General features: G+C 39.9%; 1 protein-coding gene across 1 annotated transcript; it reads left to right on the forward strand.

Moving 5' to 3' along the window:
• Nucleotides 1-402: 402 nt before the first annotated feature.
• LOC133830212 (uncharacterized) lies at nucleotides 403-2,188 on the forward strand. The gene is made up of 4 exons (XM_062260138.1): nucleotides 403-730; nucleotides 986-1,425; nucleotides 1,511-1,884; nucleotides 2,005-2,188. The coding sequence occupies exons 1-4, from the start codon at nucleotides 403-405 to the stop codon at nucleotides 2,186-2,188; spliced, it is 1,326 nt and encodes a 441-aa protein (XP_062116122.1).
• The last annotated feature ends 69,901 nt before the right edge of the window (nucleotides 2,189-72,089 follow it).

The raw sequence follows: 72,089 nt of genomic DNA on the forward strand, positions 1-72,089 counted from the left end.
TCAAGGTTTCTCCCTTCCAAATTACCCCAAACAGATATAGAGGGCTTTCTGCTCTTTATATCCTGTATAGCCATAAGAAGTGGCCCATTCTTACGCCACATGAGATCAATTATTTGTTTGATCTCAAGTCCAACCTCAATCACAACAACACGGGGTTCTTCCACTTTTACCACCAGGAATCTGCCTGCACTTTCCTGAGTGAGATCACCCACAAGTCCAACATGGGAAAGTACTTCTAGGAGTACTTTTTAACACCGAATTTGGTCGCCAAAAATCTAGCCTTCATTGAAGGAGGTAAATTATTTATTCCCTGGTCGCTTAATTTCCTTTAGCTTTTCTGCACATTCCTTAGAACTTCGGTGTCATTTAGGTCCGTGGCGTTGACCAACTCCTACTCTAGAGATGGAGTTACGAGCAGCATCCATGGCCAGCGTGACCGACATAGAAAAAAGTGTCAAAGAGCTAGTCACGGAGAACAATCTATGGCTGGTTGGCCTTTTGGCGCCTCACCAGGATGTGAGGGAATCAACTGCGAGGAGTGCTACTGGTGGAGGAGTTCCCGAGCAACACCAAGATCTGTCACAACCTCCGAGGAGGAGGACAATGAGAGTGACCATCAGGGAACCCTCCAGCACCCCACGAGCAGCTGTTGCCCCTGCTCCACCAGGAAAGGGAAAGCAGAAGGAATCTGAACACCCCGAGCCTATTCTTGAATCTTCAGATGAGAACGGTACTGACTTCTCACTCTTAGACAATTTTCCCATTCCCTGTCATTTATTTGACGGGGATGACAACTTTAAATACATGCCTAATGTAAATTCAAACTTCTTCAAGGAAGTGAGTGAGTGTAGCAGTAGTACAATAAATAATGTAGCGACCAGTAGTTGTAGCTCGAGTATTGCACTTGTAATTTTTTTTATCTTATTTCCTTGATTTAGTAAGTATCTTCATCTATATTGCCTGATCGTTCATTTCTATTTTGTAGTCATGTCAGCTGAAGATCTGTTCGACCTGTACAACGAACTTGAACCCGCCGCTCCTCCGAGCAAGAAAAAAGGGAGTAGGCAACACCACGGAGAGAGCAGCAGCAACCCTCTGACAAAAAAGGTTCGGACTGCGGATCCTCCAATGCCAGCTCCTTCCAAGGAAACAACACCTCCTCCAGCTCCCATCGACCGAACGTCTCCGCCAGCCCCTGTCAACCAGACACATCCTCCAGCGCCTGTTAACCAACCTCCTCCAGCTCTTGCTGACCAGACACCTCCTGATCAGACAGGAGAAGATTTGACAAACATTGTGCTTAGTTCGGCCAAGGATACACTGACTAAGCTATCGAGGCACCGATGCAGCCGAGAGGCCATCATCGGTACCGACTCCATGGAGGTCGACCAGATCATTAACCGCGCGCTTAACGAAGTGCTCAGCGTAAGTTTCCATTTACTGCTGAGCTTTATTTATTTATCTTGTCATTTTATTTCTACTAACAGTTTTACCTTCTTGTTGATCGCAGGGAGTTCTAACCATGAGCGCTAGCTGGCGTCGCTTGGGAGCCCTGACTGCTCAATATGAGAAGAGACTTGGTGAGCAGCTTAAGGCATCCGAGGACAGACATGCTGAGGAGCTTGAAGCGTCCAAGGCCAGACACGCTGAGGCGCTTAAGATGGCTGAGGCAAAATACACCAAGCAGCTCGAGGCAGCCAAGAAGAAAAACGCTGAGCTGCTCAAACAGAAGGGTAAGCTGGTCGAAGAGCTGAAACAGCACCAGGCTACTTTGATCAAAGCCATCAAAACTAAAGAGAAGTACAAGGAGGCTTCTTTGCTTAATTTTAAGGAAGCCTCTAAGCTTCAAGATGATCTGGTCATCAGAAGAAAGGAGACTGAGAGGTTGGAGGAATGCGTCAAAGAGCTCGAGGAGACCAATGCCAGTAACCTGGAGAGGTACAAGGGGGCCACTTTCAGATGCTTTTATATGTTCTGGAAGCATAACCACAAGGTGGACTTCAGCTATCTCTCAGAGCGTATGAGGCAGACTGAGATAAACAGGTGCCTGGCCCGCCTTGAAGAGGAAGAGCGAGTGAGAGTTCCAGGATCCCCTGAAATCTCTTTGGCTACGGGCATCAAGGGCGTAGATGAGGAAATTGGGGCCTCCGTCGACCAGCAAACTCCTCAAGATCCTCCGGCTTCATAATATTTTTTTTGTAATTTGGGACACACGGACCTCGGTTCGTAGTGTCAAGACAATATAACCTTTGCTGCACGGGCAACTTTTTCTTTTAAACAAAGAATTACATCCGAGCGGTAACTGCTCGCGGTGTAAAACAATTTACTTTTAATATTTGGATATTATAATACTTGTAATATATTACAACATCCTATCCGCATGACTGAGCTTAGCATAGTACTTTTGTTTGATTTAACAAAATTTTGAAAAATACTCTAAGTACTGTAGCATGCTTTTACTTAAATTGCTCGTGTGTTTATATATACTTGTCGATATGGTTTGCTTGCTAGATACCTTATATGTCCCCCAAGTGATTGAGGAGCTTTAGGTCCTCGGTCACTTGCCTTGACCAAGACCTGTTCGAACATTACTGCTCGTAATAGACATTTATAACAAATGATAATATAGCAAAACAACACACGTAATGAGCAAATACTTGTAATAAATACAATAGTTGGCAAGATTGACTGGCTGCGTACAATCCCTTTTATTTCTCATAATAAATGGACAATCGTGTCTATACGAGTGATCAAAAATATGATCTTACACTTATAAGCAATCAGTCACAAGATTGACTAACCCTTGTTCATAAACTTGTAAAAAGTAAAATTGATACAAGCCAATTCTTTAAGAATAATTGTTTATTGATAGTACTTGTGCATGTGTTCTCCATTCCAATAGTGAGGAATGAGATCTCCATTTAAGCGAGTAAGTTTATAAGTGCCTGGATGGAGGACTTCTTCGATTTGGTACGGTCCTTCCCAATTAGGTCCAAGTACTCATGCAGATTGATCGCGGGTGTTAAGGAAAACTCTTCTAAGTACTAGATCTCCTACATTAAACTTTCTTTCGCATACTTTAGAGTTAAAATACCGGGCGACCTTTTGCTAGGTTGCTACTCGGAGTTGGGCTTGCTCGCGCCTTTCATCGACTAAATCCAAAGATTCCATCAATAACTGGCTATTAGTGTCTTGATCGTATGCCATCCTTCGATGTGATGGTGGATCTAATTCAACAAGAAACATAGCCTCATATCCATAAGCCAAGGAAAATGGAGTATGGCCTGTTGCTGTTCGATGCGACGTTCTATATGACCAGAGGACTTCAAGCAACAGCTCTGGCCATGTCCCCTTTGCTTCTTCAAGCCTTTTCTTCAGAGTACCTTTTAGTGTCTTGTTGATAGCCTCAACTTGTCCATTTTCCTGCGGATGAGCTACTGAAGAAAAGCTTTTGATAATCCCATGCAATTCGCAAAAATCCGTGAACAGATCACTATCAAATTGCGTGTCGTTGTCTGAGAAAATTTTTCTTGGCAATTCGTAGCGACACACTATGTTCTTGATTACAAAATCCAGCACTTTCTTGGTCGTTATGGTTGCCAGTGGCTCAGCTTCAGCCCACTTTATGAAGTAGTCAACGGCTACCACGACATATTTGACGTTGCCTTTTCCTGTGGGCAAAGACCCAATCAAATCTATTCCCCACACTGTGAATGGCCATGAGCTTTGCATCTGCTTCAGCTCAATAGGGGCTGCTCATGGCATCTTGGAGAATCTCTGACACTTGTCACATTTTTGAACAAAGTTCAATGAGTCTTCATTCATTGTTGGACAGAAGTACCCTTGCCTTAGGATTTTTTTTTATAAACTCTGCCCCCCAGCGTGATCCCCGCAGAAACCTTCATGGACTTCTCGCATTAATTCTTTGGCCTTTTCTTTAGAGACAAACCTTAGGAATGGCATTGAGTACCCTCTTCTCTATAAAATTTCTTCGACTAGGATAAATCGAGTGGATTGCCTCTGGAGGGCTCTTGCTTTGTTTTTGTCTGTCGGCAGCACTCCGTGCATTAAGTACTCAATGAAGGGTGCCATCCACGTATCTGCTGCCTAAATTACCAGAGAGGTTTCTTCTGCTTTGATGCTTGGTGCGGACAGCCGTTCAACAAGCACTATATTCAGGGTGTCAGCATCCTTTGCACTTGCTAATTTGGCCAAAGCATCAGCGTTTGAGTTCTGGTCGCAAGGTACTTGCTAGAGAGTGTATTTTTCAAATTGCGCCAACAAATCCTTTGCTTTGTTCAAGTAAGCAACCATCTTCAGACTTTGGGCTTGATATTCTCCAGTAATTTGATTAACCACCAACTGGGAGTCACTATAGATTTCAAGTGACTTTATGTTCATGTCCCTGGCTAATCGTAAACCTGCGAGCAGCGCTTCATACTCGGCTTCATTATTGGACATTGTGAAGTTGAACCTGATTGCGCAGTGGAATCAATGTTCTTCATGCGTTACCAAAACCACTTCAGCTCCAGCGTGGTGCTCGTTAGAAGAGCCGTCTGTAAACAACTTCCCAGAGGGAGTTTGGCTTTGAGGCTCGGGCTCTTCTATATGTTCACTGTCTGTAAGCCTAGTGAGCTCTGCGACAAAGTCTACTAATGCTTATCCTTTTATTGCTGTTCGTGGTGAGTAAGAAATATCAAACTGGCCAAGTTCAACTGCCCATTTCAATAATCGACCAGTAGCTTCTGGCTTTTGCAGAACTTGCCATAAGGGCTAGTTGGTTAGTACTATGATGGGGTGAGCTTGAAAGTATGGCCACAACTTTCTGGAGGCTAAGATCAAGCAATAGGCTAATTTTTCAATGGGCGGATACCGCAGTTTTGCTCCTATTAGCCTTTTGCTTAAATAATATACAACTTTTTGCACATTTTCCTCCTCTCTTACCAAGACTGCACTAGCAGCGTATTCTGTGACCGCCAAATAGATGAACAAAGTTTCCTTTTTAACTGGCTTAGATAGAATTGGTGGCTGCGACATATGAGACTTTAAATCCTGGAAAGCCTGCTCGCACTCCTCTGTTCACTCGAATTTCTTATTGCCTCTAAGTAGATTAAAAAATGGGACGCACTTGTCCGTTGAGTTGGAGATAAATCTATTTAGAGCGGCTATCCTCCCGATTAAACTTTGAACATCTTTTATCTTTGTTGGTGATTTCATATCGACCAGGGCCTTGATCTTTTCGGGATTTGCTTCAATACCGCGTGAGTTCACTATAAATCCGAAAAATTTCCTTGATCTAACTCCGAAGGAACACTTGAGGGGATTCAGCTTCATCTGATATTTGTTCAAGATGTTGAAGCACTCTTGCAGGTCCCATACGTGTTCTTCTGCCTTCTTCGACTTAACCAGCATGTCATCAACATATACTTCCATGTTTGTACTGATAAGCTCTTTGAACATGTGATTGACTAATCGCTGGTAAGTCGCACCACTGTTTTTCAAACCGAAGGGCATTACTTTGTAACAATAAAGCCCTGTATCGGTCCAAAAGCTAGTGTGATCCTCATCAGGTGGGTGCATACTGATCTGATTGTACCCAGAGTATGCATCCATGAATGATAGGATCTCGTGCCCTGAAGTGGCATCGACCAGCTAATCGATCCTTGGGAGCGGGAAACAATCTTTTGGGCAGGCTTTATTAAGGTCCATAAAATCCACGCATGTTCTCCATTTGACATTCGGCTTGCGTACTAGTACGAGATTAGAAACCCACGATGGATAAAACGCTACCCTGATGAATCCGTTCCCCTTTAGCTTCTAGACTTCTTCCTTTAAAGATTTTGATCCATCTTTGTCGAGCAGCCTTAGTTTCTGTTGTACTGGTGGAAAACTTCTATCTATGTTCAGGACATGGCTGATAACTGCTGGGTCAATTCCAACCATATCTTTATGCAACCAGGCAAAGACTTCCTGGTTTTTCTTCAAAAATTCCACCAGCTTTTGTTTTGTTGTTGTCTCTAAGTTTTTTCTGACTTTCACAACCCTGGTCAGATCTTTCCCATTGAGTTGGACCTCCTCGAGGTCCTCGATTGGTTCTACTTCCTCATCAAAATCCCCAAAGCGAGGATCTAAATCCCTATCCTCACTTTGGGCAACACCCTATTTGGTGACGCACTCACCCGGTTGGGCTTGTATTTCATCGGCCAACAACAACTCTTTTTCAGCGACTTCCCTCGATCTACCTTTCTTCACCTTAGTAATTGAGGAATTATAGAATTCCCTCACTTCTCGTTGGTTCCCCAACACGCATCCTACCCCCGCGTCAGTTGGGAACTTCATGGCGAGGTGCCAGACCGAGGTTACAGCTCGTAGGTCAACTAGAATGGGTCTTCCAATCACAACATTGTACGCGGAAGGACAATCAACTACTTTAAAAGTAGTGAGTAATGTCCTGTTCGCAGGTGCAGTCCCTACTGTAACCAGAATCCTAATCGACCTTGTTGGCCGAGCCCTTCGCCAGAAAAACCATAAATGGTTTGGTTGCATGGCTCTAGGTCCTTTACTAACAATTTCATTCTCTCTAATGAAGATTTGTACAAGATATTCACTGAGCTCCCTATGTCAACTAACACCCTCTTAACCATCATGTTGGCTATCTGGACGTCCACGACCAGAGGGTTCGAATGAGGGAATCGGACATGCTGAGCGTTAAGCTCAGAGAAAGTAATTAGCTCTTCCTTTGTTCGACCTTTTTTGGGAGATCGTTCCTCCACATTCAACATTTTGATGTTCTGGTCATGGCGTAAGGTCCGAGCGTATCGTTCCCTTACCTTTTCCATTGCCATTGGGTTTATCTGACCTGTTGGCGGCTCTAGCAGGATCTTCTTTTGGTCCCTTGTCTTTTGCAGGCGACTTCCCTTCATTGGCAATCACCTCTTCGAGCTTAATGTACCGGTTTGCTCGATCAAGGAATTCCTGAGTACTTTTTACCTTATTCTTCCTTAAACTATTCCAGAGGGGAGAGTGGCACCTCATTCCAGTAGTAAGGGCCATCATTTTCCCTTCATCGCCAACTGTTTTTGCTCCAGCTGCTGCTCGCATAAAATGCTGGACGTACTCCTTTAAGGATTCTCCCTCATTCTGGCGTATTTCAACCAGCTGGTTGGCTTCAGTTGGGTGAACACGACCAGCATAGAACTGCCCGTAGAATTCTTTCACGAACATTTCCCATGACACTATGCTGGCAGGAGGGAGTTTAAAAAACCACTCCTGAGTGGTGTCAGATAGGGTGGCCGGAAAGATCCTGCAGCGAGCATCATCTGACACCTTCTGGATGTTCATTTGTATCTTGAACTTATTTACGTGAGAAACTGGGTCCCCATATATCTATCGAAGTTGGGCAATATCGGCATCTTAAACTTGCTGGGGGTTTCTGCCTCTACTATTCTTTGTATGAATGGAGTGCCTCTTCTCCGATCATACTCGATATGGGATGTTTGGCTCCCCACCAGTTGTTGGACGACCTGATTTAATGCATCGATTTGAGCCTGTACGGCGTTTGGGATCGCTGGGGCAACTGGTGTCGGAGGAGCGTACTCATTGTGCCTTTCGCGCTTGTCGTTGAGCACATCCCTCAAGTCGTCTTCTCTGCGCCTTTGCTCGCTAGCACCTAACCGATAAAAAATGTTAGGCTGCCTAGGCTGCCCCCCAGCGTGCTGGCTCGCATACTTGTTTTCTCTTGGTGGGGGGTTCCTTTCTCCACCTTTTTCTCCTTGCCCTTGACCAGCATTCCCTCTGCCGGAATCAGCTTCGTTGTAATCGTGGCCGTCTTTGAAACGTGACTGGCTGGTCACACTATTTCCTATTCTACCTAGCATCTCTCGAGCGTCAGGGGGAGGCTTGCGTTGGTCGGTGTGTCCCCGAGCATTATTATGCCGTGGGGGGCCCTTGACCGCAGATCCTAACTCGGCATGCCTTCTATTAGTAGAAGGACGTTGCCCCCTGCTCGGTGGATTTGGCTCCTCAGCCGTTGGGTGTCTACGGCTTCGAGGAGGCTGCCCGGCCCTATTCTACCTTTGACGCTGGGCGTTATCTCTACCAGCGCAAGAAGGTGGCTGCTGCTCAGGATCCTGAAATGGGATATCCTGTTGAGCAGCAGGCGATTGCTCTGGCCTTTGAGGGCTTGTCGGCTAAAGCGGAGGACTTGGGTTTGAGCCTTGTTGTGGTGGTGCACTTGGTGGCCAATCCAGTTGAGAAGTCGGTGCAGCTTGTCCTCGGGTCAATTGAATGGCTGCTTCCAGGGCGGCAGTGGCGTCTCTTTGCCGACGATCCATGTCCGTCTACCGCTCATTCAACTCTTGGCGTTGACGTTCGATTTCCCTATGCTGCAATGCCAACGTCTCAGCCGCATTCTCTTGATTGGCCCTCAGATTGGCCCTTAGATTGGCCAACTCCTCTTGCAACACACTCAATGTTGTCCTCAGGGTTTCAGAATCCATTTCCTCTTCTTCAAAATCCAACTGTGGTTCATCTTCAGCCACATTTGGTGGAGGAGGCTGGGTGGATGTCGCGCCAGAAGTCTATCCCGTCTTCCTGGTTGTTTTAGCCATTTGATTTTCTTGATAGTCTAGAATTTGTTTCTCAATGAGAGCACCAAAATGTTGACCCCCAAATTGGTCAACAACACGGAGTCAGATAAACAATATAAAAGGAAATTAAAACCAGAAGAAATTCAAATGGAAAAGTAAATGACACAAACGATTTATAGTGGTTCGACCCCAATTGAATGGTAATGACCTACATCTACTTAGTGTTCTTCTTAATGTAAAGTCCCAATACTGTGATCAGTGAACTAGGGTTCACGAGTTTCACAAGCCTTGGGAGAATTACAACTTTGGTGAATAATCACTCTCTAATTTTCTCTCAGGATTCAAAGATCGAAAAGTCAAAAGTCCCTTTCCTTGAGCCCTTTGATTCTTATTTATAGGCTCAAGAAGGTTACATGGGCCAATGGGCCTTAATTACAATTAATACTTGCGTATCTAGGCAATAAAAAAATTACATTTAATGCATAATTATAGAACTGCATAAATAAGGGAAAGTATGCGACCAGGCTGGTCGCACATAAGTATGATGCTTGTTAAACCAATAACTTTCTAGTCGATGGCCGAGCAAGATTTATTCATTTAAAGCCGCCATGTGTCTGTCACGCGTAGGTCAATCCTGCCACGTCATCATGGGCTGTTTTTGGGTAAACATAGCTCTTATTTGCTTCAATAGATGTCCTGATCTGTTATTTATGTGTTTATGACTAATGTTATGATTGCAGGATATAATTAATGACTTAGATCTATGTGTGATCTGTAGTATGACTATGATATAGAATGGATTATGACTTTGAATTCTGTTATAATTATGGTATTTCACGTGACATTGTTTGTTATGAGCTTATGGTTGATTTTTGTATGATTTGCTGTGTATTTTCCTTACTAGGCTTAGAAGCTCATTCCGTTATTTGATTTTGGTAGATTAAGGTAACCTTAGATGATCGGTGGGGAGCGGATTCCCAATAGGAAGATTGGTGTGAATATGTAGGGCCCGTATAGCCGCGTGTTATTTCTTGGGAAAATTATGAAACTTTATGATTAAATGTTGCCTAGTTTTATTTTTATTCTATTGTAAAGACTATTATTTATTTTTCTTAAACCCAGGTTATGTTTATTTTAATTTGTCAATAAAGAAGGCGAAACTTTTCAGATTTATTAAGTGTATTTTCAACTCTTTTATTTTCTAAAATCATAGTTAGAATTTAGGGTGTTACAGGTTGTCCTTGGCATATTCTCCAACGAATACTTAAGATCACCAAACAACAACGATATTGCTCGATTGCTCGCTATTGGAGAAAGTTGTGGGTTTCCTGGAATGTTAGGAAATATTGATTGCATGCATTGGAAATGGAAAAATTGTCCAAGTGCATAGAAATGAATGTATTGTGGTCACATTCATGAGCCAACAATAATTTTAGAAGTTTTAGTGTCATATGACCTCTGGATATGGCATGCATTTTTTTGATTACCGGGATCTCATAATGATATTAATGTTCTAGAACACTCTTCTGTTGTTAAGGAGCTTACTAAAGGACGTGCTTCGAAGGTCAACTACTCAATAAATGGACATGACTATTCAATGAGATATTATCTTGCTGATGATATATATCATTCGTGGTCAGCGTTTGTCAAAACAATTCCTGCTCCACACGGTCATAAAATGAAACATTTTGCGATAGCTCAAGAATTAGCAAGAAAAGATGTAGAACAAGCTTTTGGAGTGCTTCAAGCTCGATTTGCTATTATATGCGGACCTGCACAATTTTATGATCGACAAACGCTAAAGGAGATTATGATGGCATGCATAATTTTGCATTATATAATTGTAGAAGACGAGTGACATACTTATTTTCGAGTAGAAGATTTGGTTTATGAACAAAGCAATGAAATACCCCAAGGGCCTATGTCCCATGAGCATAAAAATAAATTTCTAAACTTCGTTCAACGTCATCGTCTCATTCGAGATCAAGCATTTCATTCTCAACTCCAATTGGATCTTATCGAACATTTATGGGAAACATATAGTCAATCTTAAGTATGTGTATGTTATATTTCACTATATATCTGTAGGCTAGTGTTGTATCTTTAATTTGAACAAGATATAATCTTAATATATTTTTCAGAAATTAAAAATATCTTATTATTTATTTATTTTATATTTTAGTTTATTTTATAAATTTTGGTTAATTTAAAAATATAATATATTTAAATGATATTATATATGAGTAGATATTGAAAATATTAAAAGATATGGGGGTATTATTGATAGTTGAAGAAAATATTTTAAATGAATAAAATATATTAAAAAATATAATATTTAACGATATAGAAAAAGAAATAGAGAATGTGTTGTATGGTGTAATGTAAAAATTTGATGTAAAATAAAAAAAGTAGAGTTTTGGTGATACATTTTGAATAATAGAGTAGAGAAGCTGGTGAGAGTGCTTTAAGTGTGACTAGAAGGATATTGATCTTCTCTAATACCCTACTCTACTCCTTTAGCAGATGTTTTGACAACTACTTTTTTTTTCTTATCATGATGACTATTAAGAGTACTTTTATCCAAGAAATTCAAAAAGATAAAAATTAAATATAATAAAATAAATGCATATTTATAGCAACAAAAAAGTGTCATTAGAGGCTTAGTTCCTCACATATCTGTTTTACAATAAAAAGTTGTTTTAATTGAGCTATGATTTTTTTTTTCATAAATATACATTTTTTTTAGCTTTTGTATAAAGTATGGCTTTTCCTAAATTAAGATAAACATTTTAATATTTTCTATGTTTGTTTGAATTGTTTCCATATGTTAATTATTAGCTTAGTGTTTAGGGTTTGGTATTGTTTTTTTGTTGTTTGTATTTTGGTCATTTAATCCAACTTTTAAAGGATATTTTTGTAATTTTATGTGTTTTCTATGTAATTTCTTTTGTTTTCTTCTTTTTATTGGTACTTCAACATTTTTTAGATTCCAATTTAAGTTACCATCAGGGGTAGTTGTTGCAGCCAAAAATTGGTTCAAGCCAAGCGAATGCCTATTAACGTAGCAGTGTTCCAAGCCCACTTTGACTAACTAAGGATGTCAGTAAAATGAAGATCGTAGGCCTTACTAGCTCACACGTGCTAGGCTCAAACCGTACATCTTGGGTCGTAACCCATGTCCAATTTCCCACTAGATCCACTCGTGTTAAAATCTAACCATAGACTATAATTGTAAGGGTCAAGTGTAGAAAGAATGTGGCACTGGGCCTTAAACTAGCTTACAATAGTAGTGGTCTTCCCTCTAATAATGGAGTAAGAAGACCACACCTCCAAGTGACACGTGTTAGGATTAATGCCCTAAAAGCATGTAAATACATTTTATTAATTTAAATAAAAATAAAATTTTATTATATTTGAATGTTATAATTATTGTTTGAATTAATTATATAATAATATCAAGAAAATTCTGTATTCATTCATGAGAATATAATCTTGTATTATTACGAGATAATTAAGATCATATATAATGAATAAAATAATCAGTAACATATTAAAGTATGAAATCTTTAATGAATGGTTACTAGTGCGATTTACTAAGCATACAGGATGCAAGTGGTCTAGATTCAAATTATTGATTTGGATAGACATCTTAGTAAATGTGATGTATATAATAGATATTATATATGATAGGATCGATGAGAAGTAATTATCTTTATAAACTTGTCGTTGAACATAAAGATTTAATTCTTATCATAATAGATGATCATTTGTAGATCAGTCTAAATCCTGAGCATTCATGAACTCCTATTTGTGCTTATTGGATATTTTGATTCACTCATTAAGGTTTCTTAGTATAATGAGGCTAATGACTTTTGTATTGGAGATTCAATATCATGAATGGCTAGGAACATGATTTACAATAATGTAATCCATACTTTCCTAACAGATCGAATATTGGTTCCCTTAAGGGTTAATTGTGGAACTGAATAGTTATTGCGCTAAAATTTATAATTTGATTATAGATTAATTATTTGCTAATGAATTAATGGTACTTAAGGATCAAGAGGTAATTAGAAGGGTAAAGCGGTATTCTTAACCAACTATAATTAACAAACTAATAAATGGAGGACATAACTACATTTATTGATTATATCAATAGACTACAAGAGAAAACTCTGTAAATATAACTCTATAAATAATTAGAGTGCAATTCCATATTTATAGTGGAGTAATCCTGAAATTAATAAATAAGATTATTAGATTAAAGAGTTTAATTAATAATGCTGTTCATTGGAGCTTCGTATTATACGTTCATAGTCCCTAGATCACCTCTGACCTACACTGTCAAGGGTAAGGATGTCAAAAGAAAGATTTGTAGAGAGAAGAACTTAATTGGAATGGAATTAATTTTCTAAGACAATGAAATAATTATGTGATAATTACGGACAATTGATTAATTATTTAACTATATAGTTTTGATTTTGAAAAACTATATGTTAAAATAAATATTAATCATGTTTGGATTAATATAAAGAGAGAGATTAATTGTAACGACCCAAATTCACTAAGAAGGCTTAAGGGCCTTGATTAGTGTGCCGGGAGGCCATGATGAGAATTATGTGTGATGATTATGATTTTAAGCATGTTATATGACTATGTGAATTATATTATGTGATAATTATGATGTGTGAATCGTACCACGGGGGTGCTGTGATACTAGTGTGATGCACGTGCCGGGACGGTCCTAGAAAGCTAGATAATGGTAACTGGTGATTTGGTAACCCGTGTAACTGTTAGTAACCATAGAGAGTAACATGTTTTATGGGGAAAGTGGTAGAATTGCAAAGCTGGTGAAAAGACAAGTGTACCCTTGAGGCTTAGTTAGAAAAGGATATTTGAGGAAGGTTAAAAAGGTCTTTTGGCAGTAATATAGAGTCTTTGGCTGAGGGAAAAAGATATGTACGATTTATTATGCTAAGTAAAGCTGAAGTTAAGCTTTTGGAAGGCTAGAAAGGGCAAGAAGGAAATGGGGAATCAAGAACCTAGGAAGCAAGGTGGGAGAGGAGCTGAACTGAATTCTTTGAGGCTAAAGAAGGGCTTAAGGGGTGTGGAATCAAGCTTATATCAAGGTTTATACTGAGGTAAGGGATTGATCTCTGTTTTGTTAAGTTTTGAATTTGGTTTTGAAAGGAATTGAGAAATAGTCATGGTTTTTCTTGTGTGGGATTCAGCTGTTTTTTTTTAAGGTGGAACTTAGCTCAAGCTTGGATTGGAGGAAGCTCAGGTCGAATTTCTGTTTGAGGTAAGGGTATTAAGTGTATTTGCAATTTCATGGCTGTTATGGTTTAAGGAATTAGGGGACTGGTTTATGCTTTTCTTAACTTTCAGTTTAAGTGTTAGAGTTTGAATTTAGGTGTAAATTCTGTGGATAAATGTGTAGATGAGTTGGGTTATAGTGTTTATAAGTTGTTGGTTGGTCTATGTGGGGTTTCAAACAGGTTTTGGGGCTTGGGTATGAAGTTGGGATGATTTGGAGTGAGTTAGGCTTGGGAAAAACGCGAAGGGAAACCCAGAAATCTGGGTCTGCGATGGTGTGCCGCGGCACGGCTTTTGCTTGCCGCGGCCTAGGGGTCTCTGGAGGTGGGTGCCGCGGCACAAGGAATGTGGTGCCGAGGCACAAGGCAAATTTCAGGGAGTTAAATTTTGCAATTTTTGGTCTTTGCTCTGGGGGTTCGGGGGATGCCTCCGGGGTGTTATTCTAAGGTTTTGGGGGTTCCGAGAGTGTGGATTAGGTACCGGGAAAGTAGTCTTGGATTGGTTAATGACAAAGAATATTATATTTGTGTTTTGATTAGGAATTTGGAGAGGCTCGGGGTAGAGGACCGTGCTTGTGGCTACGTGGCATCGGAAACCAATGAATTGAAAGGTAAGAAAGCTGCACCTGAGTATGTGGTTAGGTTGGGACTAAGTGTTCCCTATGTTGGTATTTATTGTTATGTGAGTGTGATTAACCATGTGGTCACGATGGGACTAAGTGTTCCCAATATTTGTATATCATGTCGTGAGATGGTGTTATTACGCCATGGGACATGCGATTACCGACCTAAGGGTGTCGGAATCATTATTTGCGCACTGGGGCGCGGCTCAGCCACTGGGAGCTGAGGCAGCTTGTTTATCACTGAGCTTGGTTAAGCTGGCCAGAGTCAGTGGGTATTACACTGGGGGCGGCTCTATTGAGCCGAAGACAGTGTGCCAAATAGAGGGTGCGACTAAGGGCGCCAACCGTGAATGTTATTTGATGGGTATGACAATCTATTAGTTATGAACGTGAATATTGCGCTATGATTATAGTTGATTGACTGTCTGGATGACAACTGTTATTTCTGATTGGATAAATGTATGAGATGTTGAATTCTTGGTTGAGTATTGTGAAATATTTGTTAAGTGTTGCTGATTTTATTATGTTATCATGCTTTCTTGCTGGGCCTTGGCTCACGGGTGCTACGTGGTGCAGGTTAAGGCAAGGGCAGGTTTGACCAAGCCCGAGGTGGAGAGCTCCAAGGTGAAATGTACATAGCTAGCTATTCGATCACCACGATCGAGGAGTGGACCAAGACAGGAACTACCTAACTGCTCGTTTTTGCCTTAGTATGGCCAGTCAGTGTATTTAAACTTTGTAACTTTTGTAAATGGCTTTTAAACTGTCATTTTTGGGATCCCATGCAAATAAACAATGCTTAGTAATGAAAATATAACTTTTGAGACCAAAACACTTTTAACCCTAGTTCCTCTACTGTTTCAGTAACACGATTTTATGTAAATAACTTGATTAGCAAGTCTGGCACCTTATAAACACACAGTGTAACGGTCTTGGCTATCCAGGGCGTTACAACTTGGTATCAGAGCGTCCTAGGTTTATGGGTCCTGAAGACTAGCTGGATATGTACATTCGCCGCGGGAGACAAGCTCAACTCAGGGTTTGGTAATTGTGTATGCATGATGATGTGCTTAAATGATTTGAGTAAGATATGATTGTTGATATCTGTTTGATGAATAGGGAGCATGAGATACTGATGGGGCCTGGCCCTTGACTGCTGTGTGGTGCTATTTGGGCATGTTGATTAGTATTGCTCTTGCATGTGGTTGAATACATGGATAATGGCGATATAGGGATTGCAAGTTATTATATGTTAAATTGAACTTATAAGATATACCCGTTTGTTGGCATGGAGGGCATAAAAGGTATGAACGCATCTAGTGATAAAGAGATTTGATAGTTTATGCATAATATGGGTGTTTAATATGTTTTATGTGTGTTTGATTGTTATAATTGTTTGGATCTGCCCTTGAGTTGGTTTTGGGTATGAACGTCAGGGCTGAGAAGTTTAGTCGGTGAAGACAGATTAATTCAGGGTGTATGTATTGAGAATGGTCAATTGGATTCAGTTTTTGTTTTGGTAGAGATAGAAGATGATAGTTGGGGGTTGGAATCCTCCACCTTCCCTAGAGATTCGCAGCAAGTGTTTGTTGATATTTGAGTCAGGCTGTGAGGTCTGATGGAATTTATTGGATGGATGAAAAAGGCAAGTTACTGAGGAGGAACAGACAAGAATTATTGTACGGAAGTCTTATCCTCTAGTTTCGAGGAAGGTTTGGGTTTGTTCAGGAATCAATTAGTGAATGGGTGTGGCTAACCCCGTTCTTAGTGATATGAGAAGGATAAATTGGGATAAGTAACCTTACTAGGCAATTGTGGTAAAAGGGTGTCAAAAGTGGCAAGATAGCGATAATACATATTGCTGAGTTTGGTGGGTTGGTCGGTCCACTTTGGATTACGATACAAATGGATGAAGCCGAGGATGATAAGTCATTTGTGAGTTAAACTCTGAGTTGGTTGTCTGTGCTTGGGTAGTAGAGAGAGAGGGCCTCATTATCTATGGTGAAGGGAATACATGTGATGATATTTTCGTTCGTCGAAATATAGTAAGTGTGGCTACTCAGTGATTGGAAGAATGAGAACCTTTGGTGGTTTTATGGTTCCTGGTTTGGACAGGAAAGGGGTTCAATGCACAGGTTGGCCATTGAGGCAGGGGAGACTGGGATACTTTACTCATTTAAAGCCCAAGGTTAGTTTCTCAGAAGTGACCAGTGGATTGGATAGCCTTTGCTTTGGTTGGGAAGAGAGCTGAAAGGAGTTGGTGTTGTGCATCTATTAGGAAGGATTCAGATGGGTATATGTTGAGGGAAGTTAATATGTTATATTAGGGACAACTTTGGATAGTCATGAGTATTTCTTGAAGTATATTGATGGGACTGAATGGGAATTAGATTAGTCAGTAGGGAAGTAGATAAGAATGCAGTTTTCGGCCACAGCTTGGAACTTGGGTATGGAAGGAGTTGGTATCAGGGACGCAATGAGGAGTGATATTAGGTTGGCTTAAGGAATTATTGAGTTGCCTGGAAAAGTATGCGACTTTTAAGTGAATTGGGTAGAGTATTGTGTCGTGGGACTCGTGGATATTGCCTGCTAGGGATGAAGAGTTTAAATGCCTCGTTACAAGACAGGACGTTGTCTTTAGGAGTTGATTATCGGTCTGGTTATTACTAGACAAGGATCAAGGAAAGAGACATCTTAGGGAATTATTACTTGTACCGAGAGGGGTGTGATGCATTACTAGTAAGGATTTCTAGTCGTTTGTACTTTAATAACATGAGTAAGTCTGACGAGCAGAGAACAAGAAATGACATGGATGGTTTGCATTCAGGATTCACTGGTGACTAGTTGAATTACTCCCCAGTTAGAAGTGGAATGTGAACGACTACTATACTGATGATATCACGACTGAAGCAGTAGGGTCAGAGGTAAAGTTTCAGAGGGTAGTAACTTCATTCTTCAAAGGTATTCCAGGTTAAGTACAGGATGGGAGGAGATCAGGTACGGAAAGAGTTGATCAGAAGCACACTAAGACCGATGAATGTATCAGCTACTACTTGAAGTATCCTCGAAGACAGTTACAACGTGAGGGTTTTGAACATGAAGAGTCGGTCAAGCAGGGGGAACGGTGATGGGTTGTAAGAAAGGAGCGGTAACTCTTGAGTTTAAAAAGGGGAAATCCTTGCAGTGGCTGGCGTTTATATTTGGAGTGTGAGGTCTACTGCAAGGGAAATGATTAGAGCCTTAGTTGATGTGATGGACACTACTTGAGTTATATCAGTGGGACAAGACAGACTGGGTTGGTTTGTGGGTTTCCAGATAAGTTTCTAAGGAATTTGTCAGGGAGTTCGTCTGCGCAAAGAGATGGATTGGGGACAAGACTGGTGTCAGGGATGGAATTAGATCTAAGATGTTGTATTGAATAGTTTTAACAAAACGATGAGAGTTAAGGTCTTAATTGTTGAGTAGGATGACATACTTCAGGAAGGATCTTTGATCTGGTTATTACCAGCTAGAGATCAGAAATAGTTAAGGATCTTTGATCTGGTTATTACCAGCTAAAGATCAGGTGCAGTTAGGGATCTTCGACCTGGTTATTACCAATTGGAGAACAGGGAAGAGGATAAGTAGGAGGTTGCTATTATGTTGGATAAGGGCACTGAGGATGCTAGGTTATGTGTTGAGGGTTTGGTCAGTGCCAAACTGTTTTTTTTGTGAAATAGGTGAAAAGAGTATTCAAAGATTATCTGAATTGGACTTGTAATTGTCTTGATCGACAGCATAGTGATGTATTCTGGTTAGAGCTTTGTTAAGGTTGAAGAATGCCTTGGAAGTAAGAGTTTCCCTAGGTAAGCATAATGGTACCGGTAGTTGGGTGAGATTCACGTCTTCTTACAGATTAGAATCAATTGTTGTGTTGCTATGATACCTCAAGACAGGAGGAAGTGATGATCTATGCATGGTGTTGGTTAAAGGATCCGACTGGAACTAGAGTGGAGTATCTAGTAGGCTTAATAGCCAGTGGATACTTGGAATTATTATCGTATACAGGAACAAGAATGACAGTTAAGGAAAACCCAAATGAAAGGAATTAAAAGCAAGCCTTAATTGAATTAGCAAAGGGTTCTACAGTGTTATGTATAAGTTTATAGTGATATAAGGACCAAATTTGGACTCTGGTGGACATCGAAATTACATGGAAATTCTGGATGAATCTCGTACCACTCTCTTGGTCCTTTCATCCAGATATTAGGAAAAAGGTACAATAATTTGAAGGTTTTTATTGGAGGCCTAGATGGAGAAGAATATAATGAATGAGGAACAAAATTCTTATCCCGATAGAAGTTTGTGATTGGCATCGCAACCTTTGAGTATGTTATAATGGGAATAAGGAAAAATGGTGATAGGTATTGCAGAGAGGTTGTCAAGATGGTGGGGTCATCATGGAGCAGCGTCTGGGGAGAACTTGCTTTTATCAGTAAGAATAATTTATACAGCTGACCAGTACTCAGAACTTTAAGCGAGATGGGTGGTAAGCCTCCATGGAATTCAGAGTTAATTTCATTGAACAAGGACTTTATCTTACTCACAGGTCTTGGGAGGATTAAAAGAAAGGCAATGAACAGATAAGCAGAATCTGACGAGTTTTATTATTTTCAGACTGATGGTAAATCAGAGAGAAAGGGAGTTATTTGGTTATTGGAAGAACACTTGATAAAATGGAATATAAGAAGGATTGTATATCATCCCTTCGTTGGAATGAGATAAGTGATAGGTTGTGTCTGGATCTGGAGGTAGTTCAGGGGATCATTGAGATTATTAAAAGATTAGAGCATGAAACTCACTTTTCAAAGTAGTTGGAAAAGCTTTATTGAATTGGGAAACAGGAGTATGGAGTTTCGAGTAGAAGATGGTAGCTCTCGTGGGATGTCACCAGAGATAGAGAGGTGAAGAGCTAGATGGACCCCAGGGTATTAAAGTTGTTTGGATTCGGTAAGGGATCAGTGAGGTCGTTTTTAAGTTGACTACATCTTTGGGCACCGTTAGCTATATGCAGTGGATTTTGTATTCCATGTTAGGGACATGGATTGGAGAAACTCATGTGTTGATTGATAAGGATCTACAGATTAAGATGAAGATATTCCATGTGGGGTGACCGGTTTAAGCATAAAATTGAAAGACTGAGGTTTTGAGGAATAAGATTATACCTTGAGTTAAGGTAACACACCAGAAAAGGTAGGGTCAAGGAGTGACCGGGATAGCTGGAATCAGTTGTGCGGAATTTGTGTCCTAAATTGCTCAGGTGAATTTCGAGGACGAAATTCTCATTAGGAGGGGATAGTTGTAACGACCCAAATTCACTAAGAAGGCTTAAGGGCCTTGATTAGTGTGCCGGGAGGCCATGATGAGAATTATGTGTGATGATTATGATTTTAAGCATGTTATATGACTATGTGAATTATATTATGTGATAATTATGATGTGTGAATCGTACCACGGGGGTGCTGTGATACTAGTGTGATGCACGTGCCGGGACGGTCCTAGAAAGCTAGATAATGGTAACTGGTGATTTGGTAACCCGTGTAACTGTTAGTAACCATAGAGAGTAACATGTTTTATGGGGAAAGTGGTAGAATTGCAAAGCTGGTGAAAAGACAAGTGTACCCTTGAGGCTTAGTTAGAAAAGGATATTTGAGGAAGGTTAAAAAGGTCTTTTGGCAGTAATATAGAGTCTTTGGCTGAGGGAAAAAGATATGTACGATTTATTATGCTAAGTAAAGCTGAAGTTAAGCTTTTGGAAGGCTAGAAAGGGCAAGAAGGAAATGGGGAATCAAGAACCTAGGAAGCAAGGTGGGAGAGGAGCTGAACTGAATTCTTTGAGGCTAAAAAAGGGCTTAAGGGGTGTGGAATCAAGCTTATATCAAGGTTTATACTGAGGTAAGGGATTGATCTCTGTTTTGTTAAGTTTTGAATTTGGTTTTGAAAGGAATTGAGAAATAGTCATGGTTTTTCTTGTGTGGGATTCAGCTGTTTTTTTTTAAGGTGGAACTTAGCTCAAGCTTGGATTGGAGGAAGCTCAGGTCGAATTTCTGTTTGAGGTAAGGGTATTAAGTGTATTTGCAATTTCATGGCTGTTATGGTTTAAGGAATTAGGGGACTGGTTTATGCTTTTCTTAACTTTCAGTTTAAGTGTTAGAGTTTGAATTTAGGTGTAAATTCTGTGGATAAATGTGTAGATGAGTTGGGTTATAGTGTTTATAAGTTGTTGGTTGGTCTATGTGGGGTTTCAAACAGGTTTTGGGGCTTGGGTATGAAGTTGGGATGATTTGGAGTGAGTTAGGCTTGGGAAAAACGCGAAGGGAAACCCAGAAATCTGGGTCTGCGATGGTGTGCCGCGGCACGGCTTTTGCTTGCCGCGGCCTAGGGGTCTCTGGAGGTGGGTGCCGCGGCACAAGGAATGTGGTGCCGAGGCACAAGGCAAATTTCAGGGAGTTAAATTTTGCAATTTTTGGTCTTTGCTCTGGGGGTTCGGGGGATGCCTCCGGGGTGTTATTCTAAGGTTTTGGGGGTTCCGAGAGTGTGGATTAGGTACCGGGAAAGTAGTCTTGGATTGGTTAATGACAAAGAATATTATATTTGTGTTTTGATTAGGAATTTGGAGAGGCTCGGGGTAGAGGACCGTGCTTGTGGCTACGTGGCATCGGAAACCAATGAATTGAAAGGTAAGAAAGCTGCACCTGAGTATGTGGTTAGGTTGGGACTAAGTGTTCCCTATGTTGGTATTTATTGTTATGTGAGTGTGATTAACCATGTGGTCACGATGGGACTAAGTGTTCCCAATATTTGTATATCATGTCGTGAGATGGTGTTATTACGCCATGGGACATGCGATTACCGACCTAAGGGTGTCGGAATCATTATTTGCGCACTGGGGCGCGGCTCAGCCACTGGGAGCTGAGGCAGCTTGTTTATCACTGAGCTTGGTTAAGCTGGCCAGAGTCAGTGGGTATTACACTGGGGGCGGCTCTATTGAGCCGAAGACAGTGTGCCAAATAGAGGGTGCGACTAAGGGCGCCAACCGTGAATGTTATTTGATGGGTATGACAATCTATTAGTTATGAACGTGAATATTGCGCTATGATTATAGTTGATTGACTGTCTGGATGACAACTGTTATTTCTGATTGGATAAATGTATGAGATGTTGAATTCTTGGTTGAGTATTGTGAAATATTTGTTAAGTGTTGCTGATTTTATTATGTTATCATGCTTTCTTGCTGGGCCTTGGCTCACGGGTGCTACGTGGTGCAGGTTAAGGCAAGGGCAGGTTTGACCAAGCCCGAGGTGGAGAGCTCCAAGGTGAAATGTACATAGCTAGCTATTCGATCACCACGATCGAGGAGTGGACCAAGACAGGAACTACCTAACTGCTCGTTTTTGCCTTAGTATGGCCAGTCAGTGTATTTAAACTTTGTAACTTTTGTAAATGGCTTTTAAACTGTCATTTTTGGGATCCCATGCAAATAAACAATGCTTAGTAATGAAAATATAACTTTTGAGACCAAAACACTTTTAACCCTAGTTCCTCTACTGTTTCAGTAACACGATTTTATGTAAATAACTTGATTAGCAAGTCTGGCACCTTATAAACACACAGTGTAACGGTCTTGGCTATCCAGGGCGTTACATTAATAATTATCTTATTTATAATAAGATATTTATTTAAAACTGGTATTTTAAGATAAAGTTAATTTTGAATTAACTAATATTTATTTTGGGATAAATATATTGTCTTAAATATTGATTAAACAAACAAATGAGAAAATTAGGGAGCGCCTTAATTGTGTGGTGCGACACACTCCCTGCACAGTGAATGTGGTGCAACACATAGGGATATTTGTATCCTTGGGATTTGAATTTTGAATTTCAAAATTATTTGTTTAATCAATTATTTAATTATTCTTTTTAAATGTGATTTAAAATTAAATAGTTAAATAGGTTATAACTAATCATTTTTATTTTATTGAAATAAAGATTAATTAATTAAGTTATTTATCTTTATAAAACTGAAAGAGCGATACTTTCAAGAATAAGTTGTTTTAAGCGATTAAAAAGTTTAGACAGTCAAACTCTCTCTCAGAAAAAGAAAGCAATATTTTTTCCTAAACCTGAAAAACCATTCAATACATCTTCTCTCAATCAAACATCTCTAGATCTCATGTGTTGAGTACATCGAAAGAGTTCTAAAATCAACCTTTTGTATCCTACGTGCCCACACACGTCCTTGTGTGTTTGAGGATTGGTCTGGAAGATCAAGGTGTAAGCTTTCAGAATTTGGATTGGAAGATCGTTGTTTTGTACAAAAATATTCGTGGATTCTTGATAGGCTACAAGAGGTAATCTCTAATATATTTGTATGTGATTTAATATATCTATATATGTATGATCTTGAAGGGTATTAATAAATATTTTAGAAGACCCATTCTTTTGCGTAACTCTGAATTACAATTTTAATACCACAATTGGTACCGAAGCAGTCTACATATATATATTTTAAATGATGTGTGGGTTGCTTGAATTTTTTATATGTATGTTGATATGTATAATGAATGGATGTATATATTTTTTGAATGTATGGTTGGATGATGGATCGTTAATTATATGGTGCTATTGGGTTAGGAATTTGAATTTCTAGATCTTGTGTAAGCCATAAAGGGCATAGGATTTTTGTAAATTTTATTTTTAAAATATGTATTTTAAAATATGTACACAAAGAAGAGAAGGGACCCGAGAATTTCAGCCCGAGCCCTAACCACACCAGCCCGAGCCACGGATCCCTGCGCACCTGCACCTTGCACGCGTGTTAAGCCTCCAGGCGCACCTGCGCCTGCCTACGCACCCGAGTGCCCAGCCCAAGCCTCCTAGCTGCCGTGTGCGCCCCAGGCCTCTCGATCCCTCGTTGCTGCCTATGTGCCCAACCCACCCCTGCGCGCGCCCCTGGTCCGTGCCATGCCTTTGTGGCTGAGGCAACTTGAGCCTTTGGCTCCTCACCTTGCCGCCGACCCCAACCCTAGGGCACCACTCTTGGTGCCCAAAGCTAAATCCTATTTTTGTGTGTATTATCTTTTATTTAATTAATTTTTAAATTGTTTGAATTTAAAAGTGTAATTATCTTATTTTATTTTTATTAGAAAAATAAAATATCTTTTAGTTGGTTAAGATCTTATCTTAAGTTTAAATAATTATTTGAATTTGATTATTTAATTATTTAAATTCAACTAAATTAAAAAGATGACAAAAATAGTTATTTAATTAAAAGTTAGTTAGTTTTAATTAAAAAGTTAGTTTCTAATTAATTATTTGGGCCTAACAAATTCCTAAAGATTAGAAAGAAAACCTAAAAGAGAGGAGAAACTTTCTTGGAGTCTTGCAAACAACCTAAAGGTTACTTTGTAATTTTAATTCTATTTTGCAAAGGTTGTAAATTTAGAAATATCCAATAGTACTCGGTTCATCATTTATTGTATTTATTTAAATTAATGTTTGGTCGATAACATGATCATGCATTAGTCAATTACATGTCATTCATGAAACCCCACACAATTTTTCATTTATCATGCATCTTTTAGAAACATGATTATTTAGGATTGTCCTAATTGCCTATGTGAATTATTTTGGAGAAATCAATTGCATGTAAACTACTAAGTATTAAATTAGTTAAAACTTAGTAACACACACCTTAATAAAGGCAATAGTTTTTTATAGGCCTTTAAGATAACCAACTTTATTTAAAAAATGTTTTAGTAAAGTTAGATGAATGTAATGGGTAATTATCTAGATCACAATAATTGTAGAAATATGCTCTTTTATAATTAAATGTATTTTGTAATTAATTACATTCATAGAGTTATTGATAAACTAGTGATTAATTTGGAATTAATTGATTAGTTTAATAAAATACATTATTTCTAAAATAGTAAGGGGGAGAAGGTGAACATCTCAATGTGACCTATGGTCCATTATTAGTACAACGACGTGAGATATGAATTGGGCCTCGAGGCGGCTTTATTTCTGTTCCCCTAAGGAAGGTTTCTACACATATTAATATAAGGGTTGGCTTCTTATGAAGATAGGAAGGAGTGATATATTTTAGGCTTGACCAACCGTAAGGCGACACTCTCTAAGTTAAGTCATGAATTCCGAAATAATGGGTTCACTTACAAATATGCAATTAAGCTTTTGGAGTGGATAATTGCATATTGACCAAACTAGCGATACTTTATTTTTAAAAGAGAAAATAAAGAGTTATTTTAAGTTATAAATAATAAAGATAAGATTGTCTTATAAGCTATTTGAATTTAACTTGACTGACCCTAATGCGACACTTTATTTGTTGGGTAGTTTTATCGTGAAATAGTACATGTTAGTTTATGTATTTTAATTGATTGCATTCATGCATCATATTTACTTTCCGAATAATTGATATTTATCCAAATAGTAATATTATTGTATTTTATTTCTTTTAGTAATGTTGAATGTTGGCAATCCAATAACTGCTTTACTTTTACTTGAAAACTTAATGGTGATAATTTTATAAGATGGAAATTGAACCTGAATCTAATGTTAATTCGTGAGAACCATAAATTTATCCTAACTGAGGAATTTCCTGAAGAGCCCACTACCAATGCCCCGGGGAATATTCGGGACAAATAAGATGCCTGGATTCAATCCAACAATAAGGCTAAGTTACATGCTTGTGAGCATGAATGATGTTTTGGGAACAAAGCATAAACCCATGTACACTGCTTTTAAGATAATGGAATCTCTACAGGCCATGTTTGGGCAGCAATCTGATCAAAGTAGACATAAGGCTACTAGAACCTACATGACTACTAAGATGAAGAAAGGAGTATCTGTGCGTGAACATGTCTTGAGCATGATTAACGTGATGCATGAAGTAGAAATACATGGGGTCATCATTGATGAGTGTATACAAGTAAGCATCATACTTGAATCATTCAATCCTACTTTCTCTCTATTCACAACCAACTATATTATGAATAAGTTGGAGTTCAACATGACCCAGCTGTTGAATGAACTGTAGACATTTGAGTCTCGTAACAAACTATAACCAAAGAAACTGAGGCAAATGTGGCAGAGGAGAAACCTTCAACCTTTGAGGATAAAACCAAGAAGAGGAAGAAGAACAATGACAAGGAAAAAGGTAAGGGCAAGAAGTCCAAGAAAGGCAAGAAGGCACCAAAAGGCAAGGAGAATAAGAATGACAACAATTCCAAGAAGAAAGAACCAAACGGAAAATGTTTCCACTGTGGAGTTGAATGTCACTGGAAGAGAAACTGTAAATTTTTTTTGTATGAGCTGAAAAAGAAAGGTAAATTTGATTTGCTTGTACTTGAAGCTTGTGTAGTGGAAGATGATATGTCATCCTAGGTTTTAGATTTAGGAGCCACTAACCATGTTTGTTCTCTATACATATACTTGAGTCGTCAAGGGAACTGGATGATGGCGAGGTGACAGTGCGAGTTGGAAGTGGAGCGCTCGTTTCAGCTAGAGCAAGGGGAACAGTCCATTTACATTTTGGGAACAATTATCTTATTTTGAACAATGTTTATTTTAATCCTGGATTTTCTAGAAACTTAGTTTCTTTATCTATGTTGCATGAACAATTTTTTTTTATATTTCTTTTAATTATAATGTGATTGTTATTTCGAAGAATGGTTTCAAAATTTGTCAAGCAAAACATACAAACGGACTGTATATGATCAAACCTAATGAATGAACACTAAATAGCTCGGAATGATTTAAAATAGCTAAATCGAAAGGAAATAAAAGACAAAAAGTTTCACACTAGGATGACACATATCTTTGGCATCTTATACTTGGTCATATAGGACTAGACATGATAAAGCGGTTAGCAAAAGATGAACCTTTGAGAGAACTAACAGTTGGAAATCTTCTGGTTTGTGAATCTTGTCTAAAAGGCAAAATGACCAAACGTCATTTCTCAGAGAAAGAAAATAGAGCTAAAAAACCTTTGGAGATTGTACACAGCGATGTCTGTGGTCCAATCAGTGTACATGTAAGAGATGGCTATGAGTACTTCGTCACCTTTATTGACGATTATTCAAGATATGGTCATACTTATCTAATGCTTAGGAAATCTGAAACCTTTTGTAAGTTTCAAGAATTCAAAGTTGAGGCTGAGAATCAATTAAGTTAGACTCTTTAAACACTTCGATCAGATCAAGGTGGTGAATATTTGGATTTAGAATTCAAAGATTTCATGCTGGAGCATGGTATTCTATCCCAACTCATAGCACCTGGAATACCACAACAAAATGGTGTTTCAAAAAGAAGAAATAGGACCTTGTTGGACATGGTCAGATCTATGTTAAGATACTCTTCACTTCCTCTCTCTTTCTGGGGATATGCACTTCAAATGACGACTTACATTTTGAATGTGGCCCCATCTAAGACCATAAGCAAACCACCACTAGAACTGTGGAATGGAAACAAATCTAGTTTGTACCATTTCCGCATTTGGAGTTGTCCTGCTCATGTTCTTAGACCTAAATCAAGGAAACTTGATTCGAGGTTTGAAGTGTGCATTTTTGTTGGCTACGCTCCAGAAACAAGAGGTGGTTACTTCTATAGTGCCAAGGACCAAAAGGTATTTGTTTCAACAAATCTGACCTTCCTTGACAACGATTATATGAATAACTATCAACCTCAAAGCAAGGTAGTTGTAACGTCCCAAAAATGCTAATAGGGTTTAGTGCCTTGATTAGTGTGCTAGGAGGGCATAATTGGATATATGTGTGATTAATTGATTAAATGCATGACTATGTGGTATGCATGATTTATATGATAATATGAATACATTTATATGCATGCTTATGGATATTAGATATGCATGTAGGCCCGCTACTGTTTATAAGGACATATTTGTAATTTGGGCCCGTTAAGGGCATAAATGTGATTATATACGTTAAATGATTGAGACCACATTATTATGTAGACATATTCACAGTATACGGCTCGAGGCATCCTAGTGAGCGGAATAGCGGAATAGTCACAGCGGGGTTTAATACCTGGCTTAGGGTGAGCTTAGGGGTATTTTGGGAAGTTTAATGTATATTCGGGATTTATCGAGTAATGGGTAAGTATTTGGTAGTTAGTTGGTCATGACATGATTAATTGGGAATTTGTAGAATGACTCGAGGAATTAGCGGGAATTGGGGTTAATGACCATTTTTCCCTTAGGGGCAATAAAAGCGGCTAAGTTACTATGAGGGGTCTTTTGGTTAAGGATATACTCAGATAATTTTAGGAACTAACCAAAACTATCAGAATTTCTCCCCAACACTCTCTCTCTCTCTTGCACGTTCACTCTCTCTCCCTCTCTTGTGCTTTGAACCTGAAGGAATTTTCGAAGGGAAAAGCTTGGTTTTAAGCTGGGAAATATGAGGAAATTAAGCTAGGAACAGCCAAGAAAATGTTGAGGATTAAAGCTTCTAACTGAGGTAAGATTTCAAGTTCTAGGCTGTTGAATTTCTGGTTGGTTTTAATCATGTTGAGGGTTACTTGAGGGGGGTTTTGAATTTGGCATTTAGGGAGGAATGAATTAGTGCTATAGGCTATTTGTGTGTTGTTTATGAGGTAATATTGGGAGTTCTAGACCTAGTTTTGGCTTGGGTACATATTTGGGGTTGAATTCTAGGGCTGTGAGTTGGGGAAAAATGCAGAAAACCCAGGGATTTCTGGGTTCACGGGGGCGCGCTGCGACCTAGTTCATGGGCGCCACTGCCCGCGTGCCCCAAAAACCCTGGGGTTCTTGCTGATTCGTGGGCGTGTCGCGGCCCTAGGGAGCAAGTCGCGACCCGCCTCCCCTTGGGACAAGAGGCTGGCACCTCTGACTTGGGGTGCGTCGTGACCCTTAGAGCCAGGTCACGATCCGCCTAGGTAGCCATAACCAAGATTAGTTTTTAGGCTCAAGGAGGCTCGGGGGCTTAAACCTAAACACTCGGGATGAATTCTACTACCCAATTTAGTAGAGTTCGAGGTTCTGGAGGTTAGTATTTGATTCCAAAGCATTTACTTGGATTAGATTTTTTTATAGTTATCCATTGTCGCTTGTTACTAGGGTTACCGTTAAGGCTCGGGACTGAGGATCATGCTCAGGACCGCTCTACATCCTTTGCTCAGGACTCGAGATAAGAAAACTGCACCTAAGTTGTGAATGGGGCTGAGATTTCCTATAAATGAACATAAGTGTTCTGTAACCTATATAATTGTTATGTGTGATGTGAAAGTACCACCTAAGGGGGCCGGGATTGATGTTGAGCGTATTGAACGTAGCTCAGCCTAAGTGAGCCGAGATCAGCTAAATAACCAGAGGGCTTAGCCTAAGGGTGTCGACCCCTAATTATCTGTATTAAGATTGATCTATATGTTTGGATTAAACCATTGTTGTTGCTTAGATTAGCATTTATATCCTGTTGTTAATTGGATTGATTGGTCTAAGGTTTGTTATATACACTTTGTTGATATCTATGCTTGTTGATTAAAGTTTTCTTGATGAGCCTTGGCTCACAGGTGGTATGTGGTGCAGGTAAAGGGAAGGGAAAGCTGGACCAACCATGAGTTGGAGAGCTTTGGGGGCGGAGTGTACAATGGCAGCTGCTCGACTGCCACGACTGATGGAATCACAGGGACTAGAGCTCAAACTTTTATTTTGCCATTTAGACTGGCTACTGTTGTATTAACTTTTGAGCGTTGTGTCCGCCATGTAAACCTTATTTTTGGGATCCCATGTATCAAACTCTTATTTTAATGAAAATCAACCATTTTATGATTAAAATATTTTAACCCCAACCTGTCACTTGACTTTAGAACACATTTTTGTTCAAAAGACTTGATTAGCAAGTCTTGCATTATTTTAAACACACAGTGTAACGGTCTTGGTTATCCAGGGTGTTACAGTAGTATTGGAGGAACTGACACCTGATAAGATTCCATCACCTTCATCATCATCATTAAATGATAAATGAAAAATCGAGGAACCACTATTCCTCAAAAGGAAACCCGAGTGCAACGTCGTAGTGGGAGGGTTGGGGGTCAAATCCGCTATACGATAGAAAATAGTAGACGGGGTTTCCTTTTTCCCAATAAGTCGACGGCGTTACACCAATCGTGTTCGGGCAATGAAGCTTACATTCATTCACATCGGTTCATCCTGCTATGCCCCAGACAACCTGTTCACTACGAACATAAGGCACATGTCCTTGTTTTTGATACAGGCAAGGATAATCCATTAACCATCAAAGAGGCTATGGATGATCCTGAAAAGGAGAAATAACAAGAAGCCATGAACTAAGAAATGGTTCAATGTATTCCAATTATGTCTGGGAACTTGTAGACCCACCTGAAGATGTCAGGCCCATTGGGTGTAAATGGATATACAAGAAGAAAAGAGGTGTAGATGGGAAAGTTAAGACTTTCAAAGCAAGGCTAGTAGCCAAATGTTACACTTACAGAGAAGATGTTGATTATGAAGAAATATTTTCTCCTATGGCCATGCTGAAATCCATTTGCAACCTCTTATCCATATTTGCCACGTATAATTATGAGATATGGAAGACGGACTTCACAACAACCTTCCTTAATGACTAACTTGATGAAAGAATCTATATGGTACAACCAAAAGGGTTCATCAAGTATGGGGAAGATCAATAGGTATGCAAGTTGCTGAAATTCATTTATTGATTAAAGCAAGCATCTAGATCTTGGAATATCCCTTTGATGAAACGATTAAAACATATGGCTTCATATAGAATGTCGACAAAGTATGTGTATATAAATATATCAAAGGAAAAGTGGTGGTTTTCCTAGTTTTTATGTGGGTGACATTCTCCTTATTGGCAAAATGTAGAGGTTGTCAAACTTAAACAAGTGGTTAGCTGAAAAGTTCCAAATGAAAGATTTGGGCGAAGTGAGCTATGTTCTGGGAATCCAAATCCTAAGGGATAGGAAGAACAATGTAGCATCCTACTAAACCAGGACCATTACACCGTGTGTTAAAAATAGTGCTAACTTGTTAACCGAGTCATTTGGACTTAAAAGTGAACTTATGGTTAAATGAAAATTTAGGTATTAAAACATTTTGGTCAATAAGTTGAACTTCTCATTAAAAAGGGGTTGAATAATTACAAGGGATCCCAAAAGTTTCTAAATAAAATACAGGTTTATCAAAATTATAGACTTAGCCGACCTAAGCAACAAATTTCAACTAATGACCCCTGCTCCTCAAAATATCTCGACCATGGTGGCCGAGTATGTACACACCGCTCATACAACTTTCCAACTCATGGTTGGTCCAAATTTTCTTTGCCCTTACTACACCACAAAGCACCCATGAGCCAAGGCTCAACAAGAAAACCCAAACAAATCAAATAGATATCCATATAGACCTTAACATGTACGACATACTTTATAACCACACATGTTCACATAGATTTTCCAATCAGTATACGACTCATGCTGAGTAGATGGATATCACACTATCACAATGGCCTCGCCACTATGGTGGATATCCCATCCATGTTATGGCCCCACAACTACGACATACATTACGCATGTAATGCTGATAACGGTCTCATGACCGAGTGATCATGATCACAATTAATCAGTACAAACAATTATAACAACATAAGTTTATGCAAAGCTGACATTAAATTAAACAGATTCATGAGACGGTCATCCATGTACCCTATAATTGGGGCGCATGCCCTACACTCGGTGCAAGTGTTGGTTTTTACCTCAAAAACCTGCATAAGCAGTCATATCATAATATAGCTCATATAATTCACATAATCATGTATATATAATCACAATTAAATCATATTAACACATACGAATCCAATTATGCCCTCCTGGCACACTAATCAATGCATTAAGCTTTATTAGCAAATTTGGGACGTTACAAACAAGCTCTTGGCACTTTCTCAAGATAATTGTATAGATAAGGTGCTTGAAATATTCTCTATGGAGAATTCCAAGAAAGGTCAGTTACCGACTAGACATGGAATTACTCTTTCCAAAGAGCAATGTCCAAAGACACCTAAGGTGGAAGAGGACATGAGAAAGTATCCCTATGCTTCAGCAGTGGGGAGTCTTATGTATACTATGTTGTGTACTAGGCTTGACATATTCTATGCAATAGGGATTGTGAGTCATTATCAATCAAATCCTAGTTTGGAAAACTAGATTACAGTAAAGTACATTCTCAAGTATCTTAGGAGAACGAAAGATTATATGCTTGTATATTCAGGGGTGAGTTAAACCCTACTGGATACATTAATTCTGATTTCCAATCAAACAAAGACAGCCGTAAGTCAATGTTTGGGTCAGTATTCACTCTTGGTGGAGGAGCTGTAGTCTGGAGAAGTATTTTACAATCTAGTACAGCTGATTCAACCATGGAAGCTGAGTATATAACGGCTTGTGAAGCAGCTAAGGAAGCGATTTGGTTGAGGAAGTTCTACACTGATCTAGAAGTAGTTCCAGATATGGATAAGCCATTAATCCTATACTGTGACAACAATGGAGTAGTAACTAATTCCAAGGAACCTAGTGTTGGGGTTTTATGACCTAATTAAAACCCAATTTCTTTGTAATCTCATTTTATTATCAATAAAAGAATAGAAATCATTTTTGACTTGGTCAATCACTTTGCTCACATGTTTTATTTTCATGATTATTTATTTAATATAAACTTCTATTAAATCCCGAGCATATAGATAATCATATTTATAGTGACGTAATCACAGTAGAATATAAATAAGATTATATGTTAAAAAATAAGTTAGTCCTAAGATTATTCAGTGCACAGGATTTACACTGACTTGCCAATCTACTATATGATCTACTTACACATTGTAGTGTTATGTTCTTTCCAGAACATTAACAAAGTAGACAAGATCAGATGTATTTGTTACATCAGACTGGACTGATATTGACAGTAGATAGGATAAGTAAACATACCATTATTATCTATTATAGTCATGCCATATAGTTGACCATAGGTCAATTCAATCTCAATTTTGAGTGGTTAGTATTCTAACTGATTGTATTATTTGAGTTCTTTGACTTGTTCGTTACCAGCTTACCCTACAAACTAGCCCATACTTACATCTTGGGAAATCGGTAGTATAATTGAGTGGTAGTGTTAATCATAGATATGAAAATCTATAGCTCCTTATGAAGAAGTAAAATGATAATTTCCTTTTAGTTTGGTTCGAGGTGCTAAATGATAGAGATCTCATTTCAGTAATTAATATTAGTTTACTGAAATATCATTTACAAGGAACTAAGTGTTTTAATGATAAAATACAATGAGGGGTAAAACAATATTTTTAGTCCCATCTCATTGTAGACCATCTATAGAGGATTTAGTGATAATTATGGTTATAACAATGGATAACTAATAACACATCTATATTGGTTATTGAGCGTTCTATGAATTCAAGAGTGCAATTCCGAGTCTTTAGTAGAGTCATGCAGAATTAATAAGTTAGCAAATTTATTTGTTAAATTTAGGTAACTTATCAGAGCTTGATTTCATAGGCCATAGTCCCCACTGTGCCTTGGATAAAATCATCTAGATAGTCTCAATTAATTGATTTAATTATCAATTAGAATTATCCAAGTTGACCAAGTCAATTTTTTTTATAGTTTCACAGAGTTATGCAATTTAGAGAAGAAAATAGATTTTAGGGTAGATTTATTAATTAAGACAAATTGGTGTCTAAATTAATAAATAAGTTTAAATCAAGGTTCAAATTATAAATAATTAATTTGATAAATGATTTAAATATTCATTTAATTAATTAATCAATAGAAAATAATATGGGCCTTGATTTTAAGTCCAACGGGCTTATAATTAAATGGAAAATTTCACGGTCCTATAGCCCATGATAGTTTCAACCTAATGGTTGATATTACCTATTATTTTATTGATTTTTTTAATTAAATAAGTGACCTAACTGAACCTTGTTGACGGTAAGAACTCGTCAACTAAGTTAGATTAAGGATTTTGTGAGTTGTAAGAGAAGTGAACTTAAATCGACTGAACTTCAAACAAACTTTCTGATTTTTTCAAGAACTTCAAACATAAATGCTAGAATTTTAGAATGGAACATAGAGAGAATGTATAAAATATGTGCATTCATTAAATGGCTGATTACAAAGCTCCCAAAATTCGACCCCCTTCTCAGGTGAAGGGAGGTCATATATATAGGAGAGCACTATTGGCTCACTGTACATGGTGGTCCCGAGGGGACAAGGCCCTGCATGTAATGCCCTAGTACCTTAGAATCGTTACCGTGTGAGTTATAAATGTGCCACTAGCTTGCTAATTGAGGTTTTAGGTTAAAAGTGTGACTAAATTGAATTTAAGACTTATTTGACAATATTGGATATAAAGATTTGGACATTCATTAAAATCATAAAAGTTATACATTTGGGATCCCAAAATACTGTTTAGAAAATGTATTACAACTCAAAAATATAATTACGGTCGACCTAAGCGACAATGCAAATCATTACAATACATTTCCCAAAATAACCCTGGCCGTGGCAGCCAAGTAGGCCAAACATGTACTCATCGCTCCACACTCTCCAACTCATGGTTGGTGGACCTTTCCCTTGCCCTTACCTGCACCCTAGAGAACCCGTGAGACGAAGCCCAACAAGAAAAATCAACACATTACAAATCACACATATCAATCCATAATATACATCAAAATAGTCAACAGACAAAACACATAGCGGCCTACGCCGACCCAGGTGCTTAACTAGGCCTTGGGTTCGCGGTCTTCATGAGCGGGTGGATGTAGCACCCTTGGAGGGTCTCACCCTAGTGGCCTGCACTCAGCATGCTTAACGTGCTTTGATGTAAACCTAGTCGCAACACATCCATAATAATAATACATCAAGCCCTAAACCAAATAAGAACTTAGGATTAAAATACCAGCCTTCGGGAACTCGAATCCTACTAAACTGGGTAGAAGAATCCTTCTCGAGCCTTAACATTTAGCTAAAAACCCTCAAATAGCCAACATTTCCCATTTGAGCCGCGACCTAGCCCTTAAGGGCCACGACGCGCTTAAGTCAAAGAGCATGGCTCTCTAAGCTGAAGGACAAGGGCTGCGGAGCGCCACGTCTGCACCGCGGGGCCTGGGCAAACTTCTGAGGCCCCCAAGCCTCAGTATTTAAGCGGGTTACGGTGCCTAGTGAATAGGGCTGCGACTTGAGCCTCAAAACCTAGAAATCCCACCATTTCTCTGCGTTTTCCCCGAGCCTAAATAACTAATTCACACCTCAAACATCATTTAAACCCATAATTGAGTCTAGATTTCCTATCCACATAGCCTTGGAATCATAACAATTCAGAAACAGTTCCATATCCTCACCAAACACTCAAAACCAAACTAAGATCCAACTCTCATGCAAGCTTAAGGTTTTAGCAACATTCAACAGAAACAACAACTTAAAACCCTTACCTCTGTGATATCTCCAACCTTGATCTGATTCCTAAGCACAAAAAGTCTCCAATCCTTCACTTCTTTAGCCTAAAATCCTCAAAACTCATCAAACTTCCAAGCACCTTGATAGGGAGAGGGAGCCGAGAGAGAGTGTGAGATAAACTAGGAGAGAGTTCTATTTTGTTCTCTAAGTCTAATCCTAACTGCCTAAGTCCCAAAATACCAAAAATTCCCTCAAGTCTATCCTAATCCTTTAGTCTCACCAAGGGCAATCCCGTCATTTGCCACACCCTGCTAAATCCTCGAGTGTTCCTATAATCCTCCATTAATCCCCAACACACTTAAACAAACATTAAATCACTACCCATTACCCGATAAATCCCCAACACCAACTATGTTCCCACAATACCCTTAGGCTCCTCCCAAGCCGGGAATTCGACCCCGTTGTGACTATTTAGCTATTCCACTCCCTAGGACCGTCTCAGATCACACATTACAAATATATCACCACAATCTCATGGTATCAATCACAACACACATATATATTGCATTCATGCCCTCAACGAGCTAAAATTACAAATATGCCCCTAATAACCAAATTGGGTCTGCTTGCATATTTAATTCATCTAAACATGCATTTCTAATCACATAATCATTTAATTCACATATTAGCATAATTAAATAAATTATTGCCCTCCTAGCACGCTAATCAAGGCCCTAAGCCTTATTAGCAAATTTGGGACGCTACACTGCACATGCAGACTACAGGTGGTAGTGGTGCTAGGAAAGTGGTGGTCGACTCTAGTACACGCCAAAGGTCTGCTGGAGCACCTCAATTTTAGTACCAGGTTATACCTCCACCATCCGTCTAGTACGAACGTCAGAGGTTGGCCAGGAAGAACCACATCAGGTACCTTACTCGTACGACTACTACTTGTTCAGTGTGGAGATTAAGATCAGACACCTGGGGTCTTCAGGGCCGTACCCCCATAAGTATTTTGTACTAGGGTGCCTCTTGCCTGGCGCAGTCATTGTGTTCATACCCTAACTCTTCTTAGCTTGTTTGTGCATTCTGTACCTATATGACCTCTTTGAGTCATGAGTAGATTTTTATCTCCACAAGGCATCCTATTCTTATGACCTTTAAATGTTGAAGTCCTTATGGGTCATCATGGAGGACATGATCCCAAGAGGCATGGGAGGCAAGAGCCTCATGAGATGCCCGACGCAGGGTGAAGAACCATGTGTAAGGCTACAACTTGTGAGATGCAAGTACGAGGCGGAGGTTCGTGGGCAAGGACGTGCCTTGTGAGATGCTGGTGCGAAGAAAAGGCCTATGGGCAAGGGTGTGCCTCGAGAGATGCTGGCGTGAGGAGGAGGCTAGTGGGCAAGACCATGCTTCATGAGGTGCTGTAGTGAGGCTATGCTTTGTGAGGTGCTGGCGTGAGATGGAGGCCTATGGGCGAGACCGTTCCTCACGAGACACTGGCATGAGGCAGGGGTCCGTGTGTAAGACCATGCTTTGCGAGATGCTGGCGCAAGACGGTGATCCATGCGATGGCCTTGCGAGACCAATGGCTCGAGAAGGACCATTATAGGCAAGACATGCACCCCCATGGGACCCTCAGTGCAAGACGCGTCGCTAGTTGCGAGGGGTGATTCTACGTGACCTTTGGTACAAAGCAAGACTTTGTAGGCAAGTCGCGTGACTTGCAAGGCCTTTAGCAAAAGGTGCAAGGCCAGGCTTGGTTGTTTCCATCCCGAGCCTATATTTTTAGGGTCACGAGGTGGGGGCCTTATGCAACTGAAATTTTGGCATCCACACTTGCCCCTCAGTCTATGGGATGGACTTTAGGCGCTTTGGTAGACTTTTCGGTACAGTGTCTTCAAGCCACTTGTGATGTTAGTGTGTTTCTTTGCTTTGGTGATGTGAAGTAACACACTTTGAGGTGGTGATCCTCATGATTCCTTAAGGGTAAATGTGAACCTATCATTTGGCTTCGCGGATCCTAATGCGAGTGTTTGGCTTCATTCTTGACCATGGATCAAATATTGGATTTAATGGCTAGGATGAGTTTGACCCTCCTATAAATAGGTCTTCTTCTTAAAGAAAATTACTACATTCATTTCTCTTAGCTTGGTGGTGCTTTAGTCTTCAAAGCTTCTAAGAGGTGGGTGGTTCTATCACCCACAAGAGCACTTTGTCTTTCTTTTCTTTTATTTTCTATATAGATATTTGTAAGTATACTTGGAGACTAATTTTTTTTTTCTTTCTATCCCCTTTCTTTTTTTTGGCGTGTACTTTTGACCCTAGGTACTTTTGCAGCTGCGACGGTATGCAACTTCACTATTCAAGGTATGCCTTCACCCTTTCTCGTGTTCAATGGGTCTAAATTAGTGTTCTTTGGGAAGGGTTGCCTCGGCCAGAACACCTTGTGAGCTGAATTATGCATTTGACCCATTAGCACGTATACCCTCCATTGCACCGCATAGTTGGTCATTTTGAGCACTTGTGTCTAGGGGTTTTGAGTTTATTCCTTTGTGTCTTGTAGTACACTTTTCAAATACACCTGCACCCGTTTTTCTAATGAGGCGTGACTTTATGGCATTTGAGGGGTCATCTAGCGTTCCTCTGTGGGTGGAGTTTGTAGACTTGTCCTCAGACTTGGGGTCCCCCGAAAACAGTGTAATGACCCAACTACTCTAGACTTTGGACCATTAATGAAAACTACACATAGACCCTAATCCTTAATGGAACTTACAAGTGAAAAGATCATAACTTTATAAAAAACTTGTAAAAATAAAGGTTAAACTTACATAAAATTTAAGTTAGGATATGGGATCCCATTGTTTTAAAATCAAAACATAACATAATTGTAATTAAAAGAGATTACATAAATAAGTGCGGAAAAATACACATAAAAACATAAGTAAAGACTTCATCCTCGAATCGAAACTCTCGGCTCTTTGAATCCATTCCGCCTCAATACACATTCCCCAAGCATCCACGAACCTTTCTCGCCACTATAGCTATTTTCCTGCACATATAAACATAAAGGAATGAGCCTAATGCCCAGCAAGGAAAATCTAACATATAGCCATGTACATAAAAATTCACAATGCAACATAAAAACATACCATAACACTTATGTCACATACATACTATAATGGCCATTATTACTTGGGGTCCCATAAACTAAACAAGTCATATGCCCATTAGATTAGTGGGATCTTGCTAGCTAAGCAAGTCATATGCCCATAATCTATTTGGGGCTTGTTAGTTGTATAGGTCATATGCCCAAGTCTACAAGCATACTTAACATAACATTTTACATAACACATATTCATAAGATAACATATAAAATCATATAACACACAAGTCCTATCCTATTTTCCTTACCAAAATAACCGGGATATGGGAACTGATTTGGGACCTTGGAACACTCCTAAAAACCATTTATAATATGGTGAGTATATTGAAGAAAAGGGATGAAAGTGAAGAAGGAACTATGCTATCAAAATATACTTACCAAAAACCTTGTGCTTAAGAACTTGGATTTCCTAACCAAGAATAAGAATAAGGTTAGAATGAGTAGAAGACTATGAGAATTTTAAAGAACATAATACAGAAATGGACTAGAGTTTTGGATACCTTGAGTACTTCTATGATCAATCTAAACCTTGAACCGAAATGTGAATAAACCTTACTTCCCAAGTGTTTGGTAAGCTTATAGTGATCAAGCTTATAATTCTCAACCCAAGTGTTTACACTCTCACACTCACCTAGCAACTTGTAGCCTCTGAACTTAGAGTAATAGATGAATAAATGGTTGGGTACTAGGTCCTATTTATAGAGTTTAGGAATGAAAAGATCTTTATTTAACTTGAATAAAAATAATGGCTTTTTAAGTGAAAATAATTTGAATTATCGTTCAGCAGAGGCTGAAGACTCGTTCAGAAAGGTGCTGGACTTATCAAGAGGTTGAAGGTTTGAATGGAGAACATTTTTGAAAACTTTCAAAATATGCTGAGAGGGGCGATATATCGCCTGGGCCAGTATGCCCGAGGCAATCGTGCAACGTTTCGTGTTTTCCGTATCTTCGTACTGCGATATATCGCCCCCTATAGTTGCGATATATCAGCACACGCTGAATATTTAAACACGAAATTACACATTTTTAGCTTAATTTAAATTGAGTAAACAGCCTTGACTAAGCCCTCTAACGTTTTCAAAGCTGCTGACTGACCTTAGAGTATTCAAATTTTAACCTTAATAGATTTAATCCTCAAAATACTTAATCATTAATAAACCTATACATAACATGTGCTATTATCTTATTGGTTCTTATCTAAACCTTATATTATAATAAATATTATCCTCAATATCAGTCATATTAATCAAACCTTAGGTTAAAATTAATATTCCTAAACATAGGTTAAACTTAGAAAATCTACAAGCACTACTATGAGTGTCCAAATAAATCTCGGTCTGAACCAAAAATCCACAGTCATAAAGATAATACTATTATTACTATAATACTACTATCTAACTAGCTAAGTAAAGTTCTTGGACTCTACAAACAGCCCCTACAAAAGACACTTTAAGGAGGACTCGTCTATGACACCTAGAATGCAAGGCTGAGCATAGGCAAAAAATTTGGGTTGTTGAAAGTGAGATAGGCTCAATTCTGAGGGGTGATGGAGCCCTGTTTTCCTTTGATTCTGATGCCTACATTGTCAGCCTTAGAGTGAGCCTTCTTGACTAACATGCACCCCCACGGGACCCTCAATGCGAGACGCATCGCTAGCTGCGAGGGTGATTCTACGTGACCTTTGGCACAAAGCGAGACTTTGTAGGCGAGGTGCATGCCTTGCGAGGACTTTAAAGCAAGGCGTAAGGCCGGGATTGGCTGTTTCCATCATGAGCCTATATTTTTAGGGTCATGAGGCGGGGGCCTTGTGCAACTGAAATTTTGGCATCCATAAATCTATAAAAGGAATGCTAAGTGAGAGTTGAAACAAATGAGCAAATGATAAGAAGATCTAGTTTTGATGCTTTAGTGTTTTAGACTCTCTTTACAAAAAAATTCATTTTCTAAGCCTCAATATTCTCTTTTCTTCTTCTCTATTTGTATCTATCTCATGTGTTGAGAATTTCCCACTCTAGTTTAGGTGATTCTAAGGATATTGTGGAAGGTTGTGAAGAAATTTGAAGATCGGTTTAATTCCTTGGTGATACCTGTGGATGCCAAAAATCCACCAAGAAAAAATCTCTAGTTCATGATCGAAACAAATGGCTTAGGGTTGTTCGTCAGTCCATAGAGGTCGCACTTATGGGTCTCGCAAGACCATAGTCTAGGAAACACTCCTGTGTCACGAGATCCTCAAGGGTGATGTCGCAAGCCCCTCACATGTCTCCGACCCTCGCGCAGTGAGCCTCTTGCATGACTCAGCCCCTCGCGTAGCGAGCCCCTCACGAGACCCACCAACCTCGTACATCCATCTCGCGAGGCTCACTAGCCATACACATCCCTATCGCAAGGCTTACTAGCCTCGCGCCTGGCGTCTCGCCCCAAGCCTTGCCCCTAGCGTCTCGCCCCAAGCCTCCCATAGCGAGGCTAAGTGCCTCGCCCCTAGCATCTCACCCTAAGCCTCGCATAGCAAGGCCAAGAGCCTCGCCCGTAGCATCTCACCCCAAGCCTCGCATAGCAAGGCCAAGAGCCTCGCCCATAGCATCTCGCCCCAAGCCTCGCATAGCGAGGACAAGTGCCTCGCCCCTAGCGTCTCACCCCGAGCCTCGCATAGCGAGGCCATGTGCCTAGTGCCAAAAGAGGCACACCTCACCCCTAGCGTCTCGCCCCGAGCCTCGCATAGCTTTGTCCAAGTACCTCGAGCCTAGGGTCGTGTGCTACGACATCATACCTAGTGCCTCGCCCCATTTGCCCCATGGCCATGCCCCAAGGGCCTCACATATGAAGGCTACAGGGCAATGGTCCCGCGAGGTGAGATCCTCATCCCATACGTGGGCACCATGCCTCATCACAAACGAAGTAGGCCTCATTGAAGAGGCCTTATCTCTCTTCCTGATATAAGTGCTACCAACGGAGCACCGCTTTTCATGTGAGTCTTACAAGAGGTAGAGTCAAGGGCCTCTTGAACGTGCATTCGAGGAAGGTCAGGAAAGGACTAACATCGTTCTGACATGAAGTCAGAAGGGATACGGAATGAACCTACAGACCAAGAAGAGTTAGAGTACGGATACAGTGTCCATGCCAGACAACTAGTGGCAATACAAGAATAGTACATGGTAAGGACTCCCTTAGCACGCTTATGAGGTCCGTACCTGACAAGTGGTGGAGGCATAATATGGTATCAAGGCAGGAGTACTTTTGCAGACCCCTGACACGTACTAGAGTCGACCACTACTCTTCCAACACCACTACCATTGTTCAACTACCCCGATAGTGTACCCATGTACTAGTTTGTCCCAAGGGACCACCATGTATAAGGGGCCAATAGAGCCCAGCTATAAATAGACCTTCACCCCTCCAACAAAGGGGTTGGAAAAGGGGATTGTAGGCTAAGGCTATTAAGTAATATACAATTTTTACTCCATTGTAGTCCTGCATATTTACTCTTTCAAGTTCACTCCATCTTCTTCTAAGATATATTTGGCAATACAGTCTCAGTTTTCTAACCTTATATCGTTGACGAGAGTTCACCGTCAACAATACCCTATGACAGAAAGGATACAAGGGTTAGAGAAACTGAAGGAAGGACTTATTCATTCTGCTGCATATAATGTAAGTGTTCTTATCGTTATCTCTGTATAAATTCAATTATAGAAACATGTTCTAGGTTTTCTTATATTAATTTGTTTAATATATGATTTACATGAAAATAAATAAGATCTTGTATAAGTAATTTCCCAAAGGCACCCGGGGTGGACTTTTCTATAGTCATTCAGAAAAGAAAGTCTTTACTTTCATGAATGCTACTTTTTTGGAAAATGACTATGTCCAAAACTTCAAACCACACAACAAAGTAGTTTTAGAGGAAATGATGACTCCAACCAATGTTCCATCAACATCAATGAAAGTTGATGATGAAATTCCCACTTTTCATGTCCAACCGACGCAATTCAATTTACATGAAGAAAATACCATTGTTCCTGAGCAAACGGTCATGGAGCCTCGCTGTAGTGGGAGGGTTTCTAGGAACCCAGTTCGCTATGGTTTGGTTGGTGAAACCAATATGGTTGTTGGTGACACTGGTGATGATGATCCGTTGTCTTTCAAATAGGAAATGGCTAGCCTTGAAAAAGAACTATGGCTTGAAGCCATGAAACAAGAAATGGAGTCCATGTACTCAAATTCCATCTGGGATCTTGTGGAAGCACCTAGTGACTTTATAGCCATTGGGTGCAAGTGGATCTTCAAGAAGAAACGAGGTGTTTATGGAAAGATCGAAACTTATAAAGCTCAATTAGTGGCAAAGTGTTATACCCAAAGAAAAGGTGTGGACTATGAGGAAACTTTTAGTCCAGTAGCCATGCTCAAGTCCATTCGCATCCTCCTATCCATAGCAGCCGCTCTTGACTATGAGATTTGGCAAATGGATTTCAAGACATCTTTTCTTAACGGGAAGCTTGAGGAAGCCATTTATATGGATCAACCACAAGGATTTAAAGTAGTTGGACAAGAAGGAAAAGTTTGCAAGTTGAATTGGTCAATTTATGGACTCAAGCAAGCTTCTCGTTCCTAGGACCTTAGGTTCGATGAAATAATCTAAACCTACCGTTTTGAAAAAAAATATTGATGAGCCTTGTGTTTTCCAACTGAAGGCAAATCAAATAGTGGTATTCCTCATTCTTTATGTAGATGATATCTTACTCATTGGAAACGATGTTAAGAAATTGTCAGATATGGAAAATTTTTTGAGCACTCAATTCCAGATGAAGGATTTGGCTGAAGCAAGTTATGTTCTAGGTATCCAGATCATTAGGGATAGAAAGAACAAACTCTTAGCTCTATCTCAAGCAGCTTACATTGATAAAGTGCTTGAACATTTCTCAATGAAAAATTCGAAGAAAGGACGTCTACCGTTCAACCATGGAATTCATCTTTCAAAGAAGCAGTCTCCCCAGACTCTTGAAGAGGAATGTGCAATGAGAAAAGTTCCTTAAGCATCTGTAGTTGGAAGTCTGATGTATGCTATGTTGTGTACTAGACCAGATATCTGCTATGCACTGGGAGTAGTGAGCAGGTATCAGTCAAACCCAGGTACATAACATTGGATAGCAATTAAGCATATTCTGAAGTATTTAAGGCGGACTAGGGATTATACGTTAGTCTACAAGGGTGGTGTTTTAAACCCTGTAGGCTACACCAATTCAGACTTTCAAACTGATATCAATGACATGAAGTCAACTTCTGGAATGGTGTTTACTCTTGGGGATGGAGCTGTGATATGGAGAAGCGTAAAGCAGTCCACGTTCTCAAATTCCACCATGGAGGCTGAGTAAGGAAATAGTATGGCTAATGAAGTTCTATTCAAATCTTTGTGCTATTCCAAAAATGGATAAACCGCTTGTGTTGTTTTGTGACAACACAGGAGCGATAGCAAACTCGAAGTCACAAGAGGAGTAAGCATATAGAAAGGAAGTATCACATAATTCAAGAATATGTGGCCAGGGGAGTTGTGAAGGTTATGAAGATTGCATCTAAAGAAAATCTTGTGGATCTACTTATAAAGACACTACCAGAAGCTACATTTGATAAGCATATCAAGGAAATGAGATTAGTAGAATTAAGGCATTAGTTGCAATTAGTGCAAGTGGGATTTTATGCCCTAATTAAAACTCAATTTCTTTGTAATATCATTTTATTATCAATAAAAGAATAGAAATCATTTTTAACTTGGTCAATCACTTTGCTCACATGTTTTATTTTCATGATTATTTGTTTAATATAAACTTCTATTAAATTCTGAGCATATAACTAATCATATTTATAGTTACGTAATCATAGTAGAATATAAATATGACTGTTGACTGCCTTTTTCGCTCTCAACTTAAAGACGAGAGATTAAAGAAAGGAATACATAAAAACACAACAATTTTACGTGGTTTAGGTTATAAAAGATCCCTAGTCCACGATTCTATGGTATTACAGAGGTTGGAAGCTGGTTAGGGCAAGATCCAATGGAGTTTTCTCAGGTAGCATTTATATTGCTTTGAATACAAGGTTTATCTCTCTAAAAACCGAACTCTTTACAATGAGACTCCCAACCCTATTTATAGATTTTGGGGCCGTTAATGCTAATTATCTGTAATTAATACACATTCTCTCGTTATTGGTGTATTAATACCACTTTAATGCATTTGGATGCATTAACTAAAGACCACGGCCCAGGCGAGATACGCGGGGCCCATTCCATAAAGTTACCTACTTTATGGGGAACGTCCCTTGGAATTTTCAAGGTGTGTGCGAATTGTAGAGTCGTACAATTAAAGCACTGAAAAAAATGCACTGTCTGACACCTAGCTAGCCTTCTAGGTCCCGAGGACAAGGTCCTTGACCTGGAAGACAACTGCTTGTAAAGATTTCGAGGACTACTAACTAGTCCTTGGGGCATGACCTCATAAAGAGATGTTTATGCCCTACCTTTATCCAAGGGACGTGGCCTTTATTCGAGATATTCTCCCTCTAAGGACTGACCCCAAAGGCCTGGCCTCACTTGAAGAGACACACGTCTTTGCCACGTGCCTTACCCACACTGGTTTCTGATTGCCACATGTCCTTTGGTGAAAACACGGACAACATTTGCCGCCAACTCTCTATTCATCCTCGAACAGTGGAGACTTAGAACTGGGGAGAAATCAAATAGTCCTCAGATGGAAACATTTGAACTTCTTCTTACGTCACTACGATATTTCCTGCCACATGCTGAGCCCCTATTGTTGGGCCCATCAATCCATGCAATTAATAAAGGGTCAGGTCCATGGCCCAAAACTTCTTTTCCGTATCCTAGGTGTCATTTTAGCTTGTACTTAAGGTTTTCTTTTTCCAATGCTAATGATCACGATCCACACCTTTTGGATCCTGGCCCTTGGATTGCCCTCGAGTATCTATATCTTAGGTAATTTTTCGGTCAGGGTGAACTTACTTTGCCCCCAAGCGTTGGGCATATAAAAGGTTGAGAACCAAATTTCCAACGTTACTTTTTCTCATTTCACATTTCCTGTGTTTTCTACTCTCCAACCTCTCTCGGCTTCCCAAACCATTCTACTTCCCAACATTCAATTCCCTGGCTCTGCATCCTCTTTGATTTCTCTGTCACTCTGGACGATTGGCATGGATCTTCTTATTTCTTAGTAAACAGCAAGCAATTCTTCAGAGTTCGCACTCGAATCAGTACCATCTGACGCTTTATCTATAGTAAATGCCTCTGAACTATGATTTTTGTGTATGTTTGAGGATTTAGGATGCATGGTTAGGAGTTATTTTTTGAGTTTTATAGAGGTTGTTTTGACCTTATTTGTCATCGAAAATGGTCTAAATGGCCTATTTAGACGTTCTGAGGTGTCTTGAGGCTTTTTTCGTTATTTTGGACCATCGACCAGAATCTAGAAAATTTCCAGATTCCAGCGATGTTCATCATCTCCGATGGTGTTCAACTTTTCCGGTGGTGTCTCCAGTGCTAGGTTTTCGGCTCTGAGGACAGTCCAATGCATTATCTTTTCTTTCTTTCCCTTTTCCTTGAGTAGTGGTCTTAGGGGTTCTTGTTTTGGCCTAGCTTTCTTTGGGTCAAGCGTTAACTGCTTGGTTTTTGTTTTAGATGTCCGAGGATTGACATCGAGATCCTCCAGATGGTCTGAGAAGCGAGGCAGCACCCCGAGAAGGTGAAACAAGTGGTTGGTAGTAGCCAAGATCTTGCAATATGGGAGAGCTCAGAGCCAGTGACGACGAGACCTCTCAGAGCTGGCCTCTTGGAGGAAGAGGCCAATGCGAGCCCGACACCGTCGGACACCCCTACCCTGCCATAGGGTTTGAGGCAGAAGACATCCTGAGCAGACTACGACACAAAGGAGTCTTGCCAAAGATTCTTGAAAACTACGGGGTGGACGACGACGAGATACTAGTATGCCTGTGTTGGGAGAACGAGAGGGCGCATGAGAGCATTCACGGGCTCGAACCCTTGAGTGCCTCTCATCTCCAAGCTGGTGCAACCCTGCCACTGCACCAGTACTATGTCGACTTCCTCAGATTCCTTGGCATAGCTCCTTTCCAGTTGTCCACGAATGAATATCGGGTACTAGCAGGGCTCTACATCTTGTACAAGAGGCAAAACTGGCCCACCCCATCCCCTTCTGAAATATTGTACGTCTACATTTTTTGGCACTGCTCAAAGAAGGGGAAAAATGGGGATATTATACCTTGATGAAGCACACGATCCCAGGGAGAGGCTACAATGCCCCGAGAAGCAACAAGAATCACGCTCAGGCTTACAAGGTCCAATTCTTTTGGGCGTATGGGTTCTCGACGAGGACCAATCCTACACTACTCCTGGACTTTGCCATAGTTGGTAAGTACTTTTTTCCTTGCGTGAATTAGTATGATAGTACTTTTGTCCTCACAACTTATCCCTGTCCTTGTCGTCTTAATCAGGTCCGTATCACCACACTTCTTTCATTGACTCCTTTGACAAAAGGCTTTAGGCGATGAACTCCATTCGTAATGCAGAGTTAGAACTCCCCTTCCTCGTTGCCGATTCCCATCTTCGACAGTATGGGTTGCTGCGGATGGGACAAAGCGTAAATCTTGTGGTCCTAACCAAATTCTGAGACTCGAAACAATCTCGGTATTTGACGAGGCTCCACACAAAGTATATGGCAACCAAGGCACAACTTCAATACACACAGTGCCTTCATGAGGAGTATGCGGAGAGCGTCCTCGCCATCAAGGCAGTCACAAAGGTGAAGAAAGACGAAGAGCTCAAGGTGGGGATCGATTCGTCTTCCATGCCTCAAGGTAAATCTCCAATCATTCTTCATTATGCTAGGCGTGTAGGGGAGGAAACTAGTCCCGACCATTCGTCATTTTCTCCCCCCCCCCCCTTCTTGAATGCGGCCCAGTCTCAGGGCGTCATTGGTCTGAGGAGGAGTATCAAGACTACTAGGACCTCTTCGATGTGTTTCTCCACAACCCAAGGAGGAAGAGGCACCCTCAAGGCTTCATGCCTCTTGGCGGGACGACGACAATGCACGCCTCTTGGTTTTGTTAGTACGAGACCAATCTAGTGCAAGAGATGGGTCGACTCATTCGCGAATTTGCTCATTCTATCCTCCACTCTGAGGATCCTGATCGTGGTGGGGCTCCCGATGAGTTTTATATTTGGTCTCACATTTTTATCTGTTGTGGGTTCTCTTTCTTTTTCGGAGACTAACTAGTTTGTTTCCTTTGTGCATAAAGCACGGGCCTCTCTGATCTAGTTCAGTTGAAGCATCAGAGGGTGTTGGGGCCTTCTAAGATATACACCTTGACATCTCCAACCGCAGTGCCCACATCCGCACCCGCATCGACATATAACCTAGTTGCCCAAGCATCCTTTGTGGCTGCTCCAACGGTCCCTACCCCGAGCACAATGACTACCGGTGAGGTCATTGACCTTGAGGCCTCCTCCCCCCAAGATAATGGATTCTCCGAGAAGGGTAAGGAAATCCCTTCCAACTCACTCCAAGTCAGGGTGCCTCAGCTGGTTATCTTTCCTAAATACTATGAAGGGGATGACTCAAATTTGCACAGGGAAGTCATCGAGTACTACAATGCCCACATCGAGGAGGGCAATGAGGACAATGAGGACTCTTGACTCCTAGTCGAATATCTGGGCGAGGACTGGCCAAAGGACCCCATCGTCCCTCCTCACCATGAAGATTTCGAACCTCTCCTTGTGGGGAGAGTAGAAGATAGGGCCATACCGCTCATCGCATACCTCATGCAAGGACTAGCGACATCCATATGCGAGATGCCTACCAGCAGCTTCGCCTGCTGTGGCAGTGACAACGATGTTGCACTAGTGGCTACCAGCCATCACTCTTCCTTGAGGGTAAGTCTCCTGATTTCAGCCTATGTTCAGTGTGTATTTCTGTCTTTTTGGCTTATTTGATATTCTGATTTTACAGATTGCGACCCTCAATCAACAGCTTAGGGACCTTATGCTGACGCAATCCCTTGAGCTGAAGAAGACTTGAGAGAGGTTGGCCTGGGCCCGGGTAGAACTAGCTCAACTCTAGGAGACCGCAATCCTCCTGGTGGAACATTCATGGCTCCAGAAAGAAGTGGAGGACACGAGGGCCCGTGTCCTCGAGGAGGAGGATTTACTGGCCACCGAGCGATCAAAGCTGTCTGCCCTGGACAAACATCCTATAAGTTACTGGAGGATGCTGCAGGCCACACCCAAACCGTGGAGGAGGAGCTGGTCAAAGTCCGTGAAGAGCTCCGGTTGGGCCGGGTAGAGTCCCTAGCCTGTGCCGATGAGCTGGAGAAAACCAGGAGAACCGCCAAAGAACTGGCAAAAGACCTCAATGCGATGGCTGAGGATATGCTCTTTGCTGCATGGCAGGGCAATAGAGACATGGATCTCTCATTTACAGAGGATCCTGATATGAAGAAAAAGCTCAAGGCATGTCTTGAGGCAGAAACTATCCATGCAATTCAGGAGAAAGAGGCCTCGGTGATGGGTCACGTCCCTGAAATTAACCTGGTGATCGAGCTGGTGCCAGAGGTGCCCCCAGGTCAAGGGCCCTAATAATTTTGTCCTATTTAAAAAGAATATTTTAAAACCAAGTAGGCCTGTGTGCCATAGTTTATTGGGGTATAAACAAACAACACTCGAGCCCCCGAGCACAGTTGTAACTATTTTCTATTAAAAACTATGCAGCTTGCACTACTTGCCATGATTACATCATTATTGCCAAATTTACTTTTTATCAACTTATTTGAGTACTTAGGCAATTTCCATGCATTTAGTGTTGCCATGTAGGCTCACGATCCTCGAGAGTAACTTTAACGTTGTTAAGGGGTCACTTGACGTGACCTTATGTCCTTGAGTTCCAACGACTCAGAACAAGGCCTGCCTGTCAGTGTTCGGATGTGCGCATCTAGTGTTTCATCTTAGGCTCGAGGTCGTAAGAGTAACTTTAACATGGTGTCAAGTGAGGGCACTCGACTATCCTACACCTTCGAATTCCGAAGACTTGGGTTTAGGAGGTCTAGTATTATAGGGTTCTACGTTCGTGCTCGACGCTTAAGACATTAAGTGTTGCCTTTCAGGCTCAATGTCCTTGAAAGTAGCTTTAATATCATCCCGTATCCCCAAGTCCTGATGACTCGGGGCCTTACGGGGGGTCATCCACACTAAGTTATCTGCCCCCAGGAACATAGTCTCCGATTTATCAGCTCGGGACCAAATCATGTGGGGTTGTGAACTCATCAACCCAAGCCTAGGGGGCTGAATTCAAGACCATGAACTAGGTATATCGCGCACTTCGAGATTGAATGCTCGAGGTCTGGCCTTGAGTTCCAATGGATTCTAGCTTTCGTTCGCATTTCGAGATCATAGGACTCAGTCCATGCTTCTTGGGTGTGGTGTCGTCACGAGGTAACCTCAATCCATTCTCGTGCTACTTGGGCTTTGTCTTGCTCTTAGGGTCAATATCCTATAGAGCACTCTGCTCAAGTACTAAGGTGACTTAATGCTAGTGTTCGAGTACTGGCAACTCAGAATTCTATTCACATCTCGAGGACTGGGATTTGTTCACTGCTCCTCAGGCACGCGCTATCCTTGGGAGAGTGTTAAATCCAATCTCGCGTTACTTGGATCTTTTCAGCACTACATTTCAATTAATCCTTTTAACTATGGGATCCTGCCACACTAGGGGTGCTTCACTCATCGACTAGCCAAGCTCCTCATGTCATGGATTTCTTGACGCTATAATATTCGAGGCATTCAGAGGACTTGGGTTAAACTCCTCAGGCGCAGTGTCCACAGGAGGCGTCCTAAGTCTTCCCCTGGACTAAGTACGGAGTACTTAGTCTTCTGTTTGCATCCTGAGATCAAATACTTGATCAGATCTCCTCGAGCTCAATGTCCACAGGAGGTGATGTAGGTCCGTTCTCGTGCTACTAAGATACTGTCTAGTTTCTAGGTTCTAAGCCCTAGGCTAGACTCGACTAGTTTCCTAGGTTTTTCTGTTCTTGGGGTGGCATCACTAGGATTACTTCGGTTGACAAGCTTAGTTTCCTAGGTCATTCCCTGCAAGGCGTGACGTTTCCCTAACTCCATGGCCCCCAAGTGATCGGAGATTGGTCTGCGTTCACTTGTTCAGGCCAGCGAGCGGGTGCTCTTATACATAGCATTAATAGAAGAAAGGAAACCAAAAAATATAAGCAGATAATAAATTTCTTTCTTACCATTTTTTATATACATGGTTTCCATTAAATGTGCCCGAAGTCTACAAAGGATACTATAGAAATTAATAAGGTTCACTGCTCATACTACTGGTAATACTGGTGAAGATGCTCGACATTCTAGGTGGGGGGAATCAATTCCTCACTTAGTCGAGCCAATTTGTATGTCCCAGGACATACAACGCTCTCGAGTTGGTATGGGCCTTCCCAGTTAGGTCCCAGCACTCCTGCATCGGGGTCTCAGGTGGCTAAGAAGACTCTTTGCAACACCAAATATCCAACCCTAAACGTTCTATCCTTCACTTTATAGTTGAAGTACCTGGCTACCTTCTGTTGGGAGGACGCTACTCAAAGCTGATAAGCTTAATGGAGATCCTCCATGAGGTCCACATTTTCTTGCAATAAAGCATGGTGCATGGAGATTACTACCTCATTTGGGAGCATAGATTCATATCCATAGGCCATGGAGAATGACGAGTGGCCGATGGATGTCCTAGCAGTGGTGCGCTAGCTCCATAATGCCCTAGGAAACTCCTCGGGCCAAACTCCTTTCGCCTGTTCCAGTATTTTCTTCAAAGTGGATTTGAGTGTCTTGTTAACTGCTTCCACTTGGCTGTTGGCCTGCGGATGGGCCATGGAGGAGAAACTTTTGATAACTCCATATCGTTGATAGAAGTCTGTTAATACTTCACTATCAAACTGCAACCCATTGTCGGAGACTATCTTCCTCGGGAGCCAGTATTGGCAAACGATGTTTTTGATGACGAAGTCCAAGGCCTTTTTCGAGGTGATCTTTGTAAGTGGGTCAGCCTCAACCCACTTCGTGAAGTAGTCAACATCCACTATGACATATTTCAACCCTCACTTTCCTGTAGGCAAGGACCTGATAAGGTCGATACCCCAGACATTGAAAGGCCCTAGACTAGTCATCTGCGCAAGCTCATTTGGAGGTGCTCGGGGGATGTTAGCGAAGCATTGGCACTTGCTGCATTTCTTGACATAATCCATCACATCTCCATTCATGGTGTGCCAAAAGTACCCTTGCCTCAAGATCCTTTTGGAAAGACTTTGCCCCCCCCCCCCCCAAAATCCCTCATGTACCTCTCAGAGTATCATACTGGCTTCTTGCTGGGACAGACATCAGAGTAAAGGAATAGAATAACCTCGTTGATATAGCTTGCTATCCATGATTACGTACCTTCTTATCTGGCGGCAGCTCCCCAGAGATGAGGTATTTTACCATTGGCTCCATTCACCCATCTTGGGGATGTATAGCTTCCACCTCGTCAGGAGCTGAGATCCTCGGAGAAGCCAAGTAGTCAATGGGGACCACATTGATCAACTCAACGTCTTTGGTGGTGGCCAACTTAGCCAGAGTGTCACCATTAGGATCTTTCTCTCGCGGCACCTGCTGAATAGTGAATCTTTTGAATTTATGCAACATTTCTTGAGCCTTTGCAAGATACGCTCCCATTTTTGTTCCCCGGGCCTGGTACTCTTCGAGTACTTGGTACTCTTTGTATTTTGCTTCATTGTTAGAGGCATTGAAACCAAAACGAATTGTGTTGTGCACCTTGTGCCCCTTGGAGGAAACCAAAATGAGTTCAGCTCTGGCACCATTCTCGTTTTAAGACTTGTCTACATACAACTTCCAGACTGGTCCGACAACTGGGACACTTTTACGCTTCTCATGATTCCCCGTGCACTCGACGATGAAATCAACCAATGCTTGACCCTTTGTAGCAGTCCTTGGATGGTAAGTGATGTCGAACTAACTTAACTCCACTGACCATTTCAAGAGTCTTCCCGATGACTCTGGATTTTGAAGGACTTGCCTAAGGGGATGGTTCGTGAGGACCTTAATTAGATGTGCCTGGAAGTATGGTCTTAGTTTTTGAGAAGCCACCATTAGACAAAAAGTTAACTTCTCCATCACAGGGTACCTAGACTCTGCGCCGATGAGTCTTTTGCTAACGTAATAGACAAGGTACTGAACACGGCCTTCCTCCCATACCAAGGCAACATTAATAGCATTCTTTGAGACAACCATATAGAGCAGGAAGGGTTCTCCGTCTACTAGCTTGGAAAGAATCAGAGGGTTTTCCATGTGCACCTTGAGCTGTTGGAATGCCTATTTGCACTCTTCCAACCATTCGAATCTCTGACTTCCTCGGAGAACATTAAATAAAGGGATGCACTTGTCTGTTGCCTTGGAGACAAAATGACTCAAAGCTGCGATCCTTCCTGTCAGGCTCTGAATTTCTTTATGCTTCTGAGGAGACGACATTTTGATTAGGGCCTTGATATTCTCGGTGTTTGCCTCAATTCCTCGAGCATTGGTGATGAAACCTAGAACTTTCCGGAGGAAACCCTAAATGTGAACTTTTGGGTATTTAATTTCATTCCGAACCGGCGGAGCACCGAGAAAACCTCCGCCAAGTCATCCACGTAAATTTTGATGTTTTGCCCTAGATAGTTCTTGAACATTCGGTTTACCATTCTCTGGTTCTTCAATTCGAAAGGCATCACGATGTAATAATAGACACATTTATCGACCCAAAAATTAGTATTCTCCTGGCCCGCGACATGCATGGATATCTGGTTAAAGCCCGAGTATGCGTCCATGAACGATAATAGATCCTAGCCGGAGGTGGCATCGACCATCTTATCTATCTTGGGGAGTGGGAAGCAGTCTTTCGGACAAGCCTTGTTAAGGTCTGAGAAATTGATGCATGTCTTCCAAGTGCCATTTAGATTTGGCACAAGAACAGGATTGGATAGCCACCTGGGGTATTGGGCTTCTCGGATAAATCCATTGGTGAGGAGCTTGTCTACCTTGGCCTTGAGAGCCTCTTTCAGAATTTGATTAAACTTCCTTTGCTTTTGCTGGACTAGAGAAAAGTTGGGATCAACATTCAAGGCGTGGGAGATGATGTTTGGATCAATGCCAGTCATGTCAGAATGCAACCATGCAAACACATCTTGGTTTTCTCAGAGGAAATCCATCAATGCTTCTCAGACTTCTGTCTTCAAGATTCCCCTAACTTTTATTTTTCTATTGGAGGTGGAGGTATCAAGAACTCCCGAGAATCCATAAAGAGTCGAGGCGCACAAAGACAAATCTGTAGTGGTTAGCCCTATTTTCTCGAAGGCTGACTTAAAGAGGATGTTCACCAAACTCCTGTTATCCACCAGAATCCGCGTCAACATTTTTTTGGAGACTTGGCTCTCAATTACCAATGGGTCGTGGTGTGGGAAGTGTACTCTCCGAGCATCATCTTGGAGAATGTTATGAATTGGTCAGTCATTCGGGGCATTTGGGCAGGCAATTGAGCCAAAGCCATCACCTCGTCTTCATGATCTAAAGCTCGCGCATACCTATTCTGCAAACCTCGGGAGGTACCCCCAGGTGGGGCCCTCCTGAAATGGTTCCTACTCGCCCGTTCACCAGGGGAGATCCTCGGACCACTGGATATTGCGGGGCCACAGGAGCGACTGCTGGGATCTGCGAAGCAACAGGCAACACGAGTGTTCTTGCCGTGGGGATTTATGCATGACGCACTCGACCCTAAGCATCTTGGTGGAGATGTCCCAACTTGATGAGGTTTTCGATCTCATCCTTGAGCTGGCAGCACTCATTGGTGTGGTGCCCTATGTCGCTGTGAAAATGACAAAACTTGCTGGGATCTCATCTTTCCCTATCCCTCCGGATGGGTTATGGCTTTTGATAGTGAACATGCTATTCTGTGGCCACGAAGATATTCTTTGGGGAGTCTACCCACTAGAGGTAGTTCCTTGCTCAGCCTGTGCGTTTCCACTTCCCTTGGGCTTCCGACCCTTGCCCTTGCCCCCGTGTCTACTGTCACCGGGGGTTCAACTAGGTGCAGCAGATGGGGACAGAGCAGCAACTCCAACACTGAATGCAGGCTAAAAAGGACTGTATCCAGTGGGCGCTGCTCCGTATCCTGTCGGAGCCACACTCAATCCAGGGGTTGGCACGACATTAAAACCTGTGGGCGAGACACTCAGGCTGGGCTGGGCACTCTGCGCGGATGCCAGCCTGGAAGGTTGTCAACTGCTAGCCATCGTTAACCCTCTTGTTTCTCGCTACCTCCTCCTTGAAGCATTTGATGTATGCCTTGAGGGTATCGGAGGGCCCTTGTTTTATGTTGGCCAAAGCATTGACCTCGAAGTTCACCTTCCGAGCTCCTATGAATTGTCTTCAGAAGGCAGACGATAGGTTGTGCCATGATTGAATGGATCCTGGTTTGTAGAGTCCCAGACTGTTTACTTAGCCTAGTTAGATAGTACTAGTAGTAGCAGTTAGTATTAGTTAGTAGTATGTTAGTTACCGTGGATTTTGGTTCAAGTCGAGACTTATTTGGAAACTCATAGCAATAGTTATGGATTTTATAAGTTTAACCTATAGTTTAAGAATATTAATTATAACATAATGTTTGATTAATATTGCTAGTCCTAGATATATTATTTATTATAACCTAAGGTTTAGATAGAACCAATAAGAGCATGACACTTGTCATAATCATGATTATTAAGGAATTAAGTATTTTGATGAATAGTTTTAATAAAATAAAGATCTAGAAGTTCTAGAACCTTCCAACAACTGTTAGGATCGTATTATGACTCAGTCAAAGCTGTTTATCCAATTCAAATTTTGTTGAAAAAGTGAAAATATGTGTTTAATATATCTACGTATGCCGATATATCGCTGCATAGGGGCCGATATATCACCTAACGGAAGATACGGAAAATACGTCGACTTTGCACGAACGATCGAACAAGCCTCAGGAATACTGGGGGAGGTGATATATCGCCTAGGATGGGTGATATATCGGCTCCATGGGTATAGTTTTGGAAGTTTGACTTTTTGAATTTTAAAAATACCCTTAACCACTTAGACCTGCCTTTGAACGAATTTGACCGTGTTCTGGGCGTCAGTTGAACGGAAATTCAAATCTTTTTCATTTTATAATCATTTATTTATTCAAATTAAAAGGGGTTAGTTTCACTCCTTGAACTCTATAAATATGACCTAGTGCTCAGCCATTTTCTTCATTCTTCAAGCATTTGATCAGAGCCTCCAAGGTGCTAGTGTTACTGTAGAGAGATACACTTGGGTTTTGGGTTAAAACTTTATTATTCTAAGATTTTATAAACACTTGGGAAGTGAGAAATAGTGTGATTTTGGTATTGGGGTTCAGACCAATTCATAAGGTCATTCAAGGTATTCCTATTCCTTAAGTTCAGTTCTATATAATTCTTTAGTTTCTTTTATTCAGATCCTAACTCTTGTTATTGATTCTTGATTAGTTGTTTAAGTCCTTGAAACTTAAGGTCTTTCTTGGTAAGTTTCTTCTTGATGGTTTAGTTCCCATATTCATCTTTATTCTTAAAGATTCTCACCCTTTTCTACTGTTGGTTTATAGGAGTTTCTAAATCTTGTTCTTGTTTCCAAATATCCCGACTTTTGGTAAGGAAAATAAGATAGACTTTATGTGCTTTTATGTTATGTTAAATTTATGTTATGTTATGTTATGTTAAGCTAATGTTATGATATGTATATGTATAGTATGTTTTATAGTCCTTAGGCATATGACTTGTTTAAACAACAAGCCCCAAGAATATGTTTTCAGTTGCTTAGGCACATGACTTGCTTAGATAAGAAAGCCCCGAGAATCTATGATTGGGCATATGACTTGTTAAGATAACAAGCCCCAAGAATGGATGATTGGGCATATGACTTGCTTAGATAAGGAAGCCCCAAGAAGTTATATTGGGCATATGACTTGTTTAGCTAGCAAGCCCCATGAATTTATGGGCATATGACTTGCTTAGCTAACAAGCCCCAATAATTTATGATGGCCATTATTGTTATAGTCATATGTGATATATGCTGTTATAGTTATACGTTTTATAGTCTTATGTTTATGATTTATGTTATATGATATTTTTAGGTTTTCCTTGCTGGGCATTAGGCTCACTCCTTTATTTTTAGTGTGATGCAGGAAAATAGATATGGAGGGGGAAAGATTCTTGGTAGGATGGCTTGTGTGTTAAGGATGAATGGACTGAGTGGACTGCGTGGTGATCGAGGATGACGTTTATTTAGTCTTTTGAATTATGTTTCTTTTGTAGTTCCGCATTTAGTTTTTGAACTATTAATTTAAATTTATGTTTTATGTTTTACAAACAATGGGTACCCATGCCATATTACATTTTAAACTTATAATTTTATGTTATTGATACAAAATTTATTTTGGAGTTTTAATAAAGTTATGATTATTTCTTATGTTTCCTTCAAAAGTAGTAGTTAAGTCTAGTAGTTTTAATGGTCAAAGGTCTTAGAAATAGTTGGGTCATTACATGGTTGTTGCTTCTTGAACCACTCATCTGCAGGTCTCGTTAGAGTGATCAGGAACACATGACATTTAGTGTCATCAGAGACGCGGTGCACCGACATCAATCTGTTGAACTTAGAAAGGTGGTCGGTGGACTCCCAGCTGCCATCATAGGGCGGGATGGCCGACATCTTGATGCCCTGCAGCAGAGGGGCCTCCACAATGTGAGGAGCGCATGGCTCCCCTTCTTCATCCTTCAAGTCTGAGTCATGGCCTTGCCATCGTGCCATTCTTAGCATGATCCTCTTCAGACTTTCTAACTCTGCGAGGAGCGGTTCACGGTCTCAGTTGATGCTCTGCACCAGGTTATCTCTTCTTTGGGTGTTGAGATTGTCCCATAGGTGTGACAGACCTTTCTTGGTGGGCTCGCGCCCGTTAGTCTTATTACACCTACGAGTATTAAGGTTGTCCAGTAGGTCAGCTTGACCTCGAAATGCGTTGTTACCCTTGGGACGAGCCACCTCGGTTTCTCCATCGGACTCAACATTCTCATTATTTACTAAGATTATGATGCCACGTTCTTGGTTCATAGAGACGTTTCTTGGGTGGACCCCTAGACCATTGTTCCTACGGGGTTGGCGAGGTGCCGAGGGGACACCACCTCCAGGCCTCGTGCGGTCCATATTGGCGCTTTGGGTTGGAACGCTCCGAGCTCCACGAGCGCTGACAGCCTGGTGGTGTCCTTGGGCTCTTGGGTCATTATCTTTTCCAGGTTGCTTGGGAATCTAGTTGTCCCCAGGTTCCCGACAAGCCTTTTTTGCTTTGGAGCAGGATTATCGTCAACTTTTCCTTTGCCATGATCTTGTGGCGGCACTGGGGTTCAAACTCCAGCTGGATGCTTGGTGGGCACTCCAACTGGTGGATCTCACACCTCTTCAGTCGGGTACTCTAGGAGCACTCTGGCCGCATTGACAGGTGGCACTCAAACCGGGTGTGTAGGTGGCACGCCAGTTGGGTGCCCAGCTAGTACATTACCATTGGGGTCAACTCGTAGCCCTTGGGCTACAAGAGTGGCCCTCATGGCAAGTACCATCTTCTATAGGGCGGTGATGTTACCCTCTTGGGCATCAATCTTTTGCTGCTGGGTGGCCACCCTCATGGAGCACCACCACTTTTGGTGTCTCCTCCACATCTGTGGGCTGAGGATACTCTTCCTCATAATACTCCTGGTCATCACCGTCATCTTCGCTGTCATATTTTGAAATTTCATCATAATCCTCCACCATCACAGGCAAGTCCTGGGGTGGCTGTCAACTGGTTTCCCCTCCTTCAACTTCGGTAGGAAGGACTACGTCGTCTGTGACATTTCTCTGAGTGGTTACCATGGCTGTAAATGTTATGAATGCTTTCTTCAAGCTCTTAATGAAAACACCAAAATGTTGACGACTTTTTTCGCTATCAACTTAAAGACGAGAGATTAAAGAAAGGAATAAATAAGAACACAACGAATTTATGTGGTTCAGACTATAAAAGAGCCCTAGTTCACGAGTCTCTGGTATTAAGGAGGTTGGAAGCTTGTTAGGGCAAGTTGAGTTTTCTCAGGCAGCGCTTATATTGCTCTGAATACAAGGTTTTTCTCTCTAAAAAACTGAACCCTTTACAATGAGACTCACAACCCTATTTATAGATGATGGGGTCATTAATGTTAATTATATGTAATTAATACACATTCTCCCTATTATTGGGGTATTAATACCACTTTAATTCATTGGGTTGCATTAACTAGAGACCACGACCCAAGCGAGACATGCGGGGCCCATTCCATAAAGTTACCTACTTTATGGGGAACATCCCCTAGCACTGTCAAGGAGTTCACACATATCTCCATGTCAGATGGCGTAGTGGGAGTGCGAATTGTTGAGTCGTACAATTGACAACATTGTGGATGGATCACCAAAAAGATTGTCAAACGATCCTCTGACATTGCAAACATGCACTGGCTGACACCTGGCCAGCCTTCTCGGTCTCGAGGACAAGGTCCTTGACCTGGAAAGACAACTGCTTGGAAAGAGTTCGAGGACTACTAACTAGTCCTGGGGGAATGGCCTCAGAAAGAGACGTTTGTGCCCTACCTTTATCTGAGGGACGTGGCCTTTATTCGAGATATCCACCCTCCGAGGACTGACCCCCGAGGCGTGGCCTCACTTGAAGGGACACGCGTCTTCACCACGTGCCCTACCCACACCGGTTTCTGATTTCCACGTGTCCTTTGGTGAAAACACGAACAACAATGACTATATATTCAAAAATAAATTAGTCCTAAGATTATTCAATGCACAAGATTTACACTGACTTGCCAATGTACGATATGATCTACTTACACATTGTAGTGTTATGTTCTTTCCAGAACATTAGCAAAGTAGACAAGATTAGATGTATTTGTTACATTGGACTGGACTGATATTGACAGTGGATAGGATAAGTAAACATACCGTTATTATCTATTCTAGTCATATCATATAGTTGACCATAGATCAATTCATTCTCAATTATGAGTGGTTAGTATTCTAACTGATTGTATTACTTGTGTTCTTTGACTTATTCGTTACCAACTTATCCTATGGACTAGCTCATACTTACATCTTGGGAACTCGGTAGTATAATTGAGTGGGAGTGTTAATCATAGATATGAGCATCTATAGCTTCTGATGAAGAAGTAAACAATAGTCTCCTTTTAGTTTGGTACGAGGTGCTAAATGATAAAGATCTCATTTCAGTAATTAATATTAGTTTACTGAAATACCATTTAGAGGGAACTAAGTGTTTTAAGGATAAAATACAATGAGGGGTAAAACAGTATTTTTAGTCCCATCTCATTGTAGACCGTCTATAGAGGATTGAGTGATAATTATGGTTGTAACAATGGATAACAAATTACGTATCTATATTGGTTATAGAGTGTTATATGAATTCAGGAGTACAATTTCGAGTCTTTAGTGGAATCACGAGGAATTAATAAGTTAGTAAATTTATTTGTTAAATTTATGATAACTTATTAGAGCTTGATTTCATAGGCCCATGGTCCCCACTTTACCTTCGATAAAATTATCTAGATTGTCTTAATTAATTGATTTAATTATCAATTAGAATTATCCAAGTTGACCAGGTCAATTTTTGGATAGTTTCACAAAGTTATGCAATTTAGAGAAGAAAAGAGATTTTAGGGCAAGTTTATTAATTAAGATAAATTAGTGTCTAAATTAATAAATAAGTTTAAATCAAGGTTCAAATTATAAATAATTAATTTGATGAAGGATTAAAAAAATATTTAATTAATTAATCAATAGAAAATAATACGGGCCTTGAATTTAAGTCCAATAGGCTTATAATTAAATGGGAAATTTCATGGGCCTATAGCCCATGATAATTTCGACCTAATGGCTGGTATTACCTATTAATTTATTGATTTTTTAATTAAATAAGTGACCTAATTGAACCTATAAAAGGAATGCTAAGTGAGAGTTGTAAATAGATGAACAGATGATCAGAAGATCTAGTTTTGATGCTTTAAGGTTTTAGCCTCTCTCTACAACAAAAGTCATTTCTTAGCCTCAATATTCTCTTTTTTTTTCTTCTCTCTTTGTATATATCTCTTGTATTGAAAATTTCCCACTTTAGTTTAGGTGATTCTAAGGATATTGTGGAAGGCTGTGAAGAAATTTGAAGATCGGTTCAGTTTCTTAGTGATGCCCTACGACAGAAAGGATACAAGGGTTAGAGAAACTGAAGGAAGGACTTATTCATTCCGCTGCATATAATGTAAGTGTTCCTATCATTATCTCTGTATAAATTCAATTATAGAAACATGTTCTAGGTTTTCTTATATTAATTTGCTTAATATGTGAAGAAATTTGAAGATCGGTTCAGTTTCCTGTATAAGTAATTTCCCAATACCTGGAAGCCACAGGAGAGGAAAGCATATAGAAATAAAATATCATCTTGTTAGAGAGAATGTGCACAGAGGTGATGTGACTATTATAAAGATAGTGTTGGAACAGAACCTGGCAGATCCGTTTATCAAGACATTTCATACAAAGTCATTTATGGGTCATGTATGCAACATTAGATTAAGGGAGATGCCTCACTAGCTTTGAGGGCAAGTGGGAGAATGTTAGGATTAATGCCCTAAAAGCATGTAAATACATTTTATTGATTTAAATAAAAGTACAATTTTATTATAATTGAATGTTATAATTATTGTTTGAATTAATTATATTATAATTTCAAGAAAAAATTGTATTCATTCATGAGAATATGATCTTGTATTGGTACGAGAATTAAGATCATATATAATGAATAAAATAATCAGTAACATATTAAAGTATGAAATCTTTAATGAATGATTGCTAGTGCGGTTTACTAAGCATACGAGATGCAAGTGATCTAGATTCGGATTATTGATGTGGATAGACATCTTAGTATATGTGTTGTATATAATAGAGATTATATATGATAAGACAGATGAGAATTAATTATCTTTATAAACTTGTCATTTGACATAAAGATTTAATTTTTATAATAATAGATGATCATTTGTAGATCAGTCTAAATCCTGAGTATTCGTGAACTCATGTTTATGCTTATTGGATCTGTTGATTCACTTGTTAATGTTTCTTAGTATAATGAGGCTAATGAATTTTTGTGTTAATTGAAAATTAATTAATTTTCCAGGGCAAGGAAATAATTATGTGATAATTATGGACAATTGATTAATTATGAATTAATTAATTATTTAACTATATACTTTTTATTTTGAAAAACTATATGTTAAAATAAATATTAATTATGTTTTGATTAATATAAAGAGAGAGATTAATAATTATCTTATTTATCATAAGATATTTATTTATTTAAAACTGATATTTTAAGATAAAGTTAATTTTGAATTAACTGATATTTATTTTGGGATAAATATATTGTCTTAAATATTGATTAAACAAACAAATGAGAAAATTAGGGAGAGCCCTAATTGTGTGGTGCGGCACACTCACTGCGCAATGAGTGTGGTGCCACACACATGGATATTTGTATCCCTGGGATATGAATTTTGAATTTCAAAATTATTTGTTTAATCAATTATTTAATTATTCTTTTTAAATATGATTTAAAATTAAATAGTTAAATAGGTTATAACTGATCAGTTTTATTTTATTAAAATAAAGATTAATTATTTAAGTTAATTATCTTTATAAAACTGAAAGAGCGATACTTTTAGGAATAAGTTGTTTTAAGCGATTAAAAAGTTTAGATAGTCAGACTCTCTCTTAGAAAAAGAAAGCGATAGTTTTTCCTAAACCTGAAAATTTAGTCAATACATCTTCTCTCAATCAAACCTCTTGAGATCTCATGTGTTGAGTACATCTAGAGAGTTCTAAAATCAACCTTTTGAATCCTACGTGCCCACACAAGTCCTTGTGTGTTTGAGGATTGATCTGGAAGATCAAGGTCTGTGCTTTCAGAATCTTGATTGGAAGATCGTTGATTTATACAAAAAGATTTGTGGATTCTTGATAGGCTACAAGAGATTTAATCTATTTGTATGTGATTTAATGTATCTATATATGTATGATCATGGCTAGTATTAATAAAAAATTTAAAAGACCCATTCCGTTGCGTAACTCTGATTTACACTTTTAATACCAACAACACGTTGGGGAGAGAGGGTACCCAGTCTTCTATTAACCTTGAAAATAAAAGCTTTCCCTTCAAAATTTGAAAAAGACCACTTGTCTAGGAGTCACGTCTTGGAAATGAACCATTCTTTTAAGATAACATATAAAAAAGCCCTTCTTTGGCTAGCGTTCGAGAGGACTCTAGATCTATCGAAAGCATTGACTTTATTCATTTATATATAATATGATTGCTTTGAGTATTATAAAAATAATGATAAAATATTTTACCAAGAACTTATTATAACTCATCCTTAATGCTCATTTGAATCGAATGACCACCAAAAGCTCCATTTTCCACCATTTCCTCTTCTATTCACATTTAACTCATGATTCATAGCACCTACCTACAACAAAGACAACACACAAGCGTAATCTTGCACACACAAAAAAAAAAGACTCAAGATTACCACAAAAACACATCCTTAAACAACACTAAAATGGAGTTATCAAACTCCCCCAAACTTACTCTTTGCTCACCCTCGAACAAATGACTCAAAACGAACCTAAACTTTAACAACAAAAACAACACCAGACAGCACACACACAACATGAATCATACCAACAACAACACTTATGCCTCAAAATAATGAATGCTAATCATATAATTCTCAAAAAACTACTCAATAGTTTATGCAATCCAAAATTTTGATCAACACACTCCATCAATACACTTTAGTCTACTAACATTTTGGATTACCAAGTCATGATCATTAAATAAACATATTTGAAATCAATTATTCAGCCAAATTCTTTCTAATCAATCCATTCAAACCAAATAATTCCATAAGCTCACTTACTTGCTACTCTCCACTAATATAAATCATGATATGCATAAGAATCAATAGAACATATATAGGCTTGCAATGATGGCTTAGGTAAAGGTAGATGAGAAAGTAATTTTTAAGCTCACCATAATCTAAGCACATGACCAAAAATCACCGACTTTACTCCCATAGTATATATAATCCCATAATCCCCTTTCTTGATTTTATTTACAGAGAGATATAAAATATTTTTTTTCTTTTGCATATGATAACTATACTCCCCCAACCTTGTTTCTTTTAGATATTCATATTGGGAGTGTAGTAGTTTTTTTTTCTTTTCAATGTATACTCTCTCTAATCTTTTGCACTTTTCATTTTCTAATCCCACTATATTAACAAATAAACCCCATTACAAATCAATCCTCATAACTTTTTGTTTTCAATCATGTGCTCATAGTATATTAGGGACGAATATCTAACTAAGTTTCAAATATTAGGCTTAAATAGTGGATTATAACAAAAAGATACAATGTTAAGCTCAAAGGGGTTAATCAAAGGATCAATTAATTTCAGGTCGGCCAGAAAAGCTCAAACGGTCCAAATGATAGCCTAAATCATATTCCTAAGCATACATGATATATTATTTCGTCACAAATAACAAGTAAGCAAGTTCTAGAATTGTAGAAAATAATTTCCATTTTTCATTCACCAATCCACCAACCAATTCCAGCAAGCATAACAATATCAAAAACATCAATTTGAACAACATGCCAAAATATTCATCAAATGTTACCCAACCTAAAATGCAATATCAGAGTGTTCAATCAAGCACACAGATTTTTCAGATTTCATTTTCTTTGGATTATACTCATAACATTCACATTGTTCTCATTGGCACTTGTTGTCAACCATCATTCATGTTGGTCTCACTACACACTAAAATAAAACTCTACACCAAAAAACTAATACAAACTAGACACACAAACACACAACAAAACAACACAAACAAAAACAAACAAAAAAGAAGCTCCCTCCCCCAAACTTAAGCTATACATGTTCCCCAATGTTTAAAAATAAGAAAAGAAATAATATATACCTGGTACGAATCATGTCAATATGGTGGTGGGTCTTGGAAATGATGGCAAGGGGGTGGATAAGGAAAATAATGCTTGCCCTCTTCTTGGTTAGACCACCGGTAAACCAATTCATTTTGTCGGTTCGCTTGGACCCGATGATAATCGTGAAACTCCCCCAAATAATTATGGGTGTGTTGGTTTTGCCGAATAATGTAATCCAATATTTCCAATTGCGGATTCGGTGGGGCCTTGTAACACCCAAGATAACCAAGGTCGTTACACTATGTGATTATAAAGGTGCAAGACTTTCTAATCAAGTCATATAGTTGAAAAAGTGACCCTAAAGTCGTAATTAGGTTAAGGTTAAAATATTTTGGTCATAAACAGGAAATTTCTCATTAAAATAAATGTTTAATACATGGGATCCCAAAATAGATTTTAAAGGACAGTTTACAAAATTTCAAAGTATATGTACAACCACAAGCCACTCTAATGGAAAAATAGACACTTTAGGTTCTTCTGTCCCTGTACCATCCCTCGGACGTGGCGGTCGATCAGCTGACTATGTACATTCTGCCCCATAGCTCTCCAACTCAGGACTGGTCCACCTTGCCCTTGCCTTTACCTGCACCACGCAGCATGCGTGAGCCAAGGCCCAGTAAGAAAACCATAATGCAGAGCATAAACGATAATCAATAGTCAGATAATTCACAAATCATCAATCAGATACTTAGCGGGTCACATTGTTCACATAATCAATAATATCAATCTGCAAACCAACAATCAATCATCTAGATAATAAACATGCCATAATCATTAGATTAATAACAATAAACATATCACACAATATCAAGGGTCGACGCCCTTCGGCCGCACCCTCTGATTGTCACACTTAGAGCTGTAAATGTGGGCTGCCCGGCCCGGCCCGGCCCACATTTTTCGTGCTTCTGGTAAATTCGGGCCGGGCCGGGCCCGGCCCATATTCAATTCGTGCCGTGCTCATGTCGGCCCATTTTTGAAAGAGTAGGCCCAGCACGGCCCATGGGCCCGGCCCATGTCGTGCCGTGCTCGTGCCATGTCGGGCCGGCCCACTTTCCTTATTCGGGCCGGCCCACTTTCTATATTCGGGCCCAAATTTGGGCCCACTTTTTTTTTGCTAAAAAATGTGGGGATGGAGAATTGAACCCTCCACCTCCTCTTTAACCATCAATGGACTTACCACCAAACCAAATACATTTCTTTGTTTAAATTATAATTTTAGATATTTTTATATACTTTTTAACAATATTTTACACAAAATTATATCAAAGATAATTATTATAATTTTAATACCTACTAATAAATGCTAAAAATTTAACTAACAAATCTTAAAATAAATTAATATAATTATAAAAATATAAACATTGAAAAAAATAAGACATATATTATCATTTTAATTTATTAATTATTGACAAATAAAAATTTATTATGATTATTAATGTCAAAATATCGGGTATTTTATCGTGTCGTGCTTTCGGGCTAGTTTGTTCGTGCTTTCATGTTGTGCCTTCGGGCTTGTCGTGCCGTGCCTGGCCCAAGCCCATATTTTTTCGTGCCGTGCCTGGCCCAAGCCCATATTTTTTCGTGCCGTGTTGTGCTCTTGCCTCCCGGGCTTGTGCCGGGTTCGTGCCGTGCTCAAAAGCCCGGCCCGTATTTACAGCTCTAGTCACACTGACTCTGGCTCGCTTAGGACGAGCTCAGTGATAATATACTTAACCTCAGCTACCAGTGGTCGAGCCGCGTCCTTGTGCGCCAATATTAATTTCGGCATTCTTAGGTCGTTTATTTCATGTTCACATGGCATAATACCATCATAAAATATTACATGCAAGTATAGGGAACTCTTAGTCCCAACATAACCACATAACCGGGTGCAGTTTCCTTACCTTTGATTCTGAGCGCTTTGGCTAATTGAGATTACCCTCAAGTACGATCCCGTCCGAGCCCTAGCGTACACCTAGTCACAACCATAAAATATAACCCTCATTAACATTCAATTCCATAAACAACTTTGGAAAAATTCCCATGCCCTCGGGAAGCCCAATTCCACCAAACAGGGTGGTGGAATCAACCCCCGAGCCCCCAAGCGAAAACCCTAAGAAAAATACCCAAAACTCATTTCTGGAGGCAGGGCAGCGCTACAGCGCTACATGGTGGCTCTACAGCGCTAGAGTCAGAGACTCAAGCCCCCCAGAAAATGTGGCCTAGCGCTATAGCGCCCCTTACCTAGTGCTACAGCCAGCACATGCAACACTTATGGGGTTTTCCTTCGAACTTCCCCGAACCGAAGCTCCCTAAACCCACTTCAAACCTCAACTAAACTCCAAATTAAGCCTACCATCCACTATATCTCAACCAACATGACCTAACAACATCAAAACTTGGCCACAAGCATCATCAAACACAGAAAATAGAATTGAGCTTGAAGCTCAAGAACTTCATCAGAAAAACCAGAAAATCCAGAAACTCAAATGGTCAAGATTAGAAATTGTTACCTCAACTGAGAGAATTCAACCCTAGGTTTCCTTTATGCCCTTCCAGCCTTTAGTTCCTCAAATCCCCAAGCTCAAGTCCTTAATTTCCATCCAAAATCCAAAATCAGAATTCAACCTCACAAACCCAGAAAATTCATACAAAACCTTTAAACCTTACCTTAATTGGTAGCTAAATCCAACTAAATCCCTTAACTTCTCCAAGGATCAATACCCCAAAACAAGTCTAGACTTCCTCTGAGTTCTTAGCTTCAGAAATCCTCAAGAGAGGGAGAGAGAGATAACAATTCGTGAGAGGGAGAGAGAGGGATAGGTTAGGTGCTCTGTTTTCTTTCTTTCCTTTTCTTTCCTTCAGTTTCTACCACTTTCCCTTATACTCTAAAAACATCAGATATAACAAGCATATTCTCCTTTAGGCAAAAGGCTCTTTTACCCTCCCATTAAAATCCAAGCCTTTTAATCACTCTACGAGCATTTTGGTCATTTGCTCCCAATTCCCGCTAATTCCTCGAGTGTCCCCAACATTTACCACTTAAATCCCGTCATCCAATCAATCACCAATTATTTTCCCCAATGTCAAATAATCTCCAATATATTTCCCAAATTCCCAGAAATACCCTGAGGCTCCCCCGAGCCGGGTATAAATCCCCACCGTGACTATTTTACTAAACTACTCACTAGGATCGCCTCGAGCCTTATGCTGCAAATACATCCACATAATAACGTGGTCTTAACAATTTATAACAAATAATCACATTTATGCCCTCAACATGCCAAAATTACGAATATGCCCTTATAATCTAAACAGAGCCTGCATGCATACTAATACTCATAATCATGCATCTCATTTATCCATATAATCATATAAGCATGCTTATCACATAAACATACATTTAAATAATTTCAATCACATATAAATCAATTATGCCCTCCTGACACACTAATCAAGGCCCTTAAGCCTTATTAGTGATTTTGGGTTGTTACAGGCCTCAATTGCCAGAAATTGAGGATAAGCTCCTCTCCTTTCCTCCTCTGCTACCCTTGGTTCTTCGTGTTGAACATTGGCATGAGCAGGTTCACTAGCAGCATCTCCTACTTCTTCATCTCTCACGTGGCGAGGTCGTGGTGCAGGTGGCTCCAAAGATGGGGCATTGAATTTAAACACAGAAGCTCAAGAAATGGGCCCCATTTCTTTCCTATAAATATCACTGGGATATTTAGGCACCTCCCACACCTCACATAAATCGGTAATCATTGAACCATGCCCCGAATCAGCAGTGGTATCCATTCGACATAAGTCATAGATACTAGTTTGTATAACTCGTCCAATATCCACGGAGAGTCCCTTGATTATAACATAGACAATAAGACATCGATTAGTCCCCACTTCAGATAAGTGAGTGTTGGGCATAAGCCTCGCACTCACAAAAGGAGTCCAAGCCTTCGCTACCTTATTCATTTGAAACTATCTGAAATGCTTCGGTTGTCCATCTTGCATTAAAAAATTAGTGCCAGGAATGCCTAATGTTTCAACCACATCAGTCCAATAAATCTCACTATAATAGGCCATCTGATAATATTCATCCTCCTCCGGTGACAACATCAGTAATCCATACACTACATCAATATTATCAATATGGCACTCCACCAATACCCCTTTCACAAAGACCTTCTTATTTACTGCTCCAGGGAAATTAGAATAAAATTCATAAACCATGGAACAATTGGCCTTGGTCATTCGATGGTCCACAAAACTTTGCCAATTGTGACCTTTAATTTCAACTCGAATTATCTCATATGTTTCCTGAGGATATGGTTGGTCTTCATATTCCATCCCCCTTTCTTGAATTACTTGACATTGAGACAACCTTTGATAATGGTCAAAGGCATCTTTACTAATGAATCGAGTAGGGTCAAACTCCTAAGGAGGGGGTGGTGGTGGCGGGCTGGCTGTGGTTGTGGTGGTTGGGTGCGGGATGTGGAAGGGCGATTTGCACTTTTAGATGAAGCAGCCCTAGTGGGTTGTTTTCTTGGTCCTATACTAACACAATGCACCAAATACTACTACTTTCCTCAACTGAATAACACCCTAATAATATAAACTCAAAGAACACAATATATACTAACAATGTATCCCAAAATTCCAATGAAATCTCTGGTCTATCTAGCACAAAATTACTTCAACCCAAAATTTGAAGAACATTAAAAATTAGAGACTTACGTGCCTTTGAGTTGTTGAGATTGCCTACTTTTCAAATGCCCATCCTATCTTCAATGCCACAAATAGAACTATTTAGTGTTTGGATTAGAATAAGGAAAGAAAGGAAAATAAATCTATGAAGTTGTGAGGTTGGCTTTTATGGTGGTTTGAAGAAGGATGAAGCTGAGAGAATGAGAGAATTTCTGGAAAAAAAAATTGGTTTGAAGGAGGAAAGACTCGAAATGAGGGTTATGGCTTGAGAAAAATTGAGTTTACACTAAATTTTCCCTTTCTGGCAGAGGCGCGTCGCGACTCAGCACTATCAAGTCATGACCCGCCTCATTTTTTTTCCAAAATCTATTTTGTAGGCCCTGCGACCCAGCCATAGCAAGTCGCAGCCCGCCTCCTCTTCCAGAACCCGATGCTCTCTGACTTCAATTAGGGCCCCGACTTATAAGATCAAGTCACGACCTGTCTCCTCCTTTGTTTGCTAAGCTTTATGACTTTGTTTAGGGTCACGACTTGACCTCCTGAATAATTTGAAAACTAACTTTTCACAAATTGCACGATTTTTACATACATTTTACTCAAAATCTAAATTAAAAATAAATGAATCTTTACAAATCCAAAATGAAATTAAATAAAATTGTTCAACTAATTAAGAATTAAACAAAACTGCAAAAAAAAAATTTTTATAGGAATGCCTCCTACAGTGCTGTCGTTAACGTCATTTAATTGGACTCTGAATACCCCATTCAAAGGGGTTCCAAAACCATCACAGACTTGCATCTTTCCACCGGACCTTCCAAATAGTGCTTCAATCTCTGACCATTCACCTTAAAGTGTCTCGTCTTCTCGCTATGAATTTTCACCACTCCATAAGGCAATGAGACAAAACTGTGTATGGCCTCGACCATCTTCACTTTAATTTTCCCAGAAAAAGCTTCAACCGATAATTAAATTATAGCACCTTGTCTCCCGGTTGGAAATCCTTCCTAATTATTCTTTTATCATGAAATGCCTTAGACTTTTCTTTATAAATCTTCGCATTTTCATAGGCTTCATTTCAAAATTCATCGAGCTCATTTAACTCCATAAGCTTATTCTATCCTTCCATAAAGAGATGAACATTCAACTTTTTTTAAGTCCAGTAAGCTTTATGCTCAAGTTCCACCTGAAAATGACATGCCTTTCTAAACACCAGTTGATATGATGACATACCGATCAGAGTCTTGAAGGTTGTTGCCCATGGTGAACCATCAATCTTTTTCGACCAATCCTTCCTTGATGTATTTACAGTTTTCTCCAACATACTTTTTATCTCTCGATTTGACACTTCTGCTTGACCATTTGCAAGTGGATGATAGAACAAGGCCTTTCGATGATGAACTCCACAACGAGTGCATAGATCAGTGAATGACTTGTTGCATAAATGACTTCCTTTGTCACTAATAATTTCTCTTGGAGTACCGAACCGGTCAAAAATATTTTTATGAAGAAATTTAAGTACCTCTTTACCATCACAAGTAGTAGTTGCTGCAGCTTCCACCCATTTAGAAACATAATCTAGTACCAGCAAAATGTACTTGTTATTATAAGATGATGGGAAAGGTCCCCTCAAATCTATTCCCCACACATCAAACAACTCAATTTCCAGAATTCCAGTCATCGACATTTGATCTCTTCTTGATATGTTACCGGTCCTTTGGCAACGATCACAACTCTTGACAAAGGCACTAGCATCTTTAAATAATGCAGGCCAATAAAACCCACATTGCAAAACTTTTGCTGCCATCCTTGTTCCTCCAAAGTGACCGCCACAATGTAAAGTATGGAAATAGTAAGAATGGAAATCATCTCCTCTTTCAGGACACATCTTCTAATTACTTGATCAACGCAATGATGAAAGATAATGGGCTCATCCCAATAATAATGCTTGACTTCCGAATAGAAATTTTTATGTTGATACCTTGACATGCTCAGAGGCACAACTTTAGCTACCAAACAATTGACATAATCAACAAACCATGACAATTTTTCTTCACTTTCAATGGAAAATTACTGTTCATTCGGAAAGTTTTCAACAATTTGTTCCTCTTCTCATTAGGCTCTTCTCCTTTTTCCAATCTAGATAAATGATCTGCAACTAGATTTCCTGTCCCCTTTTTGTCACGAATTTCTATATCAAACTCTTGCAATAAGGTACTTAATAGCAGAATGATCTGTGTAGACAATCACCTTATTACCAATTAAATATGGCCTGAACTTCTTAAAAGCAAAGACAATTGCAAGTGATTCCTTCTCAGTAGTTGCATAATTTAATTGAGCATCATTCAAGGTTCGACTAGCATAATAAATTGTTCGGAATACCTTGTCAACTCGCTGTCCCAGAATCGCTCCTACTACATAATCACTCTCATCACACATCAATTCAAAAGGAAGTTCCCAATTCGGTGATACAACAATAGGAGCAGAAACCAATTTCTCCTTTAGCATGTTAAATGCCCTTACACATTCAGCATCAAAGTCAAACACCACACCATTCATAAGTAGAGTGGATAAGGGCTTCAGAATTTTTGAAAAGTCCTTTATAAACCTCCTATAAAATCAGCATGGCCCAAAAAACTACGAACCCCATTAACAGACACCAGTGGAGGTAAGTTTTCTATTGTAGATATCTTGGCCATATCTACCTCAATACAATGGCGTGAAATTTTGTGGCCCAAGACTATTCCTTCTGTCACCATAAAGTGGCATTTCTCCCAATTTAATATTAAATTTGACTCCTCACATATTTTCAAAATCCTCTCCAAGCCAAACATCCATCAAAAGAGGCCCCAAAGACTGAAAATTCATCCATAAAGATCTCTA

This window comes from Humulus lupulus, chromosome 1 (genome assembly GCF_963169125.1).
Source record: "Humulus lupulus chromosome 1, drHumLupu1.1, whole genome shotgun sequence".
NCBI classification, from domain to species: domain Eukaryota; kingdom Viridiplantae; phylum Streptophyta; class Magnoliopsida; order Rosales; family Cannabaceae; genus Humulus; species Humulus lupulus.

What these genes read in the sequence shown, in the direction of transcription:
- LOC133830212 (XM_062260138.1), top strand. Translation starts at nt 403, where the DNA reads ATGGAGTTACGAGCAGCATCCATGGCCAGCGTGACCGACATAGAAAAA. An exon ending in TGAATCTTCAGATGAGAACG is followed by an intron (nt 731 to 985) that starts GTACTGACTTCT and finishes TCTATTTTGTAG; the next exon opens with TCATGTCAGCTGAAGATCTG. An exon ending in CGCTTAACGAAGTGCTCAGC is followed by an intron (nt 1,426 to 1,510) that starts GTAAGTTTCCAT and finishes TGTTGATCGCAG; the next exon opens with GGAGTTCTAACCATGAGCGC.